At 39.5% G+C, this 72089-nt stretch overlaps 3 protein-coding genes across 6 annotated transcripts in view; 1 reads left to right on the forward strand and 2 right to left on the reverse strand.

Moving 5' to 3' along the window:
* Window positions 1–12811: 12811 nt before the first annotated feature.
* rab18.L (RAB18, member RAS oncogene family L homeolog) lies at window positions 12812–29704 on the reverse strand. Its single transcript, XM_041565839.1, has 7 exons — window positions 29637–29704; window positions 27149–27198; window positions 25468–25529; window positions 20445–20517; window positions 18966–19084; window positions 17034–17100; window positions 12812–15077 (listed from the first exon to the last, which is right to left on the reverse strand). Exons 1-7 carry the CDS (start codon window positions 29702–29704, stop codon window positions 14905–14907), a joined length of 612 nt encoding a protein of 203 aa, XP_041421773.1. The 3' UTR covers window positions 12812–14904.
* A 75-nt stretch (window positions 29705–29779) lies between these two features.
* On the forward strand, window positions 29780–40757 carry LOC108718777. Of its 4 annotated transcripts, none has more exons than XM_041565838.1 (6): window positions 29780–29909; window positions 38183–38249; window positions 38722–39105; window positions 39358–39656; window positions 39846–39932; window positions 40424–40757. In XM_041565838.1, the coding sequence occupies exons 2-4, from the start codon at window positions 38201–38203 to the stop codon at window positions 39468–39470; spliced, it is 546 nt and encodes a 181-aa protein (XP_041421772.1). In that variant the 5' UTR covers window positions 29780–29909; window positions 38183–38200; the 3' UTR covers window positions 39471–39656; window positions 39846–39932; window positions 40424–40757. The 4 variants fall into 4 exon arrangements, with proteins under 4 accessions (XP_041421772.1, XP_041421770.1, XP_041421771.1 ...); XM_041565836.1 differs by having other exon boundaries at window positions 29809–30015; XM_041565837.1 differs by lacking the exon at window positions 29780–29909 and adding an exon at window positions 34331–34467.
* A 15155-nt stretch (window positions 40758–55912) lies between these two features.
* yme1l1.L (YME1 like 1 ATPase L homeolog) overlaps window positions 55913–72089 on the reverse strand; it is a 34396-nt gene continuing 18219 nt past the window's right edge. The window contains 13 exon segments of the mRNA NM_001091123.1: window positions 55913–56583; window positions 57984–58070; window positions 58605–58678; window positions 58768–58894; window positions 60099–60250; window positions 62414–62569; window positions 63485–63597; window positions 64945–65007; window positions 65739–65871; window positions 68309–68461; window positions 70344–70434; window positions 71697–71779; window positions 71871–71954. Of these exon segments, the coding sequence (NP_001084592.1) occupies window positions 56440–56583; window positions 57984–58070; window positions 58605–58678; window positions 58768–58894; window positions 60099–60250; window positions 62414–62569; window positions 63485–63597; window positions 64945–65007; window positions 65739–65871; window positions 68309–68461; window positions 70344–70434; window positions 71697–71779; window positions 71871–71954 (1460 nt within the window). The 3' untranslated portion in view covers window positions 55913–56439.

The raw sequence follows: 72089 nt of genomic DNA on the forward strand, positions 1-72089 counted from the left end.
TTAAAGTTCAAAAAACGCTGGCGACTTTTCCTTTTTATAAGTGGGATTGGCTGCAAAAGCCCTAACTTACTTTTTTGGGTAAGCGGTTTTTCTCCAGACATTTTAATACATATGGATACATATATCCAGGATTCGGTTCTGGATTCAGCCTTTTTCAGCAGGATTCGGATTCGGACGAATCCTTCTGCCTGGTTGAACTGAATCCTAATTTGCATATGTAAATTAGGGGCGGGTAGGGGAATCATGTGACTTTTCATCACAAACGAAGATTTTTTTCCACTTTTTCCTTTCCCGACCCTAATTTGCATATGAAAATTCGGTTCGGTATTCGGCCGAATCTTTCACCAAGGATTCGGGGATTCGGCTGAATCTCAAATAGTGGATTCGGTGCATCCCTAGTGCACATACACTGAACATACAGGTAACAGAAAAACAATTGATTCAATATGGGCTGCCATTTGTCGCGAATACATTCTGTTTACAAAACTATCCCTAATACACAGAATTAATGTGTCTCATGGTATATAAGTACTTGTGACCATACACAGATAAAAAAAATATACAAAAGACTTATTTCTATTAAAGAATGAGAACAAAATCTGATTAGTGCACAAAAGGATGTCATTATATTTCGAACTCCATTCTGTACATTTTAACACACATCATACAAGTTTTTTTTACATATTTTATTCTGTAAGTAACTCTACACATAAGTGTGTCTGTTACATGGAGGTTATACATTTGTGAGACAGATTGCTTGTTAAACTGTACAGAATGGAGTTCATAATATAATGACATCCTTTTGTGCACAAACCAGATTTTGTTCTCATTCTTTAATAGAAATAAGTCTTTTGTATATTTTTTTCTCTGTGTATGGTCACAAATACTTATATACCACGAGAGACATTCATTCTGTGTATTGGGGATAGTTTTGTATACAGAATGTATTTGGGACAAACTGCACCCCAAAAAAGCTTATGATCTAAAACGGTCAGGAATTATTTATTTACCCCCCAGACACAGGTATGGGTATGGCTCCTGTTATCCAGAATGCTCGGGACCTGGTGGTTTTCAGATAAGTCTTGCCATAATGTGGATCTCCACATCGTAAATTCTACAAAAAAATCTATGAAACATTAAATAAACTGAATAGAATTGTTTTGTCTCCAATACAAAATAATTATATCTTAGTTGGGATCAAATACCTGCTACTGTTTTGTTATTACAGAGAAAAAGATAAATGAAATCATTTTTTAAAAACTTGAATTATCTGGATAAAATGGAGTCTATGAGAGATGGCCTTTTTGTAATTTGGAGCTTTCTCTATATGTTTTGTCTGAATTTGTTACTGTTAAAATGCATGCTATAATTAAGTCTCTGTGAAGATGCGAAACGCGTAAAGCTATGTCATGAATACCAAATAAACTAATAATTCTTTTTCGTCTGTTTGGAAGACTGTTCCATTGAGTGCCTGCCTGTTTGTTTGTATTACTGTTAAAATTCAATAAAGAAGATCTGAATAAAAAGAGAATTATACAATTATTGGGAATCCTCCCTCATAAACATTGTGGCAATGAAATCCAGCAATAGACAAAGACGACTAATAACTTTACCAGTGTTCGCAGCAGCACAAGAGACAGTTTGTAACCCAGATGAATGCACATTTTACACAACATTTCAGGGATATCATTTAGCCAATAATACAGTGACAGTCCCAGGAGGAGAAATGTGTGTTTGCACAAAGTACTGTAAGTAAAAAAGAAACGATTCAGCTCTGATCTATTCACAATGCCCTTCTTTCCAGTTACCATAAAAAGATGAGAACCCACCTCCCACGCAGATTCACATTCATAACAATTCGGCTAGTGTTTAATGTACTTCTCCGTCTGTCCTTTCTACAATGAGCTTCTAAGAAGCAGAGCAGATTATTTGTGCAGACTGCTGAGCCGGAGGGTCACTATGTGGCGTGGGGAATCAGGTGCACAACAAAGGGAACGCTGCTTCTCCAGCAAACTCTCTTTATTCGGGGGAATTGGGAGCTTCAACGAGGCTTTAAAGTGTGCTCTGTAGCAAACATAATTTGCTGGGCCAAAAAGACTCTGTCCAAGGTGGCGTCTAAGACTTAGCACTATGGAAACCAAAGGTTCGTCCTGCAGCAAGATTAAAATAAAATAGGCCAACACAGACACTTTTTGTTTCCTTTGAGGTGGTGTAGGCCAGAATGAAGAGAACATTACTTCCACGTTTTTAGGAAAAATCTAGAAAATAGAATATCTACTTGTTTTTGTGTTTGATTTTTTGGACAATTAATCCAGCACACGAAATCTGCTCAAGGGTTATTACCCGTGTTTAATGTCAAGCCAAACAGGTTACAACGTTTCGGGGGCGTACCCCTTCGTCAGGTCAAAGGGGTACGCCCCCGAAACGAAGGGGTACGCCCCCGAAACATTGTAACCTGTTTGGCTTGACATTAAACACGGGTAATAACCCTTGAGCAGATTTTGTGTGCTGGATTAATTCTATTTACGTACCATTTGTTGGAGGTGCCGTTGGCTGATTTTTTGGACAGACATAATATCAAAGGCTATTGTGATACTAAGCTCTATAGTTAGTATAGGTATGGGTATATAGAATTTAATTAAAAGTAGGGAGGGGTGTGTGTATGGATGCTGGGTTTTCATTTGGAGGGGTTGAACTTGATGGATCTTTTTTCAACCCGATTTAACTATGTAACTACTGTATGCAGCTATGTAATCATACATTGATATGAATAAGAGACTGGAATATGAATAGGCAAGGCCTGAATAAAAAGATGAGTAATAAAAAGTAGCAATAACAACACATTTGTAGCCTTACAGAGCATTTGTTTTTAAGATGGGGTCAGTGACTTCCATTTGAAAGCTGGAAAGAGTCAGAAGAAGGCAAATAATTAAAAAAAATATATAAATAGAAACAAATGAAGGCCAGTTTAAAAGTTACTTAGAATTATTCATTCTGGAACATACTTAAATTTAACTTGAAGGTGAACCACCCCTTTAAGCTCTGTGTCCTTATATAAGCTCTGTATACAGTGCATATTTATTGTATTTATCAGTGGTGTAACTAGATGTTAGCCCCACAGTAAATCAATTTTAGGGACCCCAACATATCCAGAGGTTTTCATTTTTTACCAATATATGTTGAAATTGCTCATTAATTAGGGCCTTATGGGGCCCCCTATATCTCCTGGGTCCCTAACAGCACTTTACAAATACAGTTATACATACATACTCAACATGCTTGGGCACCTTATTTTTTGTTAGATGCAGATTAAGAATAATATGGTCTTACCTAAGTATGTTGAAAACAAGGTAATGATCTATACTGTATACAATGCAAAGACTATGGGCCAGATTCCCTAAAGGGGGCAAAGTGGCTAACGCTAGCGTCAGTTGCCACCCGCAGGGACTTCGCTGATTTCCTAACGGGCGCAGGCGTCACTTCGCTGGCGAAGGAGATATATGCTAGCATTGCTTCGCACTCTAACGCCAGAGCGATAACTCCTACACCTGCAGGGACATTGTATATTCACCAGACACAGGTGCCAATTCTCTAGCGAACGGGACCCTCGCTAGCGGTCATTCGCACTCTATCGCCAGAGCAACAAGTCATCTGTCGATAGAGAGCGAATGACCGATAGCAACAGACGTTACTCTGCAATTTCACTAAGATGCGGATTTTACTGAACGTTACCTCATTCGCCAGACTTGACTTTGCCAGCTCAGACCAGGCAAAGTGCAATGGAGTGTATAGGACTTCCTCAATTTTTAGTCCCAAAAAACGCTGGCGTCTTTTCCTTTTTTTCAGAGTGATAGCCTGCAAAGGTTCGTAAAATCTTTTTTGGATAACCGGGTTCCCACATACATTTTCTAACATATGGAACATAAACGATAGACTGGGCTCATGTGTAGGGCATTATAACAACTCTATTTTATTTATTAAGGTTCCCTGGACTTAATGTAATGTATTTGCTGCAATATATACGTCCATGTAACTTTATCATTTCCCGCTGTATGTTAAATAAGGCAACGCTAGCGCATCTTCGCTTTGATTGTTGAAGTAACGCTAGTGAAAACTCACCAGCATTCGGCGCCCTGGACGCAACTTTGCACTTTGGCGCTGTTCTTGCGAATTTATGCCTGGTGAAATGTTTCGATGGCTGCGAAACTGTTGCTGGCGAATTTTTGCAGGTCAGGGAATTTGCCCTTATACATTAGTAACTAAGAATACTTTTGTGTCCTTTGGCACATGGTGAAGGATGGGCATAGACAAAGGGATATGATGGATTATCCCCCTTGTATGGTCTTCCAACAGATGCTATGCCTGAGGATGATGGGGAGACAAGCTTTTGTGTGTTTTTCTACCTCTGCAAAACAAAACACCATGGGCAATGCATTGCCTACAGGAGGGGCATCCCTTACTAGCCTGAGAATCATTCAAAACATACAAACTGGGGAGAACCAGCGGTAGAAGTAGAGAAATCCCTTGCATCTGAGTGAGCTGTGCTCTGTGCCGGATTTAGATATTCATTCAACATGCTATCTATATTTATCTTTAATCTGTATAAAGATTCCATTTTTATCTTTAAAAACCATATCAATCCAGGTGCAGCGTTTTCAAGGATAGAATTGATATCTGAAATGATGACTGTGAATTTGAAATATGTTGTACATTACAATGGTGTCTTGCAGAGCTGTGATTCATTGCAGGGACATGGCTTGAGGAGTAACACCCTTACATTGGGGAGAAAAAAATCATCAGCCTTTCACATCATTTATCTACAGTATGTCTCTGCTTTTGAGAAGGTTTTTCTGTAAATCACTTGTATTTGTAATAAAAGCGAGACATGCAAGACAGATTATGACTTCTCTGCACTTATCTTCGACCAGAAACACTCAACACTGCATCTGATTTTTATTTACTGAGAATACAATATTAGATCAGGAAGGATAAATGAATGCAGACTTTAAGGGCAGAGACACACGTGGTGATTCGGGGAGATCAGTCGACTGGCGACAAATTGCCTCTTCTTCGGGCGACGAATCTCCCCAAACTGCCTTCCCAGCGGCTTGAATGTAAATTGGTGGCGGGATAGCACTCGGAGCACTTCGTTTTCTGAAGTCGCCCGAAGTTTCCTCGTGAAGCAACTTTGGAAAACAAAGCGCCCTGAGTGCCATCCCATCGGCGATCTAGAACTGCTGGAAGGCAGTTTGGGGAGATTCAAAATGGATGGAACTGTGGGAAATCCTTCTGGACACTTTCTTTGAATTTTTGATAAATCGGCCAATTAGTTACACATTAATAAAAGCATTCCATTAAACAAGGTTATTTAAAACTGATTAACAGCCCAGTTGGTAATCAATACATTTCATATATTTGGGAAAACAGAACCCTCTCCAAAGAGGAGTATTGTGTGACGGGAACGTCTCTGGGATTTTAAGCAGCCCGTGAGGACAGTTCCGAGCAGATGTTGCTGCACTTATAAAGTACTTCTCCGAGGTGTTTTTATTGGACCTCTACGTAAACAATTTCCAATACAAGACAATACCGGTACTTTCTCAGAGCAGCAATGGTATAATGGGCTGCAAATTGAGTTCAATAACCTGGGTGTGATTTTTATGGTGAGATATTTAGAAGCGATTTCCCTTCTAAGCAAGCCAAGTCGAATTTAAAAGCCCCTTAGTTTAATGGAAATAAAACAGATTTCCCCCAATTTACTGCACAAGCATAGAAAGAGCCAAATTTGTGCTAAGAAGGCATTGAGGTAGGGCGTTAGGAATATTATCAAGACTTTGCAACAAATTTCTGAAGTATTTATGTTAGAAATAAAAAAAAAATGCATTGGGTTCATTGCAGGGATGCGCCGAATCCAGGATTTGGCCAGAATTTGGCCTTTTTCAGGGAAATCGCATGACTTTTTGTCATAAAACAAGGAAGTAAAAAATGTTTTCCCTCCACCCATAATTTGCATATGCAAATTAGGATTTGGTTCGGTATTTAACCGAATCTTTCACAAAGTATTTTGGGGTTCGGTATTCAACCAAATCTTTTGCAAAGGATTCAGCGTACGTCCGAATTCAAAATAGTGAATTCAGTGCATCCCTAGTTCATTGGCTAAATACTGAATACGTACCAATATGGCAGCTCTTTATTCGACCATAAACCAAACCCAGCTGGTATTCTGGTATTTTTACTTAAAAGGAAAGTTCTAGTAGACTGAGGATGGGATCTATACACCCGTTAAGGAAAAACATATATTGTGACTGGTACCATAAATCCTTAAAGTTGCGTAAATGTTTCCATAATTCACCTCAATGGTCTAGAGGGGAAATTGCTGATGAACTTTGTAGGCAGTGAGAATGCCCAGTATTGGCAGAAATGTGGAAAGGTGTAGTTAAAAATACTTTTCAACTAGACTTATCTCTGGATCCATAAACACCAGGTGACTGCTAATATAATATGCAGGCAGCCCTTCCCGAAAACTGGGCTGTCTGGGTCAAAACCAGAGAAGTGGCATAACACGCTAAAAGTTAAAAGGCATGTAAAGTCTAAAATAAAATAAGGCTAGAAATGCTGTATTTTGTATACTAAATATAAACATGAACTTACTGCACCACAAGCCTAATCAAACAAATAATTTATGCTTTCAAAGTTGGCTACAGGGGGTCACCATCTTGTAACTTTGTTAAACATCTTTGCAAGACTAAGACTGTGCACATGCTCAGTGTGGTCTGGGCTGCTTAGGGATCGTCATAAACAAAGCTGCTTGAGTTCTGCATGGCTGGGAAGAAAGACGGGGGCTCCCCCTGCTGCTCATAAGTATGATTGTTTCCCTGCTCAGCAGTTAGGGACCATCTGACAATTCCTATTCACAGCAGTAAATGAAGGGAGACTTTCACTGCATACAAATACAACGGTACACATTTTTTAATTAAAGAAAGTAAAACTGGGATTTTATTTTTTTGCCTTTACATGCCCTTTAACTTTAAAGTGAACCACCCCTTTAAATATGGGTGACAATGGCCGGCAAAGAACAAAGGCTTATACAAGGCTGAAACTGATAACAGAGACAGGAAGCTATGGAGACTAAAATAAGAGTTTTTACTCAAAAGCTAATTCTAATTATCGATTGTTGCTATCGGTAAATGCCTCTGTGCAATTGAACATCTAATCTGTTAAATAAAAAACAAAAAACACCTATTGGGAGCATAAGGGCCATTGTCACTAATATTTAAAGGGGGGTTCACTTTAAAGTTAACTTTTAGCATGTTATACAATGACTAATTCTAAACAACTTTTCAATTGGTCTTTGTTTTTTATAGTTGTTTAATCATTTGCTTTCTTCTTCCGACTCTTTGCAGCTTTCAAATGGGGGTCATCCCATCTATAAAACCAAAGGCTATACATTTATTGTTATTGCTACTTTTTATTACTCGTCTTTCTATTCAGGCCTCTCCTATTCATATGTCAGTCTCTTATTCAAATCAATGCATGGTTGCTAGGGTAATTTGGACCCTAGCAACCAGATTGAACTGCAAACTGGAGAGATGCTGAATACAAAACTATATAATTTTTAAAACCACAAATAATAAACAATGAAAACCAATTCCAAATTGTCTCAGAATATCTATATATATCGAAGGGGGTTATTTATTAAACTCCAAATGTTAAAATACTATAATATATAACAAAAAATTCGAGGATTTTATTACTTTAAAATCAGACCTGCCGAAATTGTATATAAGTCAATTTGAAAGGTCCCTGTTCTGTTTGGAAGTTTCTGTGGTCTGTGTTGGAATTAGCTTGAAAATCAGACTATTTCAGACGTTTTGGGAAAAGGCCAAAAAAAATTGCACGATTCTGTTTTTTGCTTGATATTATTGAGTTTTTCCCCGCTCAGATTGAATATAGTTTTTTTTAATAATGAATACAGTCAAATCATGGATTCTAGTTTGGTCGGACATTTTTAATATAACCCCCTAAAAGTTAATATAAAGGTGTAAAACCCCCTTTAAATCCACACTCTACGGTTTAATGTATGTCATTAGTATAAAGCTTAAAGGGAAACATGTCATCGGAAAACATGTTTTTTTCAAAACGTATCAGTTCATAGTGCTACTCCAGCAGAATTCTGCACTGAAATCCATTCCTTAAAAGAGTAAACAGATTTTTTTATATTCAATTTTGAAATCTGACATGAGGCTAGACATTTTGTCAATTTCCCAGCTGCCCCTGGTCATGTGACTTGTGACTGCACTTTAGGAGAGAAATGCTTTCTGGCAGGCTGCTGTTTTTCCTTCTCAATGTAACTGAAGGAGTCTCAGTGGGACATGGGTTTTTACTATTGGGTGTTATTCTTAGATCTACCAGGCAGCTGTTATCTTGTGTTAGGCAGCTGTTATCTGGTTACCTTCCCATAGTTCTTTTGTTTGGCTGCTGGGGGGGGAAGGGAGGGGGTGATACTCCAACTTGCAGTACAGCAGTAAAGAGTGACTAAAGTTTATCAGAGCACAAGCCACATGACTTGGGGCAGCTGGGAAATTGACAATATGTCTAGCCCCATGTCAGATTTCAAAATTGAATATAAAAAAATCTGTTTGCTCTTTTGAGAAATGGATTTCAGTGCAGAATTCTGCTGGAGCAGCACTATTAACTGATTCATTTTGAAAAAAATATTTTTTCCCATGACAGTATCCCTTTAAACGCCAGTAGAATCATTTGCCCACCTTAGATACTGTGCGCAGCCATGAAGTGCAATGACATTTCTCACTCTGTATGAATAACACACAAGAGATAAACAGTCGACACACATGATAGAAACCTCTGTTAATGACACTGTCCTTGGGATTTAAGTTTAGCTATGTGACCAGAAATTAATACAATTTATGCTCAGGATGAATCCAGGCCTTGTAAGGCTTAGTTCACTTTGAGCTTCTTGAAATCTGCCTTCTGTAACACTGCTGCTCACTAACCTTTAATCTGATTTATAAGGAGGTTTATTGCCTCCACTTTATCCGAATTCATTTATAGAGTTCCTCAAAAATCTCCGTTGACGGAGAAGCCAAAAGGTACTTATCGTTATCAGTTTCAGAGAGACGTTATTGTTAACAAATATGGCTTTGATTAGATCATATTCAGGAGGCAGTATTTCTTTAGCATTGGCTATGGCATCCTTCAAAGCTATACGTTCAAGAGAGTCCAAAAAAGCTCTCAAATATAATCCAAGCCTTGAGCCAGGGATAGCATGTGGTTCTGATAAGGAAGCCATCGTACCACATTTCAATGCAGAAGCCTTTGACAGAATAACAAGATCCAAGAGATATGAATTTTAGGGATCACTGCACGGATTTGCATTTTGTCCAGTGTAGCGTTTTATTTGGTTCTGGTTTCTGTGGAATTCACCTCTCCCACCCAATATCTTTACGTGTATATGTTATATTCATTTTGTGTTTTAGGACAGCAGCATCTCACTTTCATGCCCTCTCTTTAAATATCCATTCGCTAAATGGGTTTAACAGTTCGTATCTGGTACTTAGGTTATACTTGGCGAGGGCCTGATGCGGCAGCGGCTTATATATTTACCTAATGTAAATCCTGGTGGTCTCAAACGGTTTCAGTTTTCAGTCTGGCAAAACTTGAAATAGACTCGGTTGTTTAGAGAATTCAAAATACGCAACGAGTTCCACTTGAATAGAAGTAACAGAACGTCCGTGAGCACCACAGAAGCAATACACAAGTAAAAGGGCACAGCCGCTTCTTCTGATCTGGGCTTCATCAAGTCACATAAGAAGTTAGAAGTAAAACGAACCCTCAAGGCTCCTTTTGTAGTGCACCATATGGTCAGGCGTCCATTCCATTCAGGAGCAGCAGTTTTCAGTCATAAAAATGGCAAAAGTTTCCCAGTTGATTTATGAGATGTTCAAAGAACAAGACGCGAGGTTTGAGATTTCAGCCTCCAAATTTGAATCCGGGCAAACCTGTTAAATGAGTTGCTTGTTCACAACATACAAGGGCCCCATGTTAGTCCTGAAAAGAATGCAGAATTGGCTTCTGGAATCTGAAGCGACTTCTGACGAGAGTTAACTATGGCCAACTTCATAGGGAGATTTAATTCTAAATCTTAAAGGGCGGCTTTCAAAAATATACTACAGGGTATAAGCTTAAACCCTTAGACTGACATTATAGACTATTCTGTACTATCAATAAAAATATTCTTCACTATCCTCCTCCTAGCAACCTCTTTACATGCAGGTTTTGTGTTGTAGAGAGGTTGGTCTATGACCGCCCCTTTCTAGAATTGTACACTGGAACCATGTGTGACACAAAGCCTGCATGTAGAGAGACAGATTCTTGAAAAGGGGGATAGTGAAAGTAGCTTATAGAAATGATAAATCATTTCTAATTGGATAAAGTATTTATGGGATGAAGCATATATATTAAAAGTTTGTTTTAAAGGAGAAGGAAACCCCCAGGGCGCTAAACCCCTCCCCCCCTCCCCTGTGCTGCCCCCCCTCCCTCCTCCCCCCTGGCCTACCCCTCCCGCTGGGCAAATGCCCCTAACTTGTTACTCACCCCTCTGCGCAGGTCCTGTCCACGGAGTACGCAGTCGCCATCTTCTCCCACGCGCGTCTTCTTCCTGCTCTGATCAGCGTTTTCTGGCGCATGCGCAGTAGGAACAGGTACCGGTACGGCTCTACTGCGCATGCGCCGAATGTCACGAAGTGAAATCGGAAAACTTCGTGACATTCGGCGCATGCGCAGTAGAGCCGTACCGGTACCTGTTCCTACTGCGCATGCGCCAGAAAACGCAGATCATAGCAGGAAGAAGACGCGCGTGGGAGAAGATGGCGACTGCGTACTCCGTGGACAGGACCTGCGCAGAGGGGTGAGTAAAAAGTTAGGGGCATTTGCCCAGGGGGACAGGTAGGCCAGGGGGGAGGAGGGAGGGGGGGCAGCACAGGGGAGGGGGGGAGGGGTTTAGCGCCCTGGGGTTTCCTTCTCCTTTAATGACAGTAAAGGTAAAAGTCCGGACATGATTGAAACTGATTAAAAGTTATCAGGATAGTCTTTTTTTAATTTAAAGCTGCAATAAAACCATAAATTATTAAAGAATGTCTTGTTTTGTATGGTTTGTACTGGAAGGGTTTTTTTTGCTCTTTTGTTCACCAACACTATGGGGGTTATTTACTAAACTCCGAATGCAAAAATCGGACTTTTAAAAAAATCACAAATTTTTCGGGATTTATTAAACCCAGAGGATGAAAAAGTCTGAATTAAAAAATGCGGCATCTCAGACCTGTCGAGGTTGCATCTAAGTCAATGGGAGAAGTCCCAATGATTTATGTACATTGCAAGCAATTTATTCCACCATTAAAAATTTTATTATTGAACCAATAAATTAATTGTTTAGCCGTGATATTAGTGTGTAGATAGCCATCTTACTGTGCCTGGGCATGTGCTTTCAGAAACAGTCAGGACTTTACAATGGAAGTTCTTTCAGAGGGACTATTGTTTCTCCTACTCAATATGACTGAAGGTGTGACAACTGAGGATGGCTGGACTTAGATTTTTAGAAATTTGGGTGTCAGGGTGCTGTTATCCGGTTACCCTCCCACTGTTCTGCGGATAGGCTCTGGGGGGGGGAGGGGTGATATCACTCCAACTAGCAGTGCTGCAGTAAAGTTTATCAAAGCACAAATCACATTACTGAGGGCATCTGGAAAACTAACATCTAGCCCCAGATTCAAAATAAGGGAGTTTGTGAGGTTTTTTGTACCTCGAATAAACTCAAATGCTTGCTTATTTATGAAAAAATCCAAATGTAAAAAACTCGATTGAATGCAATCAGAGAAAAAAACTCTAATATATCAATTTTATGGGCTAAAAAACCTTGAATTCTCAAATTTATCAAGTTTAAACCACGTAACAAAAATGAAGGCAAAAAGCATCTTCAAATGCTTAAAGGGACCTCTGCCATTGACGTCGACAGGTTTTAGCTGGAGTATTTTCGGATTCAAGCTTTTAGCAGCTTCGGGGCATAATAAATCTTGAAAAGCTTGAGTTTTTTTCCAAAAACTTCAAGTATTTGTTAGAGAAAATACCCCCAAAAAACTCTTATTTTTTTGAGAAAACACAACTCGACCATTGATAAATAACCCCTAAATATAAAAATGTTTGCTTTTCTGAAAAACGGATTTCATTGTAGGGTTCTGCTGGAGGAGAGCTATTAACCGATGCCTTTTGTAAAAATTTTGTGACATAATCCTTTTAAAGGAACAGTAACAGCAAAAAATGAATGTGTTTTAAAGGAAGGACAATATAATGTAGTGTTGCCCTGCACTGGTAAAACAGGTGTATTTGCTTCAGAAACACTACTATAGTTTATATAAACAAGTTGCTATGTAGCCATAAGAGCAGCCATTCAAGCACAGGATACACAGTAGATAACTGATAAGTTCTGAAGAATCCCATTATATACTACAGAGCTTATCTGTTATCTGCCGTGTATCCTGTGCCTTTTCTCTTTATTTCCAGCTTCAATGGCTGCCCCCATGGCTACACAGAAGCTTCTTTATATAAACTATAGTAGAGTTTCTAAAGCAAACACACACAGTTTTACCAGTTCAGTGCAATACTACATAATATTTTCATTACTTTAAAACACTTTCTTGTTCTGGTGTTACTGTTCCTTTAAAGACAACTCCGAAACTTTTATATAAATGTTATGTAAGGGGATTTCAGCCCCCAAAAAGAAGAGGTATGAACTCAATGGGAAAGGTAACACATCTGTAACTGCGACTATTTATTAGAACAAAACATCCTGGTTTTTAAGAACAAATCGGGTTTATAACATTATTTCACAAATGGCATTTCATACAGACACATTGTAATTGGAAAGTTTAATTTATTGTAATGTTTCAGTCCAGGAGAGCCACCAGAGAAACTAAGAATAAAACAATATTGTATTGGTCCAATGAATGTTATTTTGTGAATGTAGTTTTATATTGTGCTTTTTTTGCATGCACCTAATGAGGCAGCAGACTAAACCCATAAAGATGCATCATGGATAATAGATATATCTACTGGTGTCCATAGGACAATGTGACATCTACAACTGCAAGGTGATGCTCCAAGCCATGGCAAATGTCCTTAAAGGAGAAGGAAAATCGTTTAGCATTTGGAGGTGCAAAATGTTAGGCACCCCCAAGTGATTATATTTACTTACCTGAAAGCCTGGCCTATCAGCAGAAAACTGCACCGGCCCAGGGTTATACCAGTGAGCACCACAGAACACTTCTCTTCCGGCTTCTTCTTTCTTCAAATTTCCCGGGGCAGACGCATACACAGTAGAATAGAAAAGCCAACTTTTCAGTTCAGCTTTTACTCTAATGCGCACGTGCAGCCGCGAGAAGAAAGAACCTAACATTTGGCACCCCCAAATATAGACTGTGTGCCAGAAAGGATGAACCTAAAGGAATCATCTTAGGCAAAAGTGCCTATAAAGTAAGTAAAAATATTGTCATTAAAATGTAAGTAATATATATATATATACTTATGTTACATAAATAGTTCATGATTATCTGTAAACCTTTCCAGCAATAGGCAAGGCTGAAAATAGGTTGCCACACACAATACTGGATGATACAAAAGGAATTCCATAATAAAAAGCTAAAAAGTTTGAGGAAAAAAACAAAAGCAAAGATTTCATTGTTGAAGAGTAAACACACAGGTACAATTTGTAAATCAGCCTCCTTGATAGTTAGGTGGATACCGTTTTTTTTCCAGGCAGCGCTTGCTGAAGCGTTAAGCTGGCCATAGACGCAAAGATCCGATTTTCGGAACCGTGTGTGGAGAGTCCCGACATTTTTCGTCCGGCGGTGATCGGTCATTTGTTCGATCGGACAGGTTAAAAGATTTCTGTCGGCTGCTGATAATATCTCTGCGTGTATTGCCGATCGTACGATTTTCAGTGAGAGACTGTCACCAGCTTTTGTCAGACAGAAATTTCATCAGGGGCAGAACATCGGCTGATCTGTTCTTTTACTACTTTATTTGATCTGAATGGTTAGTGGCAGGTCGGGAGATGGGGAAGTCCGATCGTTCGTGGATTCGAACAATCGGTTCTTTGGGCAGCTTCATATGAAGCATACAGCTACTGAATTCTTGCAACTTCTTTACTATATACGGATTAGCAAGCACTAAACGCTCATGACAAAGTGCCTCCGAAATATTACAATTTAATATTTCACATTTGATACAAGAGTTAAAATTGTACAACCAGGGCCAAACATGGAGTTTTAGCATGAAGGTGTCAACGACTTTGTGCTGAAGACCAAAAGTAGTCCAATGATGGGCGTCATACGAGCCCCCAAGTGCCAGCGGTATAATACAGTGTTTACAGGCATAGACTGCACTTTCTTGTAGCTACGTGGCTTGCTGTCAGGGAGAAACAGACATATGCTTCAGTAAGATGTACAGACATGCTTCAGGTGAACGATGGAGAAGGCCCATGAGTGCAGCGGTAATATACAGCAGAATATAGAACAGGAGATAAGTCACACATATATTTTAGAACAGTGTAGTGTCATTAAGAAAGAGATTAAAAACCTACCATGAATATGGTGTTTCTGTTGCTGCATTTGCTAAGGCAGAATATTGTTCATGCCACTGACAAAAAATAAAATAAACTCTTTTTCATGCTTAGAATTCCTCTGGAAAGACAGTTTCCCAACAATGTTCTACAAATATTTGTTTCTTTAGGTTACAAACAAATATGTGCAAACCCATATATAGGGGTGATACAGGATATATACAGAAACGGCTATCACTGCTTGGTTTAATAGGAAGATCCAAGGATGACCTATTCTACTGTACTGAGCAGTATCCAGCACACAACCCTCTTGTGCCACCACCATCTTCACTAGACAATCGAACTCCTCTGTTTGTCTCACTTTCCCATAGTCCAGGAGTCTGGATAATCTTTTCAACAAGTTCTTCGAATGCACATTGTACTCCATCTCTGGTTTTTGCACTGGCCTCTGAAAGAAAACAAGATAGAGCTTAGAATGCTCTGCGGAAAACATTGCTATCCCCATTAACCAGAGGAGGAATAATCTGCACAAACGAATCTATATCTATCCATCTATCTATATCTATATACCCTATATATATATATATATATATATATATATACCCCTATACCATCTTGCTTAAAATGGGGGGGAAAAAGGTTATGGCACATGGGTGTTTGCATCACCCAAGAGTCTTTCAATGAGAAAGGCACCAATCAAACGCCCATCTCTTAAAGGGGTTGTTCACTTTTAAATTAACTTTTATGATGTAGAAAGTGATATTCAGAGACAATTTGCAATTGGTTTTCATTTTTTATTATCTGTGGTTTTTGAGTTATTTCAGTTTTTATTCAGCGGCTCTCCAATTTGCAATTTCAGCAATCTGGTTGCTAGAGTCCAAATTACCCTAGCAACCATGCACTGATTTGAATAAGAGACAGGAATATGAATAGGAGAGGACCTGAATAGTAATAAAAAGTAGCAATAACAATGCATTTGTAGCCTTTAGAGAGCATTGTTTTTTAGATGGGGTCAGTGACCCTCATTTAAACGCTGGAAAAAGTCATAAGAAAATATAAAAAAAGAAGGCCAAAAAAGTTGCTTAGAATTAGTCATTCTGTAACATACTAAAAGTTAACTTAAAGGTGAACCATCTCCTTTAAGACTTCCATTTCTATTCCCCATGAAGACAAGAGTATATTACTCTAAATCTCAAAGATTGTCCTGAAAGTTCCTTAGTAAACCAGACTGAAATGTAAATGCTCTTTCAGGAAGCAAATGGAAAGATGTTGTCAGTAGATATGGAAAAGATGCAGTCATTCGACATGGGAAGACTTTGTCAGTAGATATGGGAAGACGTTGTCAGTAGATATGGGAAGACGCTGCCAGTAGATATGGGAAGACGCTGTCAGTAGATATGGGAAGAAGCCGTCAGTCGACATGGAAAGATGTTGTCAGTAGATATGGGAAGACGTTGTCAGTCGATATGGGAGGAAGCCGTCAGTCGATATGGGAAGAAGCCGTCAGTCGATATGGGAAGAAGCCGTCAGTCGATATGGGAAGAAGCCGTCAGTCGATATGGGAAGAAGCCGTCAGTTGATATGGGAAGAAGTCGTCAGTCGATATGGGAAGAAGCCGTCAGTCGATATGGGAAGAAGCCGTCAGTCGATATGGGAAGAAGCCGTCAGTCGATATGGGAAGACGTTGTCAGTCGATATGGAAAGACGTTGCCAGTAGATATGGGAAGACGTTGCCAGTAGATATGGGAAGACATTGTCAGTAGATATGGGAAGACGTTGTCAGTAGATATGGGAAGACGTTGTCAGTAGATATGGGAAGACGTTGTCAGTAGATATGGGAAGACCGTTGTCAGTAGATATGGGAAGACGTTGTCAGTAGATATGGGAAGACGTTGTCAGTATATATGGGAAGATGTTCCGATAGCTGATTTCAGCCCCATGTGGCCCTAGCCTTAGAGGACAAAGGGAATCCCAAATGGCTGTGTGGCAAACGTTTTCACATGAGGGTGTACAATGTAAAATCTAACAATTCTTCTGGTTTTTATTTTATTTGTTTACATGAAAGGAAGCGTGCATAATGCACAGAAATGAGCCAGAAACAAGTAGCAAGGAAGCCAGCTACAGAATGCCGTGTGGAAAATAGGACTGCTTATGGAAGTTAAGATAGATAGAAGATAAGAGGCTGATAAATCACATGAAACAGTGTATGCCAAGTGACCGACAAAGTTAAACAGTGCAACATGGCTTGGACGGATCTCAACAGATGGCAACACAGAAGTACTTCTAACCACATTTGACATGCCATTCAGCTTCATCCAGCTCAGCTACAGGGTGGAGGAGGCCTAACAAACAAACATTTCAGGAAAGGATTAAGCTTTGAGATGAAGATTTGGGTCAAATTTACCTATATACAACATCGAATGTTTCGTGGCAAACTTCAGTCCCTCATTTCGATCTACTTCCCGATTTTCCTTTAATAAAAAAAAATAAAACATGTCAAAGCTTATCATAATACACATGAAAATCATAAGCAGCTGGCACCTACATCGGGAGTTTCTACGGTCCAGCATAATGTTGAGATTTTTAGCAGTTGAAGAAAAAAAGGCATTAAGTCCATTAAGTTTAAAAGTTTCATTAGAAGGTTTTTAAAGGGATACGGTCATAAAAATATGTTTTTTTCTAAACACATCCGTCAATAGTGCTGTTCCAGCAGACTTCTGCACTGAAATCTGTTTTTTCAAAAGAGCAAACGGATTTCTTTTTATATTTAATAAATCTGACATGGGGCTAGACATATTGTCAGTTTCCCAGGTGTCCCCGGTCATGTGACTTGTGCTCTGATAAACTTCAGTCACTCTTTACTGCAAGTTAGAGTGATATCACCCCCTCCCTCCCCCCCCAGCAGCCTAACAACAGAACAAAATGAAGTTAACCAGATAACAGCCCCCTTATAGATATAAGAATAACACTTAATAGTAAAAATCCAGGTCCAACTGCCTCTCATTCAGTTACATTGAGTAGTAGAAACAACAGCCTGCCAGAAAGCAGTTCCATCCTAAAGTGCCGGCTCTTTCTGAAAGCACATGACCAGGCAAAATGACCTGAGATGCACCTACACACAAATATAACAACTAAAAAAATAGACTTGCTGGTTCAGGAATGAAATTTTATATTGTAGAGTGAATTATTTGCAGTGTAAACAGTGTCATTTAGAAATAAAAACAACACCTTAAAAATCATGACAGAATCCCTTTAAATGATAAGAACATGTTACTCCTACTTCCCCTTCATTATATCTCCAGTCAAGCACCTCTTTTTTAATGTATATAAAACGTGGCCGGTCTTCCCTCATGAGAGCTTCAATACCCATTATTAGCTTTTTTGCCCTACTCTGGACTTTCTCTATTTCAGTAGTGTCCTTGTTCTCTCATAATAAAAATTATTTACCTTGTACCTGACCCTAACTAATCTGCATCAATTTGTTTTATTCAATGTGTAAATGATTGGTAGAAGATTTAAATGACAGAAATATCACGTTTGCGGGAGACCCTGTGTCCCAAGCACTCCGGATAGATCCTACTGTATACGAAATAAATTAAGCATGTTTTTACGCTCTGCAAAAGCAAATCCAAACCCATATATTAAACTTACCCAAATAACATATTATGTGGTCAGTATCAAAACCTTTTCATAATTTTGCACAGAAGAAAGTGTTAAAGTCAGACCTGAATTATTTTTGGGATGTGTTTTCCGCAGTAGAATACTAGGATAAACTGTAATTGCTCTGGGGTTTTTTTTTAATTATTAAAATTTTTGGTTCAGTACACTGGATTGGCATTAAATATGCTACCTTAAATGAACAGTAACATCCAAAAATGAAAGTGTTTTAAAGGAATAAAAATATAATGCAGTGTTGCAGCTGTGTTTGCTTCAGAAACACTACTATTGTTTATATAAATAAGCTGCTGTGTAGCAATGGGGGCAGCCATTCAAAGGAGAAAAGGCTCAGGTTACACAGCAGATAAGCTCTGTAGAACATGATGGTGTTATCTGTTATCCACTATTTAACCTGTGCCATATAGACTTTATTTAAATTTCCACCATTGCTACACAGCAGCTTGTTTATATGAACTATAGTAGTGTTTCTGAAGCAAACACATCAGTTTTACCAGTGCAGGGCAACACTACATGATATTTTCATTACTTTAAAACACTTTAATTTTTTTGGTGATACTGTTCCTATAATGCTAGGATTGCAGGAAGAGAAATGAAAAATAAACAGAGAATAAAGTGGTAACAAACCTTACATTGGATCAATACATAAGCCGCTCCTTACCTTGTCTATCTTATTTCCAACCAGCATCTTAACAATGTCATTTCTTGTGCAATAGGTCTCCAGCTCATTTAACCAGTTGTCCAGCCTCGTGAACGTATCCCTCCGAGTCACATCATACACTGCAACACAGAAATGACCTTTCCTTAAACATAATCCTGTGTTTTTAAGTTTATTAGAAGCCAATAAATAAAGAACTGAAGGGATAACAGAAATAGCTTGTCTGAATGAATATTGCTGCATAAAACAAAACTTACAACAAAGGATCTTACTTTCAGTTACACATCCGCAAGCATTGACAATGCATATATTAATACTAGGGATGCACCAAATCTACTATTTTGGATTCGGCTGAACCCTGAATCCTTCATGAAAGATTCGGCCGCACCCCGAATCCTTCGCGAAAGATTCAGCCGAACACCCGAATCCTTTGCGAAAGATTCGGGCGAATACCGAACTGAATCCTAATTTGCATATGCAAACATTTTTTTACTTCTTTGTGTTGTGACAAAAAGCCACGCGATTCCCCTCCCTGCCCCTAATTTGCAGATGAAAATTAGGAATTGATTCGGCCGGGCAGAAGGATTCGGCCGAATCCGAATCCTGCTTCGGTGTATCCCTAATTAATATGTACACATGAATGCCTGAAGGGATACCAACATGGAAATTTACCCTTTAAAAAAATGTTTTTTTTCTATGCACTTTTGATTAGTGCTGATTTTTCTGTTACTAAATATACCCATGTAAAAAAAAAGTTACATTTTTTAAAAGTGGAACCTTGTTGTCTCCTTATTAATACTGCAGTGACATAGTGTAAATAATTGCTTCAAGACAGCATCTTGATCTGAATTTGTTGATGCTAAATGTACTACAGGTATGGGATCCGTTATCCGGAAACCCCTTCTCCAGAATGCTCCAAATTACCCATAGACTCCATTATAAACAAATAATCCAAATTTTTAAAAATGATTTGCTTTTTCTCTGTGATAATAAAACGGTACCTTGTACTTGATCTGAACTGAAATATAATGATTCCTTATTGAAAGCCAGCTTATTTGGTTTATTTAATGGTTTTCTAGTAGACTTAAGGTATGACGATCCAAATTACGGAACGATCCGTTATTTGGAACACACCAGGTTCTGAGCATTCTGGATACCATGTCCCATATCTGTATATATTTAGCTTTAGGGGACACACTTTGAATGAGATGCTATTGCAGGTAGGGAACGCAATAGCAGCAAAAACAAACCTACTGCCTATGGCAGATATTGGAGCCGATAGGCAGGGATTGTTAGTGATGCCTCAGTAATCTGCATTGCATCTCCCATTTGTTTGAATGGACACAAATAAACATTTGATTTTATTTGATAATAATGTCACTTAAATTAAGAATCCAACCTAATTTTCACTTAGGGGAAGAGTAAAATCCATAATAGTTTGGGGAAAAATATAAAAGATATCAGATGACTATATTTACTTACCCAATATAACACCTTGTGCACCCCGGTAATAACTGGGCGTTAGGGTTCGGAAGCGTTCCTGTGCTACAGTGTCCTATACGATACCACACAAAAAAAGAATCATGTAAATATTCAAAGCTTCAGAATATTACAATAAGAAGCTGAAATGTTTTCCTGGGCAGCATCGCCATCTACTGGGAAAAGCAAGTAACAGCACTGGTATATGGCATTATTATACATCTGTTCAAGAAAAGGCAACACCTAACGAAACAACAGATTCAGTCCAGAAAAATACACTATGACCGACTCTGACCCACGGGCTGATCACAGGCAGAATTTGAGGGGGCCCAAACATCAACTCTGTATCGTTGCATCCGGAAGAGAAGGAAGTGATGAGGAGTTGTGGCTCTGGACGACTGGAAACATATTGCTCACCAACCACTTGGATGTTGCTCCCAGTCGCCAATTGGTTTTCATTTTTTATTATTTGTGGGTTTTTTTTTAGTTATTTAGCTATTTATTAAGCAGCTCTCTAGTTTGCAATTTCAGCAGTCCAAATTACCCCAGTAACCATGCATTGATTTGAATAAAATACTGGAGTACGAATAGGCGAGGGCCTTAAAGGATAAGTAAACGTTTCAGATAAGTGAATGTAAAAGTGATGATGGGACTATTCTAAGCACTTTTGTAATGTACATTCATTATTTCTTTTGTTTTTATTCCAAGATATTAAGGGATATGTGTACTGCTGGTCAGTTTCCCACCAGTCTGACCACCAAGTAGTCAAGGAAGTTGTCAGGAGAAAGAAAGAGGCTGCTCTGATGTTCTTCTGCTTAGGAAAGATATGAGAAAGGTTTCTAATTTTATTCCTAAGCAGAAGAACATCAGAGCAGCCTCTTTCTCCGGACAAATTCCTTGACTACTTGGTGGTCAGACCGGTCAGAAACTGACCAGCAGGTGGCGCTGTTGTAATAAAATTCATTCATATTAACAGCACATGTATCCCTTAATATCTTGGAATAAAAACAAAAGAAATAATTACAAAAGTACTTAAAATAGCACTCTCGTCAGTTTTACATTCACTTATTTTAAAGGTTTATTTACCCTTTAATAGAAAGATGAGTAATAGAAAGTAACAATAACTATACATTTGTAGCCTTACGGAGCATTTGTTTTTAGATGGGGTCAGTGACCCCATTTGAAAGCTGGAAAGAGTCAGAAAAAGAAGGCAAATAATCCAAAAACTATCTATAACTAAACTATAACAAGAGAAAATTAAGGCCAATTGAAAAATTGCTTAGAATTAACCATTCTAATACATACTAAAAGCTAACTCAAAGGTGAACCACCTCTTTAAAGCAGGTGCTTATTTTTTAATTCCTGGCTTGGAGGCAAGTTTTGGTTGTATAAAAATAAACAGTGGCTGGCAGTCCACTTAGGGACTTTAAAATGGTCAATTTAAACACTTTTTTTGCACCACCCAGGAACATTTTTACACAACTCTTTTTTTATCTGAATGTTGCTCACAGGTAAAAAAAAAAAATATAAAAAAAAAAATTTGGGGGACCGCCCCACCCTAGGGGATGCTCCAGTTATACATTCATTATATTAGCAGTGTTGAAATGATATAAACAATTATATCAATTGAGGAGCAATTTGACACTGTTATATGCAGAGTATTTGTCCCCTTTAATTCGTTCCTACTTTAATCATGACAGTAGAAAAGATACACGGCTGCAAAGAGAAAGAAAGATCTACATGATACTCCCATGTGAAAACTATATTTGTGAACACTTAATGCCTTCATTCGTTTGCAGAATGTAACATGTCAAACCTCTCTGCTGTGTAACTGGCTAAGTTGGAGGCAGTCTTATTTTTCACTACAAGTATGGGACCCGTTATCCAGAATGCTCGGGACCTGGGATTTTGCAGATAATGGAGCTTTCCGTAATTTGGATCTTTATACCTTAAGTCTGCTCAGTGTCGGACTGGGATGCCAAGGGCCCACCAGAAAACCTCAGACCGTGGGACCACTTTCCAAATATTATTTCTTCTCTCTTCACTTAACCTCTTTATTCTCCTAGTCTTTTATTAGTGGTGCTTGCGAAGCAAAGCATCACTACTGTTATCTTGCAAACTTATTAGTATTCTTCTTCCGTATGAAAGTTTGGCGCGTAACTAGTCCCGCACCGTTTGTCCTAGACCCATGAATGAGGTGTCAAATCGTGCGGCTTAATCGGGAATGGGGTGGTATGACTTTTCTAAGGGGTGGGTGGTTAATTGCCCCTTGCGGGGGCAATTAACCACCCCGAAAAGTCCCATAGTTTAACATTGAGGCCAACTTTTGACGGATTCTAGCGCAGAGAGGGAATCTTGTAGAAACGTTAAATTTACCACATTTGAAGAGGTTTGCGACCTGTGTCAGATGATACCCCACACGAGGGTATAAGTTTTACCCCCGGGGCAGGAGAGGTCCCCAAATTTGCCCCATTGACTTATAATGGGGAATTTATCGAATAATTAGTTTGTCGCAGACCCATGAATGAGGTGTCAAACCGTTCAGTTTATTCGGGAATGGGGTGTTGTGACTTTTCTGTCCTATTTTGGGAACCCAAAAAAGTGAGCGGAGCCGCAAACAACCAATCAGATTTTCCCTATTGACTTCAATGAGAAAATGTAAACAGCTGTAATTCTCACAGTAATAAAGCCAGAGCTCCCAAACTTGGCACCGTGGGTCACTGGGTGACTGCAGCCAAAATTTACAAAAAGTGGGCGGAGTCTACAACAGCCAATCAAATTTCAGCCATTCAATTAAATAGGAAAATTTTAAACTGCTGCCGCTCTTAGACGGTTAATGGCAGGGTCCTCAAAGTTGGCACAGTTGGTCACTGGGGGACTGGGATTAAAATTAAGAAAAGTGGGTGGAGCCAAAACCAACCAATCAGATTTCTTTGATTGGTTTTAATGGGAAAAATTAAGAAGGCTGCCATTCTCTCAGTATTGATGTCAGGGACCTTGAATATCACAAATGTGGTCGCTGGGGGTTTCCACTTCAAGTTTAGAAAAAGTGGGCGGAGCCACCAACAACCAATCAAATTTCATTCATTGATTTTCAATAGAAAAAAATAGAAATGCTGCCATTTTTACACATTAAATGACAGCATTCCCAAACTTTGGTATGTTAGTCACTGAGTGACTGTGGTTCACAATTAGGAAAAAAGGGGCGGGGCAACAACAGCCAATCAGATTTGGGCCTGAGTTTTGCCACGGCAAGCACCACTCACATTTTCTTCAGGAAATGTACCTCTCTAGTATCTACTTACTATACTCTATTCTTCCATTATTAAGCCTACGAAATAGGGAATGACCATGAAATGGGCCACATGGTTAAAAGCAAGAGACCCACTGACCCCTGGGCCCACCGGGAGTTTTCCTGGTATCCCGGTGGGCCAGTCCGACACTTAGTCTGCTAGAAAATCATTTTAACATTAAATAAACCCAATAGGCTGGTTTTGCTTCCAATAAGGATTAATTATATCTTAGTTGGGATAAAGCACAAGGTACTATTTTATAATTACAGAGAAAAAGGAAATCATTTTAAATAATTTGGATTATTTAGATGAAATGGAGTCTATGAGAGACGGCCTTTCCATAATTCAGAGCTTTCTGGATAATGGGTTTCCAGGTAACGGATCCTATACCTGTACTTCTTTTATTTGTAGTGAAAGCTAAACCCAGTCAGGAAGATACAGTCTGATAAAGTGTAAGAAGGAAGAAAGGCAATTGCCTTGTTTTAAAATCCCAAGCAATAAATATTGTTGAAACTGGGTACAGTGTTGGTAATAAAAAGCACAAAAGAGGGTGCAAGCCCAGACACTTAGGGGCAGATTTATCAAGGGTCGAATTTCGAAGTACAAAAAACTTCGAAATTCGACCATCGAATTAAAAAACAGAAGAGATAGCTGAATATTATGAGCCCTGACTGAAATATCAGTATCATAGTTGCCATTGCACTTATAGCAGAGGGTGGATGGTTGATTAAAGGAGAAGGAAAGTCATTTTCCAAAATGTAGGCACCTTCAAGTGATTGTATTTACTTACCTGCCGGTGCAGTTTTCTGCTGATAAGAGCACTGGCCTGGGGTTTCAGGTCAGTAAATACACTCACTTGGGGGTGTGCTAAAAACCAGGTGCATAATAAAACATACAATGCGGTTTTCATATTAATATTATAATGGTAAAGTTCCTATTAAGAATATGAAGTAGCACAACAGAAACCCACCCAGCATCCCTGTCCTGTCTACATATAAGCAAAAGCTTAAAGGGATCCTGTCATCGGAAAACATGTTTTTTTCAAAATGAATCAGTTAATAGTGCTACTCCAGCAGAATTCTGCACTGAAATCCATTTCTCAAAAGTGCAAACAGATTTTTTTATATTCAATTTTGAAATCTGACATGGGGCTAGACATTTTGTCAATTTCCCAGCTGCCCCTGGTCATGTGACTTGTACCTGCACTTTAGAAGAGAAATGCTTTCTGGCAGGCTGCTGTTTTTCCTTCTCAATGTAACTGAATGTGTCTCAGGGGGACATGGTTTTTTACTATTGAGTTTTGTTCTTAGATCTACCAGGCAGCTGTTATCTTGTGTTAGGGAGCTGCTATCTGGTTACCTTCCCATTGTTCTTTTGTTTGGCTGCTGGGGGGGGAAAGGGATGGGGTGATATCACTCCAACTTGCAGCACAGCAGTAAAGAGTGATTGAAGTTTATCAGAGCAAAAGTCACATGACTTGGGGCAGCTGGGAAATTGACAAAATGTCTAGCCCCATGTCAGATTTCAAAACTGAATATAGAAACATCTGTTTTCTCTTTTGAGAAATGGATTTCAGTGCAGAATTCTGCTGGAGCAGCACTATTAACTGATTCATTTTTTTTCCCCATGACAGTATCAGTAAGAATCTGCCTGGGAGACTGGAAAGGCAAAGTTTCCCTAAAGTCCTTCCTTGAAAATACATTAGTCATATTGATTCTACAATGCAGACTTACCCATATTGCAAGCTTTGCTTTATTGCCATCTACAGAGATTGTTTTCACTTTAAAGTCAACACCTAAAATTGAAGACAGTTATAAGCACATGTTTAAACAATTTTACATACAGTATATTCATTTGTGTGTGTGTGTGTCACTGTATGAATTCTATGCAGATTAGGGATGGGCGAATTTGACCCGTTTCTTCAAAAATTCCCTGCCGACGAAATGTCGCCGACGCCCATTAAAGTCTATGGGTGTCAAAAACATGTTGTCGCGCGGTGAAAATTGTTTTTGACGCGCGTCTTTTTATTTTGACACACGACGCCATACAAGTCTATGGGCGTCATTTTTTCGGCGAAACAAGGCAAAAAAATTCGCCCATCCCTAATGCAGATATATATACCGTGGCTTGATGCTTTGTGTTTGGGAGTACATGAAGAAATCTGTGAAATCTCAAGAATGAGTCTAAATTAAAGGGGTGGTTCACCTTTCAGTAAACTTTTAGTATGTAATAGAATGGCCAATTCTAAGCAACTTTTCAATTGGACTTCATTATTTATTTATTTTTAACAGTGTTTTAATTATTTACCTTTTTCTTCAAACACTTTCCAGCTTTCAAATAGGGGTCACTGACCCTATCTAAAAACAAATGCTCTGTACGGCTACAAAATGTATTGTTATTGCTACTTTGTATTACTTATCTTTCTATTCAGACCTCTCCTGTTCCAGTCTCTTGTTCAAATCAGTGCATGGTTGCTAGGGGGAGTTGGACTCTAGCAACCAGATTGTTTGAATAGCAATTAGGAGAGCTGCTGAATAAAAAGCTAAATAACTCAAAAACCTTAAATAATAAAAAATGAAAACCAAATGCAAATTGTCTCAGACTATCACTCTCTACATCATACTAAAAGTTAACTCAAAGGCGAACAAAAGGTAAAGTAGACACATAGGACATACCTCCCAATAGTGATATGCAGGCCGACCTTGCACCTCCCTTTGTGGGTGGCAGGCGGTAGTGATGTGCAGGCCGAACTGATACCCGCGGGACCCGCAGGTCGGGTCGCTCTTCTTCTGCTCTCCCAGCCACCTTCAAATGCCAGCTTCCGGGTTCGGGTTTTATAGTCTCGCGTCTGCTCGTCCCGCCCCTTTTGTGATGTCATTGTGACGTCATCGGTGTGCGGGTCTATAAAAGGACCCCGGAAGCGCGGGTGCTGGCGGACGCGGGCTGGAGCAGGGCATGTTAGGGTCGGGTGTAGGTCAGGAAAACCTTGACCCGCACATCACTAGCAGGCGGGTCCGGGTCGAGCTTTTTCTCTTGCTCTGACCGCCTGCCACCTTCAACTGCAGGCTTCTGGATTTATAGCCACGTGCCTGCTCACCCAGCCCCTTTTGTGACATCATCGGTGGGGCGGTGCTGGTCTATTAAGGGAAGGCAGAAGGTGGGCGGAGGGAAGGTGGGCGGAGGGAGGGCGGGTGCGGGTCAGGAAAAAAGGCACATCACTACCTCCCAATTGTCCCGCTTTTGGCAGCTCAACCCGCAGTCGCGCATTTGTACAGAAATGTACAATGCACTGGACAGCCAGAAAAAGCCAGCCACCAGGTGCAACTAAGATACTTTTGTACAAATTTTAAGATAAGCAAATAAGTAATTGCAACTATTTAGAAAAACAGGTCTATTGCTAATAAATCAACTTACCTATTGTAAGTTCCGGGTCAAAGGTATCATCGGTAAACCTCAACAGAAGGCTGAAAAAAAAATTGCAAAACAGTTCAACTTTCTTGTCGTCATCATTGATTTGTACAGTGCCAGCAAGTTGTAAAGCGCTTTCTAATCATCTCTTCTGTAACTGTGTCTGAGAATCAAACTCACTGAATGGGTAGAAAGGCTGATAATGTCTATAGGATCTGTTATCCAGAAACCCGTAATTCTCACTAGAGGTAAATGAATCCTATTGGGTTTAATTAACGCTTAATTGATTTTTTTAGTAGACAAGGTATAGAGAGCCAAATTACAGAAAGATCCATTATCCAGAAAATCCCAGGGCCCATACCTGTATTATTTTACTATGAATGGTGATGCAAAAACAGCCATAGAGGAAATACTGAGAGCACATGATCTCTTGCCTCAGCCGTGTAAGAGAATGGAAGATTAGTGTTAAAAGTAATTAGTGTCCAGCTGGAAATAACATAAACAGTAACGCAATTTGAACACAACTTTGTTTGCTAATTTCTGTACAGGAAAAATTTAGAAACAAACAGCGGTCCACATGAAGCCCTCTGTATAAACAAACCCCTCCCTTCCCCAAACTGAAGCCTGTTAAGGGCTCACTATACAGAGGGATTCTCACTGGGCTGCTAATCTGTTTTCATTGTGCATGGATAAACAGGAAGCGGAGAGTGACTTCAAAATTTAGATTTCATGCAAGAATAATAATACTAAGAATCATGCCAAAAAGGTTGGTGTTCATCACTTGACTAATAAAAAGAAAAGAGCCCCTCCAGAACTTCAGGTGTGTATCCTAAATAAGGACTCCAACTGTGTTAGTCCCAGCAGCCTGAGAACTGGGAGGTAAGTAACCAATTCCCATGTGGTGAAACACTATGTTCTAGGGATACACTGAATTCAGGATTCGGCCTTTTTCAGCAGGATTCTGGCAAATCCTTCTGCTCAGCAGATCCGAATCCTAATTTGCATATGCAAAGGAAGACTTAAGACTCTAAGCCCTTGTATCTGTAAATGTGATCCCTCATAGAAATCAGCATTTGTCTGTCCATCTCTGTTCTCTGATTCTGACTATAGCAGAAGTCTGTTTTTCTCCAGGTCGGCTAATGAGCTGATACGTTGTTTCAGGAGTCAGAACAAGAAAAGCAGAGAATATAAACAGTCACATGGATACTGCCTTCGCTAAGCCACATTCTGAAATATATATATATATATATATATATATATATATATATATATATATTATATTATATATTATAGTTAGTTCAAATTACAGTTTCTTTCATTATACAGAAATACAGTTCTTTGGGTGAAGCTCCCCTTTAAACAGCTGGAAGACCAGTGGTTAGCCATGCTGGAGGCAGGGAGGAATACAAGTGGCTAGTGTAAAGGTGGCCATACACGGGCCGATAAAAGCTGCCGACAGACCGTGTCGGCAGCTTATTGGCCCGTGTATGGGGGCCCCCGACGGGCTTCCCCGATCGAGATCTGGCCGAAAGTCGGCCAGATCTCGATCGGATGGGTTTAAAAACCCCGTCGGATCGCGGCCGCATCTGTTAGTTGATGCGGTCCCGCGATCCGACCGCCCGTTTGTGAATGCTAGGATCCGATCGTTGGGCCCTAGGGCCCACGATCGGATCTGCCCGATATTGCCCACCTCAAGGTGGGCATATCGGAGGGAGATCCGCTCGTTTGGCGACATCGCCAAACGAGCGGATCTATCCGTGTATGGCCACCTTAAGAGACACTCTGCTGACATCATGACATGTAATGGATAGAGTAGAGAGGGCATTTCCACTGCTTTTCTTACAATTGCTATAGGTTTCTGTAGGATACACATGAGCCAAGACTAGGGTTGCCACCTGGCCTGTATTTTTACCAGCCTGGCCGGTAAAAATGATGGCACATCCCAATGATATTAATAGGAAAAAATATAAATACATAGGATGGCCGGTATTTTTTCCAGAAAAGGTGGCAACCCTAGCCAAGACATTCCTGTAAAATGTATGTTTAAAAACAATGCTTAGTGATGTCATCAGTTATCAATGCTTAGTGATGTCATCAGTTATCAATGCTTAGTGATGTCATCAGTTATCAATGCTTAGTGATGTCATCAGTTATCAATGCTTAGTGATGTCATCAGTTATCAATGCTTAGTGATGTCATCAGTTATCAATGCTTAGTGATTGTGTCATCAGCACTTACTGGTGTGGCCCAGAGTATTATAGTATAAAACAGAAAGTAGAAGCCTCCAATGAGTTCCATGCCCTGTATTACTGGGTGATCTTATACCTTTATATAATCATATTCTAATCATGTCATTATTTAAGCATTTCCTTCTTTGCTCCGGCCCTGGCCAATACAACAGAGATAAAGAGCTGATGGCTGTAGTTGAACAATAACTATGGAGCATAGAGCTGGCACTCTGTTGTGCACGTCCCCAGCAAGGCACATACCCCACGCACAGGCCTCCGCCATCTCCTCCCCGATAATTATGATCTTGAGGGTGGTCAAAATATCTTTCTCCATTCGGCGACCGCCGGCTACTTCCGCGCAGTCCCGAATTTGCGCGCTCCCGCGACCCTTTCACCTCCCTCCAAAGTGCGCGACAAGTCGAGTACAGACAGCAGAGTAAAAGGTAGCGTCCAGTTCCTACCCTCGGGATCCTGGTGACGTCACGGTCACATGACCCTACCACGTGACCGCTCTTTCGCGGATGAGCTATTATTGAGCGGTAAATTCAAATAAGCGTAAAGCGATAATGGATTCCTGACTGGCGGCAGGCTGCGAACTTTTCATAGGGCCTGAAAATGAATCCCCGGGGTTGCTAAGCGCTTAATGTACGTTTTGTACAGCGTGTGGGGCTGATGGGGTGGGGTTACTGATTGTGCTGCTGATTCTTCCTGGGTCAATATACCTCTAAGTATTTTCGTGTATGTTTGGGAGGGGTCACTGTGCCTCTGGATGTTCGGGGGCTTCAGTGTGACTGGATGATTGTGGTGTGGGGGGTTCACTGTGCCTCTTGATTCCAGGGGTTACCTTTTAGGCTGTTTTGTGTTTTTGGGTGCCAGAGCTGCCATTAGAATTTAGAAATCACAGGGCCCCGTACAACAACGCCCAGATCCAGCCCACTCCACACAACGGTTAAAAGACCACACAAGTTGTAAAAAGTTATTGATGGTCAGGGCCCCCTTATAAATAAAAAAATTGATGGTCAGGCCCCCCCTACAAGTTACAAAAAATAACTGGTGACCAGGGCCCCCTATAAGTTAAAAATAAACATTAGCGCCAGGGCCCCCTTTTACAAGTTTGGGATATTTTTTTAAGAAAAAGATTGGTGGCAGGGGCCTATAGAATATTAAAATAATACATTGGTGGCCAGGGGATTAAATATAAAAAAACACAAATTGGTGTTCAGTAGAATTGAACTTGTGGCTTCAGGACTTCAACTTCGCCTCCTTTTGTGATTTTGGGTCTTTTCGCCGCTTCAAGACTTAAATTTCGGCTATTTTTTCGGGTCTTTTCTCCGTTTCAGGACTTCGGCACTTCCGCATTTCGGTTGTTTGGGACTTCGGAAATGGCCACACGGCTTCGTCGCTGTCAAGGGGGGCCCGGCGCTTTTAAAAGTGCAGCACTGCCGGGTGCCCTTTCAGGCCCCCTGCCCCTCCCCCCTGATGGCGGCCCTGTTTGGTGCTATGGAATTTTTATGTTGGGTGTGTAATGAGGGTGCTTTGTAATGTTAAAGGGATCCTGTCATCGGAAAACATGTTTTTTTTCAAAACGCATCAGTTAATAGTGCTATTCCAGCAGAATTCTTCACTGAAATTCATTTATCAAAAGAGCAAACATATTTTTTTATATTCAATTTTAAAATCTGACGTGGGGCTAGACCTATTGTTAATTTCCCAGCTGCCCCTGGTCATGTGACTTGTGCCTGAACTTTAGGAGAGAAATGCTTTCTGGCAGGCTGCTGTTTTTCCTTCTCAATGTAACTGAATGTGTCTCAGTGGGACATGGGTTTTTACTATTGAGTGTTGTTCTTAGATCTACCAGGCAGCTGTTATCTTGTGTTAGCGAACTGTTATCTGATTACCTTCCCATTGTTCTTTTGTTTGGCTGCCGGGGGGGGAAAAAGGGAGGGGGGGTGATATCACTCCAACTTGCAGTACAGCAGTAAAGAGTGATTGAAGTTTATCAGATCACAAGTCACATTACTTGGTGCAGCTGGGAAATTGACAATATGTCTAGCCCCATATCAGATTTCAAAATTGAATATAAAAAAATCTGTTTGCTCTTTTGAGAAATGGATTTCAGTGCAGAATTCTGCTGGAGCAGCACTATTAACTGATTCATTTTGAAAAGATTTTTTTTTTTCCCCATGACAGTATCCCTTTAAGTACATTGAGTGTGATTTTAAATCATTGTCATGTTAACGTGTGTGCTGTGTAAAGTATGTTAATTATAATGGGGTCCATGTTTTGTCATGCATTTGTGCAATGTGTTGACGTGCTCTCAATCTGCATCTCCATATCATTAGGGTTATAATGGGCCAGTCTTGGATCTCATAAATCCTAGTTCCTCCTGTAGTTGGATATGGCTTCTTATCCCTTTTTTTAGTGTATGACTTAAAAAAAAAAATTCCAAATCCTATTTTATCATGTTAATCAAGCAAAATGAACTTTAATTACACTGTAAAAATTATTTGAATCTTGTTTCCTTCAGTCTGGGAATTCATAATTATAGCAGGCAGGAGCCATTTTGTGGACACTGTTATTAAGACAAGCTTTGCATCATCTCAGAATCTTGTTTGTGCACCAGAATGTGGGACGTGATGTCCATCCCCATGTCCTGGCTACACAATTAAATGGTGAAGAGAACTGGGGGGAATGTGTGGAGAGCAGTGACATCTAGGAAGTGCTGAATGGAAAGTGAAAGTAATTTGGGTTTCATGTTTAATTTGAAAAGGACATTTATTATACAGCTTTTTATGTCTGTTTGACAGGTCCACTTTAATTCACAGAACTAATTACTTTTAGTAATTGTTCAGTTAATTTAGGCATTAAACATGTCCATAATTCTTTTTATCCTATTTTACAGCTGCTGTTGGAATCAAATGGCCTCCTGACTCTCCTTTTGTCTCCGCAGTTTTGTACAATTTACAGGGTTTATTTTTTGTCTTTTGTTTTGCCAGGAATGGAAGTGGAACTCCTTAAAGAAAAGCTTTGATTTTATTTACTATGTCGTTGATTTGTTTCTGATCCTGCTTCATGGTTTCGTGTATTTTTTTTTTTTATAAAATTGTAAATAAAATGGCCTTTTTTGTTTGAAGTACAATTTTTGGCTAGTTTATTTTTAGAAGTGAAGAGGAAACTTTATCTACTTGCCCAGAAATAGACCACCAGTTAAAGTTGACATCCCTAGATGTATGGAGAGTACATTCCCTGTATGTTTAGATAAGGGCAGAGACATGCTCAGATTCGGGGAGCTTAGTCGCCCAGCGACAAATCTCTTCTTTGGGGGGCGACTAATCTCCCCGAACTGCCTTCCCCTGGCTAAAATGTAAATTGCCGGCGGGATGGCAATCGGTGCACTTCGTTTTCCAAAGTTGCATCACGAGGAAACTTCGGGCGATTTCGGAAAACAGAGAGATCTGCCATCCTGCCGGCGATTTAAATTCTAGCTGGCAGGAGGCAGTTCGGAGAGATTAGTTGTCTCCCAAGAAGAGGAGATTTATCAATGGGTGACTAAATCTTCGCGTGTTACCCTAATGCTTCTATAAAGACGCATACAATAATGTCTGAGCTGTAGACAGTGTGGTAATTGAGGGGGCTGCCAATCACAAACTATGATTTACTTGCTTAAACCATACAAAATGCATAAGATACAGACTATCACACAACACAAAAATCCTCAATGTATTTTATAATCAGTCCCCAGTAACTAGGCATTATGTGGAAGTGGTTCATGCTTATTCATTTTGGAGGCAATAGAAGATCTAACCCTTCATTAATCAGAAACGTGAGTCCCTTCTAAGCCTGAAACAAAGGGAAGTCTTATGGGTAAACAAACTCCACAGCTCAGATATAATTAATTCTTATTGGAAGCAAAACCAGCCTATTGGGTTGTTTTAATGTTTACATGAATTTCTAGTAGACTTAAGGTATGAAGATCCACGTTATGGAAGGATGTATTATCTGGAAAGCCCCAGGTCCCCAGCATTCTGCATAACAAGTCCCATACCTGTATCAATCTTATGCAGTTTTCCCAGCACGTCCCTTAACTTCTTATTAAGTGGGCTCGCCTTCTTAGTTAGGTCACACCATAAAAGCCAATTATTCGACAATTAACTTAGTGTGAAGGAGGCCACAAACATCCGCAGTACTGTGCTGCAACTTTTCCACAACATGTTTCGAGTCGACATGGACCCTTTTTAAATCAGGGATCCCCAACATTTTCTACCTGTGAGCAACATTCAGATTTAAAAGGAGCTGGGGAGCAACACAAGCATGAAAAATGTTCCTGAAGGTACCAAATAAGTACTGTGATTGACCATTTAATAGCCTCCATGAAAACATATTTTATGAGAATTTTCATTAAAGAAAACAACTTTTACTTTAATTTATTGAAATGATAGTATAAACTAATGAATTGTAGGAACTACTATAATTATACTATGTATTGTAGAAAACATCAGCACATGAATTTAGCTCTGTTGGAGCAAAGCAATGTTTTTAAATTATTTTTGTAGAGGTGCAGTTAATTAACATATTGATTACGTCTGTGCACTCCAGTGTGGGTATAAGTGGTGGATTTGAATTGAGCATGCTCAAGTCTCCGAGGAAGTATGTAAATATGAAACGCGTCAGACCTTGAGCTGATGTTGTCCATTCTTTTATCAATGTAACAAATTAAGGCGATTCTTTTAAGTGAAAACAGAAGCGATCATTTGGCCTTTGAAGTGTGCCGCAACATTTTGACTTGCAGTAGCCTCCATGAAGACTGGCAGTCTACAGGGGCTTCAGTTTGGCAGTACATCTAGATTTTATGCAACCAAAACTTCAAAAATAAGCTCCTGATTTGAGGCCATGGGGAGCCACATCCAAGAGATCGGAGAGTAACATGTTGCTCACGAGCTACTGGTTTGGGACCACTGGTCTAAATGATGCTTGGAGCCTGAAACCGTATCAATAGCACTAATTATTTACTTCATTCTAATTTGCAGATATTGAACTTGTATGAATATATTGAAGTTTCATTATGCGAATATTTAAAGCTACCGTTCAGATAAACTGGTAAGGTCTACAGCCTATAATTCTACATGTCCTCTACTGTTTGTTTTTAGTATATTTAAACCGAATTCTTTATATTGAGATAATTGTGGTAGGCTAGCTTTTTGGCAGGCAGTACCGCTACATCTTGAACAGTCTGTTTTTAATAATAATTGTTATTTAATAGGTATGGACTTGATTTGCACATTGGGTGTATACCCACACAGGTTGCTCGATCCCAAGATCACTATGATGACATTCTACTACTAACACCTGTGGCTATTCAGCCTTGTTAATTTATATATCAACAGGGATTGGACTACTAGGGGGTGGTGATGTGTGTTTTAAATTATTACCATGTATCTGGTTTTGTAACACTTGAGAAAGGGCACTGAAGGCCCGAAATATGTTGTTTGTCAGTCGACAATAAACACTAATTCACAGCAGTAAATCTGCATTTGAGTTCTCTCCTCTCTTTTGTGGTTAAATATTGATGTGCGGTACATCTATACTCAAGGGGATAGAAGCATTCTTCATGTAAAACAGCAATTGGCAGTGCACTGGATTCATTCTATTTTGTGTAAAATACACAGTTATGCCCTAAATAATTTCAAAAGACCTCACAAGCAATGCCCCCTCGCAAGCTTTGACTATGGTAGTTCTACCAAGAGCCAGAGATATCTAAATGTTAGAGACGTTCTCCTTTTCTCTCACATGTGGCCTCTTGACTTTGTTCTTTTTCCAGATGTATTTACAATTTGCCTTATGCATTTTCTTGGGTGCAAAGAAAATTCTCACAAGGTCAGGCGTCCACTGAATGGAATTACTAATCTAACTTCAAGTAAATCCATTGAATTATTTAGTAATATAAACAGCCGGTTTGCCCATTTGATAGGCTGGCTCTGGTCTCCTTTGAGGTTCTGGGAAGTATAAGAAGAAAACACTAAATTGATAAATCATAGAACGCTAAGGGAGATATCTTGATCTTTGACAAATCTGCCCCTAAATACATACAGTGGTGTGAAAAACGATTTGCCCCCTTCCTGATTTCTTATTCTTTTGCATGTTTGTCACACAAAATGTTTCTGATCATCAAACACATTTAACTATTAGTCAAAGATAACACAAGTAAACACAAAATGCAGTTTTTAAATGAGGGTTTTTATTATTTAGGGAGAAAAGAAATCCAAACCTGTGTGAAAAAGTAATTTCCCCCTGAACCTAATAACTGGTTGGGCCACCCTTAGCAGCAATAACTGCAATCAAGCGTTTGCGATAACTTGCAACAAGTCTTTTACAGCGCTCTGGAGGAATTTTGGCCCACTCATCTTTGCAGAATTGTTGTAATTCAGCTTTATTTGAGGGTTTTCTAGCATGAACCGCCTTTTTAAGGTCATGCCACAACATCTCAATAGGATTCAGGTCAGGACTTTGACTAGGCCACTCCAAAGTCTTCATTTTGTTTTTCTTCAGCCATTCAGAGGTGGATTTGCTGGTGTGTTTTGGGTCATTGTCCTGCTGCAGCACCCAAGATCGCTTCAGCTTGAGTTGACGAACAGATGGCCGGACATTCTCCTTCAGGATTTTTGGTAGACAGTAGAATTCATGGTTCCATCTATCACAGCAAGTCTTCCAGGTCCTGAAGCAGCAAAACAACCCCAGACCATCACACTACCCCCACCATATTTTACTGTTGGTATGATGTTCTTTTTCTGAAATGCTGTGTTACTTTTACGCCAGATGTAATGGGACGCGCACCTTCCAAAAAGTTCAACTTTTGTCTTGTCGGTCCACAAGGTATTTTCCCAAAAGTCTTGGCAATCATTGAGATGTTTTTTAGCAAAATTGAGACGAGCCTTAATGTTCTTTTTGCTTAAAAGTGGTTTGCTCCTTGGAGATCTGCCATGCAGGCCGTTTTTGCCCAGTCTCTTTCTTATGGTGGAGTCGTGAACACTGACCTTAATTGAGGCAAGTGAGGCCTGCAGTTCTTTAGATGTTGTCCTGGGGTCTTTTGTGGCCTCTCGGATGAGTTGTCTCTGCGCTCTTGGGGTAATTTTGGTCGGCCGGCCACTCCTGGGAAGGTTCACCACTGTTCCATGTTTTTGCCATTTGTGGATAATGGCTCTCACTGTGGTTCGCTGGAGTCCCAAAGCTTTAGAAATGGCTTTATAACCTTTGAAATTGAACTCAGGTGTGATAAACCACAGTTAAGTTATTTTTTAACAAGGGGGGCAATCACTTTTTCACACAGGCCCATGTAGATTTGGAGTTTTTTTTCTCCCTTAATAACGTAAACCTTCATTTAAAAACTGCATTTTGTGTTCAATTATGTTATCTTTGACTAATAGTTAAAGGTTTTTGATGAGCAGAAACATTTAAGTGTGACAAACATGCAAAAGAATAAGAAATCAGGAAGGGGGCAAATAGTTTTTCACACCACTGTACATAATCTGAAGAAATTGGATGAGGTAGAGGTTTTAAAGTGACTTTCCTTCGAGATGGACAGGGATATTATTATTATACTGGTTTAAATTCAAAACATAACAATCATAACTCAAGTAATGGCAAGTAATCTGTGCTTTTTTCCCTTCTTCCTTCTCCCCCTTTGCCTTCTGTGCTTTTCTGCTGCCCCACCCTTCTCTCCCCAATTTTTTAAACCTCCCCCATTTTGCTCTTAAAATTTAAATTCCTCTCCATTTTGATTTTTCTATGTTACACTTTCTCTTTTGCTATTTCTGTGTAGAAATTGTATATGGGCGTTGTTGTACGGGACATAAGAAAGGAAACTGCTGGCTCTAATCTCTCTCAATAACCACTTAAAGAATTGTTATCAAAAAGCTTCAAGATATAATCGTGCTTAAAACATTCAGTGACGGAAAACAACTACTGGGTAGCGTCTCACCGAGTAGAAAAATTGACCTGGGTGTCCAAACCCCAGGTCTGTCGCTTGAAAGGTTACCAAATAAACTTCAGTGTTATAAATGGTCAGCAGAGCTTACACTCACCAAATTGGCCAGGAGGCCCGGGTGCCGTGCCCCGAACCGGTAGCTTAGGCAATGAACATTGCTGTATGGGGCCCTGTGATTTCTAATGTTCCACACACACACATATATATATCATGTTTTAATGTTATTGTCTTTATTTATTGGTTTTGACTTCACAAGGTATTATCATTGTAACATCATCATCAACCTAGCAGCTAAGATTCACATATTAATCTAAAGCCTCAACTATGATTCTGATATCAACAGCCTAGAAGCTGTAAAATATAATGGTTAACATAGGTCATTTTGTGCTTAGAGGTTACTGTCGTTTAATTACTGCTTTTAACTAACACACTAGGGAATGATGATTATGACATCATCAGCCTGGTGTGATCATTATGACATCATCAGCTTAGAAGCTATTGAACATTGAGCCTGAATCACAGATCATTATGACATCATCAGTTGAGAAACTGTTAAACAGTAAGCCTGACACACAGGTCATTTCGTGTTTAGAGGTTTATGGTGCAACACGCAACTTTGTTGTCTGTGGATACACCATGTTTCTAAACATTAATCACAAAACTGTGAGTATAAGAATTGTATATACTGTATATATAGCTGTGTATGTATGCATATGTATATATACCGATTTGATGCCCCATTTTCATTTTGGCATCATGTTATTTTAGCCAGTGACATGCTAATATATCTTTAATATGTTTCTAACCCAAGTTCTTTGTGTCTTTGTGCAGAACAAACACTCAATCATCATGATCATCTTTATCATCATAACTGGATTGTTTTTACATTCAACGTCAGGTAAATAGAGGGTTTTATTTCTTTTTCCACTGGCTGTCCCTTTAGAACAGGGATCCCCAACCTTTTGAACCCGTGAGCAACATTCAGAAGTAAAAGGAGTTGGGGAGCAACACTAGCATGAAAAATGTTCTTTTTCCACTGGCTGTCCCTTTAGAACTATATGAAATCCTCTTGCACAAATGCTTTAAGGAAAGGGTTTCAGCAGTGGTGTAACTAGATGTTACTGGGCCCCACAGCAAATTAATTTTAGGGCCCCCAACATATCCAGAGGTTGTCCTGTTTTACCAATATTTATTGAAATGTATATGAATTAGATCCTCATGGGCCCCTATGCCTCCTGGGCCCCCTGCAGCCTCAGGGTCTGCTTCCTCTGTAGTTACGACCCATGGTTTCAGGCCCCTATAGGAATAAGTTGTCTGCTAGAGATTGTACTGTAACCTTCAAAAATTTAATGTTTATCCTTCTCTTTCAGCTGTAAAGGTGCAATATTTAACCCTGTTCAAACCCAAAATGACGCTGCAGCTCGGCACCAGGAATATCATACCCTGTTCATTCCACACAAAGCGTCAGCTCAACCCTCTCAAAGTAGAGCTTGAGTGGGGCAAAATCCCAGTGGGTAAGGACAAGTACGTCCCTCTAATACGCCTAAAAGAAAACCAGGTGACAACGCCCTCACCTGATCTACTGGATCTCTACGACCTTTTCGTGTCTGAGATTTCAAGAGGGAACTGTTCTTTGGTCATCCGCCACACCACAACCCAAGACAGCGGCACATACATGGTCCGCCTGAAGGTCAAAGGAAAGCTGTTTGAGCCTGTTCCATCAATCAAAATCAGAGTTATGAATCTGCAAACAAGTATGTTAAATGGGGAAAAATCTATTTAGTGGGGGGATATAAATTGTAATATTGATTCACTTTGCTACCCATTGTATATGAGAAAAAACTCTGTGATGTAAATTGTATGTTACAATGTTGATGTAGGTGGAAAGCACAGGTGCTATTCTCATTGTATTTAAAAGATGGGTAATAAAAGTCAGGAACAAAATCTCAGGGAGCCTAGATCTGCATGACACACAGAGATTCATGTTCTCCATTTTGTTTTGGCAGGGACATCACAGGCTACAATATCACATAATAGAGGGAATGATGCCAGAAACCTGAAAGGAAAGAAAGAAGGAGCCAACAGCAACCACCGCTCATATCACTACGACCACCACTAAAATCACTACGACCACCACTCAAATCACTACGACACTTCCAACGACAGTAACATCTATAAATGGAAGTGATTTTATCAGCTGGTACATCCTCCCTAAACTCAACGGCAATGAGACTGTAGCCCTTATTATAGTGCTGGTTGTTGGAGCTATACTTACTGCATTCTCTGTGTTGGGAGTCGTTGCATGGTAAGTCTTTTTTTGTTATTTATTTAGAAAGAAAGGTATAAACCAGACCTAGTTAGGACAACTTTGCCCACAGCTTTCTAAAAGTTCTCCCCAGCTGCATCTCATCAGAAATCTCATGATCCCCTCTGAAACACGATAGATAGGGAAATGTGAGACTTGTATTTGTGTAACTTTTCTTTTTCTTTTCAGGGTTCTATATTTTAAACTTCGGAAGAAAGTGCCACTTGGTGATGTAGAAAACCCAGTAGAAACAACTCCAATAGCAAGCTCTAATGGGTATGTATGCTTGAATTCAATTCTGTAGGTTTGCTAAGCCCACATCTTTCATATATTCCCATGTAAATGGGAGACAATTCAGTACATGCAAGGACTGGCTTGACCATTTAACAAGTGGGACTTCAACAGGTGTGACGGGTAGGGATGCACAGAATCCTCCACAAAAGATTCGGCCAACCCCTAATTGCATCTGGTGTAAAGAGAGACTTGTGTGAAGTCACATTCAGGCAAATGCTGGATTCAGGGCATCCCTAGTCACTAGAACTGTAACATTTCATACGCACACTAATATGGAGATAGATTTCTAAACCATTCCATAGTTCAGTACAACAGAAAACACAAGAAGTTGTTTGCACCAAATGAAAAAAACATATTTTGGATTTAGGCATATATAATCTGTAACTTTATTATCAGGCTCCTATGACCCAGTTTATTACCAAGCTTTGATTTAGGAGGCTTTAAAACCCTGTGCCCTTGTTATGTCTGTGCAGAAAGAACAAGGAATTAACTGGTACGGAAGTTGAGAAAGCTCCTTCTGAGAAAGCAGAGAATGAAGAGGAATCAGATGGGGAGGAAGAAGTTGAGGAAGAAGAAATTGAGGAAGAAGAAATTGAGAAAGAAGAAGTTGAGGAAGAAGAAGTTGAGGAAGAAGAAGTTGAGGAAGAAGAAGTTGAGGAACAGTAAAAAGGGGCATTGTATTCTGATGGAGAGACATTAGAAGCATTATCACATAAGAAAGATGAAAAAGACGGGTCGACTAAACAAATCGACATTCTTTCATCTGTGAGATTTTCCCTGTACTATATCAATAAATAAGTTTAAACCGAATACAATGTTTTCCGTTCTATTCATTTATACAGTATAAGGATGATCAATGTCATTTTAAGTGTTTTTTTTACATTACTCCACTTAAGAGCTAAAATTGTTATGTTAATGAAAAGTTACATAAATATAATTTATGGCAAATGGATTCAGTATTTTATTTAGGCAGCCCGGTACCAACGATTGGCCCTAAATAGTCAGTTTACATTCAATTTTAACATAACGTTCATTAACTTATATTAAAGGGATTGTTCAACTTTAAATGATATTTTAGTAGGATGTAGAGAGTGATATTCTGAGGCAATTTGCAACAGCTTTTCATTTTTTATTATCTGTTTTTTTTAGTGTAGGGATGTGTAAAATAGCCACCCCCTAGTATTTTGTGCAGGCAGTCCCTCATTGTTATGGACACCTATTTGGATCCTAAAATACAGTTGGGAGGGGTACTGTTTGCTCTTTCTGCTCTGAAGCCATGCTTTCAGTCGTCCATCTTGTGCTGGCTCTGACCTGAACAGGCAGGTAGAGCTCTGTGGACCCTAGACAGGTCAGGTCTAGTAAGAATAGGCTACTCACCATTATAGGTTACTCTAGGAGTAACAGACAGACAGGTTATATAGCTGAGCAGCTCCAGGCTCCGACGAGGAGAGTCAGAGGGATTAAGATCCCGGGTACTAATAGCCCAGAAGTAAGGACGAAGTGTATAGGAACAGGGTAGATAGATTATCCTCAGGTTCCACTTAGGGAAAAGGCTGAAAGCTGGTTGTACCTTTATTGCTGCTGAGCTTGTCCTCTTGCCTGTGGGGACTATTACTGACCATATGGTGCTGTGAGTATTGCCTATTCAATGTGAAGCTAAATCCTGTCATGCTCTATTGTATACTCCACTGAGGATTGTGTATGTTCAATAAACCCGTTCATGTTTAAGTTATAAGAACCACTGGCGCCCAATTATTATACCCTGAATCCAGTTACAGTTGCACTACACCCTGCCTCCACACCGTTGCGAGGGCTCACTCCCTAAGATTACAGATCTCATCCGGTGCACATTTATTGGGAGTGGAGCTAAATAGTGGTGTAAATAACACACAATTTACTATAGCGCTACATTAGTAATTTAGCTTTTTATTCGACCACTTTCCAAATTGCTAGTTCAGCAATCTGGTTGCTAGGATCCAAATTACCCTAGCAACAATGCACTGATTTGAATAAGAGACTGGGATATAAATAGGAGAGGCCTGAATATAAAGATGAGCAATAAAAAGAAGCAATAACAATACATTTGTAGATTTACAGAGAATTTGTTTTTTTTAGATGGGGTCAGTGACCCCCATTTGAAAACTGGAAAGAATCAGAAGAAAAAAGCAAATAATTAAAAAACTATAAAAATAATGAAACGTTGCTTCAAATTGGCCATTCTATAACATACTAAAAGTTAACTGAAAGGCAAACGACTCCTTTGAAATGGTGCCTAACAGCCCTCTTTGATTTGATGTTAAAACAGGGTGATACTGTCCATATGCGTGCATTATATTGACATTGCTTATCTAAAATGCAGAAAATTTAAGGCTAGTGCCAGACTAGGGAAATCCGCTCCTCTGCTGCTGCCCTGATTGATGTCCCTGCTGCACCTGGAAGCATTGTCTCTGCCTGGATGGCAAAACATGGCAGATATCAGCAAAAATTTGAGATTTTTTATTAAGCAGGGACATGCGCCGTGTCTGCCTGCACCAGAGCGGAGGCAATGTTTCCAGGTACAGGATCTGTTAAACGAAAACCTGTTATCCAGAAAGCTCTGAATTATGGAAAAGCAGTCTCCCATAGACTTTTCAACAAAATGGACACCAGTACCTTGTTATGCTTCAAACAGGGTAATCCCAACTTTTATTGCAAGGTGCTTCAGACACTGCACAGCCAATCAAAACTCTGTTTGGATCCCTGTTTGAAGCACAACAGGGTACTGGTGTTCCATTTTGTTTAAAAGTATATTGCAGTACTGGTACATGCACCTCTGCACAATTTATATTCTTCAATCAAGTCTCCCATTGACTCCATTTTATCCAAATAATTACATTTTTAAAAATGATTTCCTTTTTCTCTGTAATAATAAAAGAGTAGCTTGTACTTGATCCCAACTAAGATATAATTAATCCTTATTGGAGGCAACACTTTTTGTTTTCTAACAGATATGTGCCTGTGGACATATTGTGCCAAACAGCAAAGATGTAGCAGAAATATATGATAGCTTTTGAACACCTATTACAGCAAAATTCATAACTATGTTGCTATGTCCCCTATCATAGAAAAATTAGTTGCGGTAAACATTAAATGCCCCTTGCGAACACCATTCTTGAAACCAGGAGGGAGCTCCAGTGCAGGTGCTCAAAATGCGTGAGTGCCCAGCTTGTCACTTTATGCATGTGTGTAATGCAGGATATGTAGACTCTGCGCCAATCACATGTCACAGGCAGGCAACTATGAGTGAACTGGGGCATCTGCTCCTCATGCATGTGTCCATGACCCAACATGGAACTGAGCGTTCCCTTACAAATGTCGGTGGAATAGAACTCACAAGGGGCATTTTCTGGCAAAAATAATATTGTTTTGTGAAGGGTGGGCTCTATTAGCCTGAACTTCTGGAGGCGGAAATAGTTATGCTATAAAAGGTGCCCTTTAATTAGGTACTAAAACTGTAGAAAACATTTGAAGGTGGATGTTTTGCATCCTTTAAACTTTCATGAAGCATATTGGATCTTTACTTGTACATACCGTATTCCCAATGGTTAAACACTAGCTAGACATTTATGACATTTTTTTTTTTTACATTACTGTGATTAGTTTATGTAGACTGTACTTGCGGATTATAAGTGCATAGCACAATCTCCACATGGCGGAAGCACCCTAAATGAATGAGGCCATCAGTTTTACTAGTAGTGAAGAAAGACCCTTATATTGCTGGAGCTGCTGTTTCATGTATCCATAGCAGCTGAGCTAGGCTGTATTGCTTTCCTGTGTTTTTTCCCAACACTCTAGATTCATTTTGAATTAGCAATCTTACACATCATCCTGCGCCTTCTTTTTCATCCATGTCCTCAAGATTCCTATGAAAATAGGAAGTATTTTTGTTATCACATTATTGTTATCAGTGGAATACTAGCAATGGTAAGTGATACTGTCTGTGTACAGGCAACTATTCTGGGACAGTTCATGGAGCCTCAGACTGCAAGTTTTGGGGTGAGCTGACAGAGCAGCCAGCAGATAATGGAATAGGCTGAAGAATGAGTACAGTGTACACCTTAGACATTAGGAGGTCATACTGAAGCATCTAAATTGCTCCAATCATTTGCTGCTCCAGTAAATAGTATAGCTGACAAAGGGTTGGGGTTCTGATGATTGAACTACAGAAGGTTCAGAACAGCCGCCATGTTTACATAATTACAAACACAAAGCAATTCTTGGGTAGGGCAGAGAGCCTCAGACTTAGAAGGGGTGCCTTAAAGGGCACCTGCTGGGCAAAAATATTTTCCTCAACCAAAGGTGTGCGCTAAAAGAGCCTGCACTGCGGTTTTGGGGCACAGTCGTTTTTTTTGTTTTTTAAAACAATTGTGCCATCAGTACGAGTGTCCTAGAAGTGTCAGTGGGCAATTTTTAACCAGGAACCTTACCTGGTGAAATTATATAATAAATGGAAGTAATTTTTATTAGTCAGATGATAGATGGCCCTCCAGTTGCTGCACTACAAGCCTAGGGGGCCGATTCATTAACTTCGAGTGAAGGATTCGAAGTAAAAAAACTTCGAATTTCGAAGTGTTTTTTGGGCTACTTCGACCATCGAATGGGCTAGTTTGACCTTCGACTACGAATCGAAGGATTCGTAGTAAAAATCGTTCGACTATTCGATAGTCGAAGTACTGTCTCTTTAAAAAAAACTTCGACCCCCTAGTTCGCCAGATAAAAGCTACCGAAGTCAATGTTAGCCTATGGGGAAGGTCCCCATAGGCTTGCCTAAGTTTTTTTGATCGAAGGATATTCCTTCGATCGTTGGATTCAAATCCTTCGATTCGAAGGATTTAATCGTTCGATCGAAGGAATAATCCTTCGATCGTACGATCGCAGAATTTGCGCTAAATCCTTCAACTTCGATGTCGAAGAATTTCAATTCCTAGTCGAATATCGAGGGTTAATTAACCCTCAATATTCGACCCTTGATGAATCGGCCCCTAAATGTAAGAGACATTCTCCTTTTCTCTCACATGTGGCCTCTTGAGTTTGTACTTTTTCCAGATGTATTTACAATTTGCTTTATGCATTTTCTTGGGTGCAAAGAAAATCCTCACAAGGTTCCCACAGGGCAGGCGTCTACTGAATGGAATTACTAATCCAACTTCAAGTAAATCCATTGAAAAAGGGTCTTTGTCGACTCGGAACATGTTGGAATAAAAAGATGCATCACAGTACTGCGGATGTTTGTGGCCCCCTTCATACTCAGTGAATTGTCCCACACCTGTATATTGTATTCTGTTTTTTATGTGTGAAAGTAGTTACCCATTGCCATGGGCATCCGTAGAAAACTTTCCGGGGGGGCAAGGAATTACTTGTACCATTATTTTGCTTTCCACACAAACCTAACAGCTTTTCTATAAATATATAAAGTAGTAGCTGTTGCACATGTATAGCATTGCCATTCTATTCGTGACTAGGGTTGCCACCTTTATTAAAAAATTTTGTCGGCCAGTGGGGGGCTGGCACCAAAAAGGGGCTGTCTGTGATGCTAAAAGGGGGCAGGGCTAAGTGGTGCGCTGCAAAAGGGGCGGAGCAACATCGCACAGCGCTGGAAAAAAGGTAAGTTCTTTGAGAATTGGGGGCAGGCCAGGGGCTTTTTTAAAAGGGTATTGCATTGCCGGTAACTTTGTAATACCGGCCCCGGCCTTGGCAGGTGTTTTACCGGCTAGGCCGGTAAAATACCAGCCTGGTGGCAACTCTATTCGTGACACAAACGCATTGTTTGCCAGGACAGCAATTGGTAAGTTCTATTTCTTAGCACAATTACTAGCCAGTGGTTTGTAGAATGTTTGTCCCTCTAGAGTTCTAGTTACAGCTGGATACATACAGCGAAGCCTCTAATTTTAAGTTTTTCAATGTCATACAGGTATGGGATCTGTTATCCAGAATACTCAGGACCTGGGGTTTTCCGGATAATGGATCTTTCCGTAATTTGGATCTTCATACCTCAAGTCTACTAGAAAATCATGTAAACATTAAATAAACCCAATAGGCTGGTTTTACTTCCAATAAGGATTAATGATATCTTAGTTTGGCTCAGGTACAAGCTACTGTTTTATTATTACAGAGAAAAAGGAAATCATTTTTCAAAATTTGGACTATTTGAATAAAATGGAGTCTATGGGAGACAACCTTTCCGTAATTTGGAGCTTTCTGGATAACGGGTTTCCAGATAACTGGTCCCATGCCTGTACAATTTTTTTGTAGTCCCAACTATACATAACGCATCATTTCCTGACTTTACACCATTTATTCCGGTCCCCTGAAAAATGTAAAATGGGGGTTCTATTGTACATAAAGTAGAGTAATAACAGCAGGAAGAGGTTGTGCACAACAAAATGTCACTAGTATAGAAACTATGTCTATACATTCTATTTCAGTCTAGGGGAAAGCTGCTTTGTTCCCAAAGTGGCAGAAGGTTTAAAGATAAGAGTCATCCAAAATATGGATTCAGGGGAGAGGGGGTGAAGTGCAAAAATATTTATTATAGATATTTCTATGTATAAAGAGTGAGGCAGAGAGTGATTAGAGATGGAGAGGTGAGTGTGAAGGTAACTCAGCAGAATGAGAGGGGAAAGGGTAAAAGGACAGTGAATAGAGTGAGAACATGGATAGGTGGGGGATTCAATGGAGCAGCGGGGCAAATAACTGTAGGGGTTAATGTGCTTTGTGGCGGATGCACTAAAAGAATGGTTTAAGGCAAAACCCACGGACAACTTGTGCATATAAGATTCAATAATAAATGTAGTTACAGAGCTATACATAGGTTTGTTATAGTCTCTATAACTCTCACACACACAGGGTTTGTCAGACCTTCTTAAACACAGTTGCCCTTACACTCATTAACAGGAACTTCATTGGAATAGGCATTGGGATGGTCCATTATTTAAAGGGGTGCTAACCACAAGATTTAAGCCTTTTATAGGATTATTGCAGATTCTTAATGGTAATTTTAAGAAATGTGTTCATGTAAAAAAAGAACAAAAAAATAAATATACATGTAACACCTATTTGGGCTGCATAGCACACAAATAGTTAAACTGTCCAGCTAGCAGTAGTAGCATGGGTTACACTGCGACTTCACACAACAGGGTCAGGGCCTTCGCCATGTGGAAGTGTTCCCTCTATGGTGTAGTGCAACTACATCCCCCCCAGGCTACTGTGCATACAACAAAAGATGGGCGCCAGGAGGTTCTTGCAGTAAAACAGAAAACGGTTTATTTAACTATGCACGAGGCAAGTGACCACAGGTTTAGTAGTCACGCAGGAGCTGAGGCAATAGCACATTTCTCACACAGAGCTGCAGGCATTAGGCATTTCTCACAGAGGAAAGATCTCCATTAGGCATTTGCAGTATTCACACACATTCCCTCCTGGAAGTTGTCAGGAAAGCAGCTTCTACCCTACAGTCCCTCTTCACTGAGGTCCCTGACTGGAGGCAACACACAGAGCCTCTGGGAAGCTACTCCCTTACTGCAAATCCTTGTTGGAGCTTCAGCTGCTCTTTCTCTCTCACCTCTCTGCCTTTCTCTCCTAGAGAGACTATGACAAGTCTGCCCTAGTGTAACTATTCCTCATTCACGGGGTTTCCTGGTCCCCGACTTCTTCTCCAAAGCACATGGGCCATTCTGGGCCTAGCTGTACCCAGGCTCCCCTGAGCACACCCAGCTGGATCACCATCCACAGGCCAAAGAGGAAGAGGCCACTCCCTACACACACTATATAGCAGTGTAGCAGGGGAGTGTCATTCTCTCCTGGCAGATCACTCTAAGAAAAAGGTGGGGGCCTTAAAGCTGCAGGGCAGATTAACCCATAGGGGCCCCTACATACATATGGCAAGAGAATATCCTTTATTATAAAGGACAAGTCTATGGAGGGACAAGTGCCCCCCCACCCCTATCTGTGGATGGCCATGCCTTAGGGACAAAGGGAAAGAGATCTCATTGGCTCTCCCCTGATGACTTAATGGACTCATGTATCAGCCGTTATGATCTTACATTGTTTCTATGACAACCCCTAACGGTCCCTTACTCACGGCGGCCATGTCAGTTGATTTGCAGACACAGGAAACTTAATGAAGGCCAGGCTAAATAGACATCACTGGCAGACAAAAGACTACTGATTACAATTAAATGTGACGGGTAAAGAACCTGGCAAACAGAAATGCAGCATGTCGATGCCACCAGCAAAGAGATTCACAGTGTGTCAGGTTCCTGAGGGACCGGCAAAGTGAGCTGTGAGATGCTGGTGGCTTAGACACAGTCTGCAGGTTTGTCAGGTCAGCCCTTAGGGGCGAAGGTAAGAAGATAGACTGATAGAGACTACTGACTTGCAAACAAAGGGAAAGATCTGATTGGCTCTGCTCTGATGACTTCCTGGTCTGCGTCTGTTCTCTTACATGCAATTCTCTTCCCACAGCTGAAGGTTCTGCCTTGACAACATATTTCCAAAAAAGTTTAAAGGGGAACTATTGTGAAACTGAACATTTAATATACGTTTCACCTCATGGAAATTAATAACTGTCTATATATCATCCATTATAAAAGTCTGTACCATTTTTTGAAATAATAAAGTTTCTTGCTTCCCTTCTCCCAGCAATCTTTGCAAGTTTTGTATCACAGTCAGTTTTTTGAACATCTAGATATCACCCAGTGCTATTAATGAGTATTGGCTCATGTACTTTATGCTAATCATACCTGGTATGAGGCTAAGCCCCTGTCAACCATAGGGGTGGCCACATTAACTCATGAGCAATACTCAAAATTATTGCAATGCCTGGGATGGTGTAAATGATTATGCATATATTTCTAATGTGATAGTACAAAACGCCATAAATGGTTCAAAATCATTTTTCATAAACATGAAACGCTATGTGCCAATGGGGTTAAATGGTACAAGCTCCAATAATGGAAGATAGAGAAGAGATAACCTAAAGAAATAATGATTCAATTGTAGCAGTAAATCTATTGTCTATCACAAAATAATCTCATTATTAGTCATAGTTTCCTTTAAAGAACAATAAAAGTAGTTTGAGGAGGAGCAAAATCTTTTTGAAGGTTCACTCTTTGGCCAGAGGCCCTCTGTAATGTTCTACCATTGGTTGAATGTCCAACCTTTGCCCAAAGTCTCTTTGGAGGTCCACCCTTTGGCCTGTGCTCACCTTGATTGTTTTACCATTGGTCAAGGTCCTCTTTGAAACTCCAACCTTTGCCCAAAACCTCCTTGTTTGTTTGTTTTTTTATAACATTGTGGTATTAATTGCAAGGAAAACACTAGTCCATGCCAGTTACCAATGATTTTTACCTATATCACCCAAAATATTTCATGGCTACAGTTAGGGGCAGATTTACATATGGTCAAATAGAGGGTTAATTAACCCTCGATATTCGACTGCCGAATGTAAATCCTTCGACATCGAAGTCGAAGAATTTACCGGAAATAGTTCAATCGTATGAAAAAAATCATTTGATCGATTAAATCCTTTGAATCGTTCGATTCGAAGGATTTTAATCCATCGATCGAACGATTTTTCTTCGACCAAAAAATTGTTAGAAAGCCTATGGGGATCTTCCCCATAGGATAACATTGCACCTCGGTAGGTTTTAGGTGGCGAAGTAGGGGGTCAAAGTTTTTTTTAAAGAGACAGTACTTTGACTATCGAATGGTCGAATATTCGAACGATTTTTAGTTCGATTCAAAGTCGTAGTCGAAGTAGCCAATTCGTTGGTCAAAGTAGCCATAAAAAACAAGGTTTTTTATTATATTCCTTCACTCGAGCAAAGTAAATGTGCCCCATAGTGTTAGTTGAGGACATCAGTATAATAATAGTTGCTTCTTTGATTTACCTGGATGCCTTTCCTTTAGAAGCTACTTGCCACCATATTGTACTTTCCATGGAGCTTTGCCAGTGGTTAGAGCATGTCATAAGCAATAAAAATAATTTTCTTGGACTGTACCATGTACAGTAGTGTTATGATGAGGACTGCACATATGCCCAGATTGGTAGGGTAGGGCATTGCTACTACAAGAGCTGTGAGGTCATCATCAGCTTCTCTGGGGCTTTTACCAAATTGCAGCAAAATGATCTACAGTAAAGTATGCAGACATTCTTTGCCATCCATATGACTAATGACTGACTTGTCTATTAAACTAATTGGAACGTAATAAAACTCATCAGTGCTCAATTTAAATTCCTTGGGGGCCACAGACTTACAAGATGTACACACTTTAGAATGGGAGGCTATTTTCATTACAGTTCTGAAGCAAGCCTCAGGTTTGTAACCCATAATCCAATCTGTTCTCCTATCTGGTTTTTGTTTTTTCCAGATGCCAGTGTTTGTTAATAAATCTTTCCAAATTACTAACCACTATATTATATCAGGTACAAAAAGACTACAGTTCCCCTTCACCTTGTTTGTGGTATCAACCAGTCAGTAGGTGGTCACTAAATAACTACATTTTTTCCATTTATCATAAAAGAAAAGGTAAAACTTACATACAGGTACAGGACCACATACACAATGCTCAGGGTCTGTGGCTTGCTGGATAGTGCATTTTCCTGGATTTAGGAGTGCTATACATATATAAAATATGTTGGCCAATATCTACAGTGGAGATTCCCATCCTTTTTTATACATTAACCACATCCAGATGTTAAAAGAGTTGGGGAGCAATGCAAGCATGAAACATGTTCCTGGGCTTGCAACATAAGTTCTGTGATTGGCTATTTGTTAACCCCTATGTAGACTGGCAGCCACTGGTTGGTAATCACTGCTCTACAGCATATGATGAACTCTACAGGCTGAATTGACAAACTTGTACAAAGAACCATAAGGAAGCATGTTTCATTTCTTCAGTGCGACAGTGAGAACAATTGGATGTGGGGAGCTCCAACTTTTCAGGCTCATGCCATGACATACAGTACATGTCTAGACAGTCAAAATTGACCAAACTGCACAACCAAATCTGGGCAGGTGCTTTATAAATATTTGTTAATAATTATAATAAAGTATGGCATCTTAATGCTGACTGATCAGTCTAAAACTCCTATCTCCTCTTCTTACTTACGAAATTCCCCTTGCTTCAGATCCTTTAGGCTTTAGGGTGAATTTTACCAGATTGGGAAAGTTGCTGGCCCCTCATCATCCCAGTTTTGAATTTTAATTGTACGTTCATATTTTCTCACTTATTTGCATCTGCACTTACCCTTTGATGACTATACTCAGAAAATAAGCCTGTTGACAGCCTTAGCCCCTTCCATGTGTCTCTTTCAGTTCACTGGGGATTCACCAAACACTATCTATTGTTTTTCCTGACTTAAAGGGCATGTAAAGTCTAAAATAGAATAAGGCTAGAAATGCTGTATTTTGTATACTAAATATAAACATGAACTTACTGCACCACAAGCCTAATCAAACAAATAATTTATGCTTTCAAAGTTGGCTACAGGGGGTCACCATCTTGTAACTTTGTTAAACATATTTGCAAGACTAAGACTGTGCACATGCTTAGTGTGGTCTGGGCTGCTTAGGGATCGTCATAAACAAAGCTGCTTGAGTTCTGCATGGCTGGGAAGTAAGGTGAGGGCTCCCCCTGCTGTTCATAAGTATGATTGTTTCCCTGCTCAGCAGTTAGGGACCGTCTGACAATTCCTATCCACAGCAGTCAGATTTCTTATAAATACGGTACATATTTTTTATTTAAAGTATATTGGAGATAGGTTTCTTTTTCATTAAAGAAAGTAAAAATTGGATTTTATTTTTTTGCTTTTACATGCTCTTTAATAAATCTGCCCTTTAGCATCATGTGATCAGGGTGTTGCTAAGTTTCTGGATAAGAAGTAACAAGTATCAGGCTGAAGCTACCATAGATAATATTATCAGCAAAATAGAACAAACAAGCAATGTCTGAGATCCTTTAGATATTTAAACACCATTATGGGAAATCAAGCGGATCTCTTCCCGATATGCCCACATAGGGCCCAATGATCAGATTATAATGGATCCAATACAGGCGGTCGGATTGTGGGAACGCATAGATGCGGCCGTGATCGGGTAGAATTTTTTAGCCTGCCTGATCAAGATCTGCCCGACTTTCTGCCAGATATCAATCGGAGAAGCCCGTCGGATGGCCACACACATGGGCCAATAAGCTGCAGAGTCTGTTTTATCGGCCTGTGTATGGGGATACTGACACTAAAAAACTACTTTTTTAAACATGAATGCATATTAAAAGTTACCTATAGGTCATGTTGATCGTTTTTTGCAGAGCGGTTTGTTTTTGTAAATAATTGTTAGTTGAAGTTCCTAAACCTGACTGTCCCATCACAGCCTAAAATTTTCTAATGCTAACGGACTCCTGCTGCAGAAATATGGCAGCCTCCTCATAGACGAGCACAGGGAGTCAGATGGGTAATGTAAAAGCTTTAAGCAAATACTTTATGACAAAATTATAAGTAGCATGCAAAGTCAATACTATGATAGATGTAAAAATGGTTTAATTTTTGGTGTCAGTATCTATTTAAGGCCCTTGCTCTTGCCTTGCATGAGGTAGGAAAACTATGTAGTGTTTGGGGCAAGGCACCCTCTTATTCAGACACACGGGTAAGGTAGCGGTACTTATGGTTTGGCCTATGTACGAGGTGCAGGACACAGATATGACAGGATGAAAATGCTTTCTGAATGAGCACTAAGGGCCACAATTGTGCACTAGTACTCCTGTGAGTATGTCCGGGGAATTAAAAAAATGAGGCCTAGGAAATTCTCTTTGTCCGTGTTGCTATATTAGACCAGCTGCACAGCCTGAATACAATAGCTGAACACAAACTATGAAGGTTCAGTCTCTGTGCCATGCCGTTACCCACATTGCACAAGTTATAACGAAGCCTCTGCCGACTGAAAGTGTGGCAGTTATTTATTCGCATGTTATGCATCAGTGAACAAGAGAAATGCATCTACGAATACTCACCTGGTGCTGCATTGCTTTACACTCAGGATTCTGAAATGGTTTCCCGTTGGATGCTGGCAAAGCTTCTACTTGCTGACTGAGCTTGGGATCACCGTCCAGGCGGGCAGGGTAGCTGGGAGATTCTAAATAGAACCTACCAAAGCTGTATGAAAAGATCCTTATCTGGAAAACCCCCACAAAATCCTAGATAACAGATTTTATACCTGTGTTTATATAGTGAATAAAGTACCCTCTCTTGTAAAATATAAGGATATTATAAGTTACCGAGGAGTTTCATGACCATATAAAAACACGAGGCCGAAGGCCGAGTGTTTTTATCCAGGTCATGGAACTCCGAGGTAACTTCTAATATCCTCATATTTTGCAACTGGGGGTACTTTATTTATTATAATACACAAGTTTAAGTGAGTCATGTGACAGAAATGACATCAGAACTCACCGTTTATAACTGATGACATCAGAAACTCACCGTTTATAAGGATATAATTTACAGGATATTCATGGCTTTTGTGTATTATATGCAGATAATGCATTACACCCCTCACACACATACATTGCTGTCTCTGATGCTTTCCCATTCCATATCCTTCTACTTTCACACGAAGGGGGGGGGAAAAAAACACGTTCTTAAGATTTTTTATTTTATTTACATTATTAAATATGTTTTATAATTTTTCAATTTACACGTCAGAATAGACTTGTGTTCAAACCATGAAAAATCCAGTAAGCAGCTGCGACGGACGATGGGCGTGTGGCGTGCACTGCTGCGTGGGAAATCTGCTTACAGTAAAACCTCAAAAGAAATACAATACGTTCCTAAAAATGAAACTCTACATCTTTTCTTGATTTATTAAAATAGAAACTTTGCCTTGTGTGTAATGGTCATATTTATTCGCTACAGGCAGGCAACAACATGGCCGGTCGATGTTTGAAGGAAGATGAAGCTCACGCTCAAAACAATCCTGGATTCGGTGGCGGTATCATTAGAGCACAGAACAAGCAATGGGTCATTAACGTCCTGGTTAACAAACTCGTTTATGAAAACAATTCTTTAATCAGCTTCACTTCAACCACCAATAAGGTGTCGTTAAAAAAGACCAGGATAATGACTATAGTTAAAGCAGGAGTGTGACCATAGTACTTTAAGTATGTGCCAACAAAGATGCCTCAGTCTATTTTTTTTTTTGTTGATTTACAGCACCTGAAATGGGTCAGAAATTTCCGATGACCCCTTAGTTTAGCTTCTTAACAAGATGGGGAGCTCCCCTGAACAACTTTAAAGGAGAATTCAACATGTAAAAAAAAAAAAAAAACCCTCCCCCCATACCCTTGGTAGACCCCCTCCCTCCCCCAGCCTACCTGCCCCCCTCGGGCACATGCCTCTAATTTTTTACTTACCCCTCCATGCAGATTCTGGCCTCGGAGTTTACGGCAGCCATCTTCTTCTTCTCCAGTAATCTTTGTGTATTGACGGCATTTTCGGCGCATGCGCAGTTGGACTTCTGGTGCCAAACAACTATGCATGCGCCGAAAGTCACCGTTTTTTTCAGAAATTTTTGTGACTTTCGGTGCATGCGCAGTGGTTCAGGAGCGGAAATTTACTCCAACTACGCATGTGCCGAAACTTCCGAAAAAGACCAAAGAAAGAAGATGGCTGCCGTGAACTCCGAGGCCAGAATCTGCACAGAGGGGTAAGTAAAAAATTAGGGGCATTTGCCCGGGGTGGATTATTCTAGGTTGAATTCTCCTTTAAAGGCCAGGATCATCAGTGCAAAATGTCTTTCTAATTTGCTGCTGAATGGCTTATGTAGAATGAACACAACCAATAATGTGGCATAATGGAATAATAATGGTGTATAGAACTAACACAAGTAACACAAAAACAGCGGTGTTTCTTCTTTTGTATAACGGATACAGTAATTCGCATGATGCAGAAGCACAAGATGGTGTCGGCCTATAATAAGCATTGACAGGTGCACCAACTGAATACTCTTGAGACAAAGCACCACTTACTATACGACCGGTCTGAGACATATAGATGCAACGACCAATAAAACCTAGAAATCTTTCTGCAGATTTCAACAGCACTATTAAAAAGGTCAGTTATTCTGTCTGACACTCATTAACTACTGCTGATAAACCTAGTTCATAGCACTTATAGGTTCGAGTCTTCATCGCTGCCCCCACCCCCAAGATTAAATCTAATTTATATTGTGAGGCTTTCATCTACTGAAGGCATCTGCTCATAAACCAGAGTATTTCAAAGCACATAATATATAGATATTGTGAGAGAGATTCATTAAATAAACCACAATTATTTTTAAAGTGGAACTACCGCGAAAATGAGCTTCCTCATAATGAAATATGAGGAATATACAATCAATTAAACATTCTGCCTTGTTTCTGAAATAATCAAGTTTATCTTCACTATTCCGCTCATATATTATAGGGGGGCTCCTTTCCTAGCAGATGATAGAGCTCACTCAAATAACTGATTCCAGTAAAAACAAAATATAACAAAATAACTGCCCTTTGTACAAATTCTGCATGTAGAGACATGATGTCTTGTGATTATAATAGAGTGAGCTTTAATACATCTTCTAGGCAAAAGGAGCCCCCCTATAAGATATATTGGATCATTCATCTGACACCCAACTCCTGAATGAAGACAGAATGGGGAGAACAGATTCTGAGAGAGGAATAGTGAAGATAAACTTGATAATTTCAGAAACAGTACAGAATTTTTAATTCATTGTATTTAGAAAGTTTCTTATTTCAGTATGCTGGAGCTTATATTAAATTTTCATTTCCGCGATAGTTGCCCTTTAAGATTACTTTGAGCTCCCTGGGCCTTCTGTTGAACAGAGACACCGAAATTCAGCTGATAAAAGCTACCCCCTACTAGGCTCATGTCTGCCACCAACATACACTTTATTCACATCTTACATGCATTTATTTCAGAGGAACATCCTATCACTGCTCAACTCAAGAAGCTGTAATATACTGAAGTCTAGATCAGACCACAGACTTTAATGGATGCTGTATGCAAGCACCTAGCATATACGTACTATAAGGCAACGTATGAATGGCTGGGCATATACAATGAAAGCCCAGGACAGATCTATCTGCAGCCAGCCTGCTATGTGTAAGTGAAGACGTCTGCACCCTATACATCTTACTTGGTATGTTCTATCTCGTTCTGTCCCGAGTTATTCTTTAGTAGATCACTGTTGAAATCTGGTCTCCCTATTTTAACATAAGTGCAATTGAATAATAAACAAGGGGAATAAACAGCGATCAAAAACAAGGCAATGGATATTTTGGCATATATTAAAGTATAGATAAGAGATAAAAAAAAATGAAACTTGCTGCAGTGACGATTAAACAATGACATTGAAAGTCCCCGGGAGATGGAACACACCGCTGGGAGGATGAAATATCATCTGCTCTCCAGTTTCTTTCCTTCTAGCACCATCTGTATATCTTTAGCATCCAAAGTTTCATACATCAGTAGCGCTTCTGCCAAGTTTTTATGCTCCTTAGCGTGGGTTTTCAAGAGGTTCTTAGCACGTTCATAGGAATCCTGGGAAAGGGTAAAGGCAACAGACAAAATAGTAAGAACAATGAAATAACTAATTATTGAACGCTGTGGAAGTAATTTTGAGAAGACCAGCTAATACGGCCTCTGTTGGAACAATATGCATTTGTACTGCACTACAGGCTGTCCAAATACCTGCCAGCTACCCCCTAGGTACTACTTTTTCCTCTAAATGTAGCCATACACTGCAAGATTTGCTCGTTTGGCTAAAACCAAATGAGGGTAATCACTAAAAATTGCAGTACAGCAGTAAAAAGTGACTGGAGTGTTTCAGAGCACAAGTCACATGACTGGGGGCAGCTGGGAAACTGACAAAATGTCTAGCCCCATGTCAAATTTCAAAATTAAATATAAGAAAATCTGTTTGCTCTTTTGAGAAACGGATTTCAGTGCAGAATTCTGCTGGAGCAGCACTATTAACTGATGCGTTTTGAAAAACGCAGTATCCCTTTAAGACAGAGATTTTTTACTTATTCAGTCAAAGCCCACTTTCAGGGCCCCATAAGATCATAAATTTTGAAATGTGTTCACCCTAACTGACACTTAAACTGGGCTTGCAATAGCAAATATCCGTTATCCAAAAGGACCTTCGACTGGGCTTCCCTAGAAGGGGTGAGCCCACAGTTTGGGAACCACTTCTCTATGATGTGCACTCATAAACACACAAAAGTTGAAACAAATATTTAATTTCTTTAATACATTTTAAATGCTCCAAGTGTCTACGTCCAACCTTTTGGCAAAAGCGTAAGTAATAGAAGCAGGACCGAAATGAAAACTCGGCTTGGCAGATGTACTAGGGGAGAGTTGTGTCTTGCCCAAGGGCTTGCCATTCACACTGAAGTATTGAATCCTTTTTGTTTGCAAGTAACCATTCCTATTTAACCTAATGAGGTTAGTAAACGTGATGTCCAGTAGCGACTGGTTAACAAGAAGTCCAAAAAGTTGTGACTGGATGATCCCCAACCAGTGACTCTTGGGTAACATGTTGTTTACCGACCCTTTGGAAGTTGCTCCCTGTGGCCTCAAAGCAGATGCTTATTTTTGAATTCCAGGCTTGGAGGCAAGTTTTGGTTGCACAAAAACCAGGTGTACTGCCAAACAGAGCCTCCTGTAGGCTGTCAGTCCACAATGGGGATAACCAGATACTCAATTGAAGCCCTTATTTGGCAACCCAAGGACATTTTTCATGCTTATGTTGCTCCCCAACTTTTTTTTACATTTGAATGTGTGCTATGCACAGCCATAATGGCGGCACAGTTTATAATAAGCAACTTTGGTCATCTGCAGGTACAGCTTATGAATCTGTGCATACAGCAATAGGGCTGGATATAAATTAGTAGCACTACATAATAATTTGCAGTAGTAGCCTGCATGCCAGTGCCTACCTTTAGAAGTGTTCTGACTTCTTGTTCAATTGAAGCTTGTGTTTCGGGACTAATTTTCCCCATATCAGAGTAAGTCATAACTCCAAGCTGTAAAGAAAAGGTACCAATTTTACACTTGCTGTACATATCTCTAACTATAATCCGGGATTTTCCCTACTTTACTACTGTCATTTAGGCATAATGTCCACCAATTAAATGTAAGCAATTTGGTTTACATGTTTACATGCACCCCTGCAAAAAAAAAAAAAAAATAGCTGGAAGGTGCCATTGTGCACTTCCACTCATCACTCCTTGCTGGCAGCCAAATTTTTATGAAGCAAGGCAGCTGTAGAGGAAACCGACCATCTGAAGTCCAGACCCCCCTGTTCCCTGGGTTCCCTTGAGTCTCCTTTCTCTCTAGTTATGCCACTGGGTACTAAGCATATTGTAAATATGCCAGTAATTAACACAAAGCAGAGAAGCTTCAGTCAAGACCCAGCCCTAGTAATGAACATTTATCTCCACCCCAAATAATAAGTACATAAAAGTACATAAAATGCACAATATCACTTTTCTATGCCAAATCAGGTAATAGGTAATTTTGCACAAATTATCTTAAAACTAACTAAATATTTTCTTTACCTTTTCGCTCATTCCAAACCTAGTTACCATCAGCTTAGCAATTTTTGTAGCACCGTCAAAATCACTGGATGCACCTTGTAATAAAAAACAAAAAAAGCCTTTAATTCCCATTTCATGCAGGTGATAAAAAGTAGCAAACACAAATTTGTGGCTTATGGGCTACCTGTTGTGATTTGGTCAGTGCCAAAAATGATTTCTTCTGCCACTCTTCCACCCATGCTTACATCCATTTGAGCAAGAAGCTGAGATCTGGTCTCACTCCAGCGATCGTTCTCGGGAAGTAAGGACACCTACAAAGGGGAGTCACGAATGAGTTGATTGAATTTGGGTACAGGTTAATTTGCATACAAGATGGCAGCGCTGCTGCAGCGTGATAAAGGGAATGCATAGATACACCCCTTAAAGGGAAACTTAGTGCGCCCAATATTATTATAGATACAGCACCAGACTCTCTCCACTTCCTCCTTGAACTTATTCCTGTTTAATCATGATTACTGCCTTGATGTATAGCAAATAGAATCCCATCCACCTATGTATATCAAGCTAGGCATCCGCAGAGACCTATAAACAACTGCATGCACATTGTACAGTATAACAAAACTTAGCTTTAAAGGAGAACTAAACCCTAAAAATTAATATGGTTAAAAATGGCATATTTTATATCCTGAACTTACTGCACCAGCCTAAAGTTTCAGCTTTTCAATAGCAGCAATGATCCAGGACTTCAGACTTGTCACAGGGGGTCACCATCTTGGAAAGTGTCTGTGACACTCACATGCTCAGTGGGCTCTGAGCAGCTGTTGAGAAGCTAAGCTTAGGGGTTGTTGCAAATTATCAAGCAGAAAATGAGGTTGGTCTGTAATATAAGCTGTAATATAAGGCTGATTAAATTCTGATGCTAGTTGCACTGGTTTCTGTGCTGCCATGTAGTAATTATCTGTATTAATTACTAATCAGCCTTATATTGGGACATTTCTATTCTATGTGTACTGTATATTGTGAGTGGGTCCCTAAGCTCAGTAAGTGACAGCAGCACAGAGCATGTGCAGTGAATCAGCAGAAAAGAAGATGGGGAGCTACTGGGGCATCTTTGGAGACACAGATCTTAACTGCTAAAGGGCTGTGATTGCCTTGGGCTGGTACAGAAGCACAAAACAAAATGTACAACTAGGGATGGACGAATTTTTTCGTCTCGTTTCGCTGAAAAAATGACGCAAATAGACTTGTATGGCGGCGGGCGTAAAAAAATTTTTGCCACGCGTCAAAAAATTTTCGCAGTGCGACAAAATTATTTTGACGCCCATAGACTTTAATGGGCGTCTGCGACATTTCACCAGCGGCGAATTTTTGACGAAACAAAATGGGTCAAATTCGCCCATCCCTATCTACAACATTTCTAGCTACTTCTTTAGTTAAGCTTTAGTTCTCCTTTAAGGTCCATCCTCTTTTTAAGATGCAAACAGATGGTAATTCAAACAAATGACAGTAACTTACATGTCCAAGTGTGGGTCCTCTTGGCATGATTGTTGCTTTGTTGATGGGCATTGCATCTTTTGTGTAGTACGCAATAATTGCATGGCCGGACTCATGGTAGGCAGTGATTGTCTTGTTTCTGCTGTCTATTTCTACACTTCTTCTTTCGGGTCCTAAATAGTGCAAGGAAACACTTTATCCTTACAGGTCAATACAAAAATTAAACATATATATAGGTAACCACCAGTAGATACAGTATGCTATACATTCGTCCAAATCTCTGAATCCATCATGAAAGATTCAGCCAAATAGCGAACCGAATCCAAAACCTAATTTGCATATGCAAACGTTTTTTAATCAAACAAAACGTTGTTTGATTTCCCTTCCTGCCTCTAATTTGCATATGCAAATTCAGTTTTGGATTTGGTTTGGCCATACACGAGGAGTCTGCTGAATCTGAATCCTGCTGAAAAATTCTGAATCCTGGATTCAGTGCATCCCTATTTATAATACATTTTATTATAATAGTATAATACATATATAATCTACAGTCTGGTCATTTCCCTATGGGACCAGACTGTAAATTATATCCTTATAAACGGCGCGTTCTTTCGTCAGAACGCGCCGATTATAAGCTTAAAGAGACAGCACTCGCAGCTGCTGCCTTGCTTCCCACCGCTATAGCTTTCGGGCTCCACATTTCATCACTTCCCACAACGGATTTACCCGTTTAATGCGATGAAGGGCTTCTCTTTCCTTCATCGCATCTCTCACTGCTGTCACAAGTCTCCTGCAGCTGCCTCCCTGGTGTCGCTTTCCTCACAGGATTCGGCTCCATTTTCACTCCCCCTCCCGTCCAGTGTCTGAAGTCTCGCTCCGCCTCCCTTACACTGCCTAAATCTCGCTCTGCCTCCCTTACACTACCAAAGTCTCGCTCTGCTTCCCGTCCACTCGCTCCCCCTCCTTCCCTGCATGACCCGTCTCTGATGCAGTAAAAGAAAATGATGTGACACAGAGGGGGAGCGATTCTTTAGATAGTGGACGGGAGGGGGAGTGAAAATGTAGGGGAATCCTGTGAGGAAAAGAGCGAGACCAGGGAGGCAGCTGCAGGAGACGTGTGCCATTTAGAAAGCAAGAATAAAATACAGGTACCTAAAAGAGCTGCAGTTAAAGATAAAAATCAACTTGTAGAGACACTTCAAAAAAAGTAAAAGTAAAACTGAACCCAGAAACTGTAGATTATAATAGATAATGTACCCCCCACTTAAAATTTATAAAGATATTAATAGTCACCTCGGAGTTATGTGACCTTTTATATGGTCACATAACTCCTCGGTAACAGAATATCTTTATAAATTACAGTAGGGGGTACATTATCCACTATATAATACACAAAAGCCATGACTATCTTGTAAATTATATCCTTATAAACGGTGACTAGTGATATCATCAGTTATAAACGGTGAGTAGTGATGTAATATTTGTCACATGACTCACTGAAACTTGTGTATTATAATAAATAAAGTAGGGATGCACCGAATCCAGGATTCGGTTCAGGATTCTGCCTTTTCCAGCAGGATTCGCCCGAATCCTTCTGCCAGGCCAAACCGAATCCGAATTTGCATCTGCAAATTAGGGGTGGGGAGGGAAATCGCGTGACTTTTTGTCACAAAACGAAGTAAAATTTTTTTCCCCTTCTCACCCCTAATTTGCATATGCAAATTAGGATTCGGTTCGGTAATTGGCTTCGGGGGTTCAGCCGAATCCAAAATAGTGGATTCGGTGCATCCCTAAAATAAAGTAACCCTTGTTGGAAAATATGAGGATATTAGAAGTAATATCCTTTGGCCTCGTACTTTTATACGGTCATGAAACTCCTCAGTGACTTATAATATCCTTATATTTTACAATAGAGGGTACTTTATTCACTATATAATACACAAAGCCATGAATATATTGTAAATTATATCCTTATAAACGGTGAGTTCTGATGTCATCAGTTATAAACGGTGAGTTCTGAGGTCATTTCTGTCACATGACTCACTGAAATTTGTGTATTATAATAAATAAAGTACCCCCAGTTGCAAAATATGAGGATATTAGAAGTTACCTGGGAGTTCCATGACCTGTATAAAAACACTCGGCCTTCGGTTTTGTGTTTTTATATGGTCATGAAACTCCTCGGTAACTTATAATATCCTTATATTTTACAATAGGGGGTACTTTATTGACTATATATACATTATAATACAATAGCTACACTTGTTGGATTGGCTGAAATACAAGGAATTCCCATGAGGATGTTCTACTGCTATGTAAAACTTTTTTCAACTGACCCATAAGTATTTTGTCCTTGGCGAACTCCAGTTCCTTCATAGTCACCATGTCTTTTTCATCTACTGCAGCCTTCAGTGCAGCTTGGTTGACCAAATTCTCCAGTTCTGCTCCGGAAAATCCTACTGTTCCACGGGCAATGATCTCCGGGTCAATAGCTGTAGGATTTATTTTAAAAACACATACAAATGAATAGAACAACACTATTTGTACAGAAAATAAAAGACATAAAAGCCATGTATGATAGTTTGAGATCATGACAATAAAAAGGGTTTTTGTTCCACACACTAAAGGCTTTTAAAGAGGTGATTCGCCTTTATATCAGCTTTCTGTATGTTAAAGAACGGCCAATTCTAAGCAGCTTTTCAAATAGTCTGCATTATTTATTTTCTATAGTTTTTTTAATTATTTGCCTTTTTCTTCTGACTCTTTCCAACTCTTAAATGGGTGTCACCGACCTAAATCTAATTACAATGTTCTGTAAAACTACAAATGTATTGTTAGTGCTACTTTTTATTACTCATCTTTCTATTCCGCCCCTCTCCTATTCATATCCCAGTCTCTTATTCAAATCAATGCATGGTTGCTAGGGTCATTTGGATCCTAGCCACCAGATTCTTGAAACTACAAACTGGAGAGCTGCTGAATAAAAAGCTAAATAACTCAAGAGACACAAATAATAAAAAATTAAATCCAATTGCAAATTGTCTCAGAATATCCCTGTCTACATCATACTAAAAGGTAACTCAAAGACAAACAACCCCTCTAAACACAGCTACTCACTTCAATTTCTCCCATTCAGTTGAAAGAGAAGCACAGTGTGTCTCCTGGCACCTGTTCCTATTATTTAGGAGCCAAATGACCAATGGCAATTCCCTTCCAACTGAAGAAGAAATGTTCCAGTGCAAGAAGCAACATTTTGACAAAGGTTACAAATAAGAGGAGATGCTGACAGACCGTTCCCTACTCCTCACGGGAACTTCTCATGATCAGTGACCCCCCAGTAAGGACAAAATACCATAACTCGAAGCTTTTTAACACAAACATCAGAAAAAAAATATGTTTTAACTTACCCACATCAAATTTGATTTTACTGAGGTACCACTTCAAAATTTCAGTCCGACCCTTCACGTCTGGTCTGGGGACTGTGACCTGCATATCAAACCGTCCAGGTCGTATCAAAGCACTGAATGAGATGGGAAAATAATTCAGTAAGTTGCAGTGGAAAGCAGGCTGGTCATTTTCTATAGATATAAGCAAAAAAAATGCATCCTCTACAGAACTGTTTCACTATTTATTACTTTATGCTATAAGCATTTGATTAACAGACCTTGCTATGCTTTTTATGAAATGCGATATACATGTAGAATATGTTATTAAACAGATATTTGAGGGTTAAACAAGTACAGGCCTCTTCATGCTGACATATGGCAATTATACTTCACTGCAAAATCTCATCTCTCCCTAAACCAAAATGATGCGTGTCTGAACAGTTGTTTAACTTCCATTATATTTTGTATATTGTATTCTAAAGATAATATTCAGACTTGTTGGCAATGATAACCCATACATAGGATTCGTTGTTGCTAAATATAAAATAAAATGTTCAATTTTGCAATTGTTTCCCTGGTTAAAAGGTTGGTTCACCTTTTAGTATGCTATAGAATGGCCGATACTAAGCAACTTTTCGATTAGTCTTCATTATTTTTTTTTAATAGTTTTTTGCCCTCTTCTTCTTCTGACTCTTTCCAGCTTTCAAATGGGGGTCACCAACCCCATCTAGTTAAAGTGCCCATAGACGTGCATCTCCCGACCTGCCACTGATAGTCAGATGGGCAATACATGCAGAGATATTATCGGTAGCCGACAGAAATTTCCTAACATGTCAGATCAACTAAACGACCGATCGCCATCTCACAAAAAATGTCGGGGCGCTCCATACACAGCCTGAAAATCGTATGAATCAAATCTTTGCGTCTATGGCCAGCTTGAGGCTACACATTTAATACTCTTCTTCCTCTCCTATTCATATTCCAGTCTCTTATTCAAATCAGTGAATGGTTGCTAAGGTAATTTGGACCCTAGCAACCAAATTGCTTAATTTTACACTGGAGAGCTGCTGAATAAAAAGCTAAAAAACTCAAAAACCAGAAATAGAAAATGAAAACCAGTTGCAAATAGTCTCAGAATATCACTCTCAACATCATACTACAAGTTAACTCAAAGGTGAACAACAGGATAATCTAATCATGATACTGTAGGATATTATTGTAGGATAATATCTTGTATATATTGATATATATTGTAGGATATTAGAGAGAACACATTTGTTTTATATCATCTTTGCAGACATGAAGGTACAGAATGGTGATCATAATTATATATTTAAAACGGTCCTTATTTCCATGAGCTAAAACTCATATTACATTTTTATTTTTTCACCGATAGAATTTTTCACCGATAGAATTTCCCTTTAAAATGAAAATCCATTAAACATATCTGTATAAAAAAAAGATGTGATCTTTGCACATACTTATCCAAGGCTTCTGGGAAATTCGTTGCTCCAATGATAATAACACCTTCATTGGGTTTAAAGCTGAAGGAACAGAAGAGTGAGAGGTTCAGTAAACCACCCAAAACATACAAACGGAGCCATGTATAGAATACACCAAACAGATGAAAGAGAACTGCTAATGCATCACTTAGAACGGGTATAAGCAACATTTAGCTCTACAGGTGTAGCAGAACTAGAACATTCAAGTATTCCTCAAAACACTCGCAGCACCCGGTAGAGTCATGCAGCAGGACGAGTACCCGCAAAAACCTGCAGTACCCTGCGGGTTGTGGGTAGGAGTTCCGGGTGCAGGTATAGACACAGGTCTGCCGTTTGGGCCACGGGTCTTTTCAATAGCTATTTTTACTCCTTTTTTCTGATCACGTCTACTTCCAATGATGTCACTTCCCATTTACAATCACAGCACTTCCTGATTCTTGAAGGTCAGCGGGTCACGGATAAGGTACTTGCGGGTTGGGTAGGGTAGAGGGTCCAAGCAGGTAAGAACGCGGGATGCGGGCTACGGGTCGGGTGCGGATTCCAAAAATGGACCTGCGCAGGACTCTAGCACCCGGAGCCTCATTCACTTATTAGAGTTTAAAGATTAAGAATTTAATTTGGGACAGTAAAGCTAATCCATCAAAAGAATACAGAAGCAACATTTATACTGAGCAGTTAAAAGCCACCACTACGCAAAGCCTGGCACTACATACTGTGGCAGCAAAGAGCTAGTACTCTGCACACACATTAATAAATAAAGAAAGTGTTCATACCCATCCATTTCTGCAAGAAGCTGGTTAATGGTTTGTCTCGAGTAGGGATGCATGGGGGATTCTATTCTCTTGCCCCCGACTGAATCCAGCTCATCAATAAATATAACACAAGGTGCATTGGCTTTTGCTTCTCCTAGATAAATCAACAATAATAAGAAGTAATTTGACATTTTATTAACTATTATTGTACAGAATTAACAATGTGGGAGAGAAAGAAAAATAGTAAAAAAAAAAGTGAAAGGAACACAGCACTTTAAAGGGGTTGTTCGCCTTCAAACAACTAGTTGTTTTCAGATAGATCACCAGAAATAACGACTTTTTCCAATTACTTTCTATTTTCTATGTGAGAGGGTTTTTCTAATATTGAAGTGTAAAGCGTCATTTCATCCAAAGCAGCTCTAGGGGGGTCGTCGACCCTGTGAACTATTCTAAATTGATACATTTAGTTGATCTATTTCTTATCTTTGTCCCTGCTGAGCAGAATCTCTGGGTTTCATTACAGGCAGCTGTTAGACTTGATACAATAGTTGATAATACTGAAGAGATGCTGCTGAGAAATGGATCAACTAAATGTTGCAAAATTGTAACAGTTTAGAGTCTGTGCCTGAATTACTGAACTGCCAGACTCAAACACCAGAGACACAAACATTCAACTTTAATCTTAGATTTTGGAAAACGATATCCCCAACATGAACATTTAAGCAACAGATAGTTTACCATATTAAGTGGCATATTAGAAAAAAAAATCTTGCCAAACTGGAATATATATTTTAATAAATCTTGCCCTTTTACATCTCTTTCCTTGAGCCACCATTTTGTGATGGTCTGTGTGCTGCCTCAGAGATCACCTGACCAGAAATACTGCAGCTCTAACTGTAAAAGGAAGAAGTGTTGAAGCAAAAGACACAAATCTATCTGTTAATTGGCTCATGTGACCTAACAAGTATGGTTTGTTGGTATGTTTGTGTGCACCGTGAATTGTACGATCCCAGGGGGCGGCCCTTATTTTTTAAAATGGCAATTTTCTATTTAGAATTACCCAATGGTAAAAAAAGTATATTATTATGAAAATGGTTTGTTTACATGAAGCAGGGTTTTACATATGAACTGTTTTATATAATATCTTTTTATAGAGACCTACATTGTTTGGGGATATAGTTTTCCTGGGAATAAGCTAAAAACAACTGAAATTAAAAAATTGTTTGGAAGGTGAAGAACCCCATTCCAACACTTTTTTATAGTTCAGTTGTTTTCAGATAGATCACCAGAAATAAAGACTTTTTCCAATTACTTTCTATTTTCTGTGTGTGACTGTTTTTCTAATATTGAAGTGTAAAGTTTAATTTTTCACCTTCTTGTGTCTCTCTGAAGCAGCTCGGTGGGGGGTGGGGGGGAAGGGTGTCACAGACTCTGTAAACTAAATTGATAGATTTTCTTTGTCCCTGCTGAGCAGAATATCTGGGTTTCATTAAAGGCAGCTGTTAGAATTGATACAATAGTTGCTAATACTCCAGAGATGCTGCTGAGAAATGTATCAACTAATGGAGCAATTTGTAACAGATCAGAATCTGCACCTGGAATATTGAGTCGTCAGGATTAAACAGAAGATACAGGAACTAGCGCCCTCCTCCATATTTACAGACCTGTGCCCGCCATGTGGTCACGTCACTAAAGGGGAGGGGCTAAGGTTGCCACCTTTTCTGGAAAAAATACCGGACTTCCATCATTTTTACCGGCCAGTCTTGTAAAATACCGGCCAGGTCGGTAAAATACTGGCAAGGTGGCAAGCCTAGGCGTGGCAGGCGCAAGTCTATAAATTCAGGGAATGGAGGCTAGCAGTGTGAGGCTGCGCATGAGCGGAGGTGAGCGCTCAAGCTGAACCTGAAGATTTTTTTGTGGTAGCTGGCCCAAACACACCCAACCTATGGGTCCCTTGGGTTTAGGGTTGCCACCCGGCCGGTAAAATACCTGCCAAGGCCGGTATTACAAATTTACCGGCAATGTAGCGGCCGGTAAATTTGTAATATCATTAAAAAGAGCCCTCGGCCTTCCCCTAATCCCCTTGAATTTAGCTTTTCTTTTGGTGTCCGTGGCGCGGCCCGCCCCCTTTGCCGTCACGGCCCGCCCATTTGTGTCCCCACCCCCCCCCCGCCAGCCGGTAAATAATTTTTAAAAAGGTGGCAAGCCTACTTGGGTTTCGCCTCGGCCTGCACATCACTAATAGGACCATTAGACTTTTTTGGAATTTTTGGAAAAAGCAACTGAAAAAAATTCTTTATTTCTGGAAATAACTGAACAGGAAAAAAGTGTTAGAAGGTGAACAAACACTTTCAGGTTTTCCTCTAAATAAATAACATAAGATCACAGGTGAGTGACATTTTATCACCTTAACCTGTTGTTCTTATCAGCTCCATGAAGAATCCCATGCTGACACAAGCAATAGGCATCTCCTAGCCACATGTATTTATTTTGTACACACAATCATGTAAACTTTGCACATTTATGTTTATGAGAAAAGAAAATACAGCATATGCTCCAAAGCTACTGGCAAAGACATTCAAATGACTTACTAAAGAGATTTCTAATGCGACTTGCTCCAACGCCAACAAACATCTCATCAAATTCAGAGCCTGACGCATAGTAGAAAGGAACATCAGCCTCTCCTGCAACAGCTCGTGCGAGGAGGGTCTTTCCAGTTCCAGGTGGTCCAACCAGTAGAATACCTGGAAGAGATATTGGATTGCCAGTTGTAATAATGATATTAGCAAAGTGAATGAAATGTCCTACCAGTCTTCTATTAAAAAGCTGCCAACCAAAATATCTAAATGTTGAACTGTCTGAAATTCAGCTATGCAAAATAACAATGGTAATATATTACAGGTATGGGACCTGTTATCCAGAATGCTCAGGACCTGATGTTTTCCAGATAAGGGAACTTAACGTAATTTGGATCTCCATAACTTTAGTCTTCTAAAAAATAAATGTAAACATTAAATAAACCCAATAGGCTGGTTTTGCATCCAATAAGGTTGAATTATATCTTAGTTGGAAACAAGTTCAAGGTACTTTTTTTTATTAGTATAGAGAAAAAGGAAATCATTTTTAAATATTAGAATATTTTGATTATAATGGAGTCTGTTGGAGAAGTCCTCCCCTGCGATTCAGATCTTTCTGGATAACGGGATTCCAGATAACAGAATAAAAGTGTTTGTTTGTCTGGGTGCACGATCAATATAATATCTCCATCCATCTAAAGATCAGCACTCTCAGGGCTTAAATATGAAATAGGTTTTATTGAAAATGACACAGCATAGGACTATGCTGTGTCATTTTCAATAAAACCTTCTTCATATTTTTAAGCCCTGATCTTCTTTAGATGGATGTATATACCTGAGTAAAACAAGTGTCTTTTTATTTTACACACATCACAGTGCTCCAACGTTTCAGTCCCTCTTACTCATCCTTGAGAAAGGTCCCAAGATGGACCGAAACGTTGGAGCACTGTGATGTGTGTAAAATAAAAAGACACTTGTTTTACTAAGGGAAGTGCTGGCCCAGGAATGCTTTATTCCAAATTTTGATTATATGATTGAGAATTGGCCGTGCACCCCTGAGATTGCTTAATTGGAGTGCGGATACTGAAGATGTATTACTATATATATATATATATATATATATATATATATATATATATATATATATATATATATATATATCCCACAAAAGAGGTCTGCACTCTTAGGACTTAAACAAAAAATAAAAATGTTTTATTAACTAAAAGACTAAAGTTTCGGCCTCTCCGAGGCCTTTCTCAAAGTAATGATGGACACTCAGAAAATGCATTTTATAAACATGATGGCGGGAAAAAATAATTGACAAGTCATCATCATCATCATCATCACTGTGTTTAAACTCCACATATAAAAACATTAATGCTTAACCAAAGAAAAAAATTCAAAAATAGTCAGTTCATATTAAAACACCCATCTTAGGCTAAATAAAGAGATTTAAAAACATATTTTGTAGCAGTTGCCACTTTCTATGTTTCACAACGCAATAGGTTATTTATGTTACAAAGTACAGATGAAAGGGATCCCTCCTTAGCGATAACTGGAAATACCATCTGTATTGCTTTTAAGGTGTGACTATTATGGTGCTCAGAAGAAGTCTGGTTTCTGTAATATAAATTAACCATTATTTCTCCCTTACACAGGATGCTCATTAGCTTCGTTGTTAACCCCTGAGTAATATACCGTTGAGGTAACCAGTGAACCAACACTGTTGGGCTCCTAAAATGCGCCAAACAGGTTTACATAATATGCGTTTGTAACGTGACTCTAAGTATTAAACCATTTATACTCGTGATATTAACCCTAAGTGTATCAATTGCTGCCTGTTCCTAGATCATTGTAATAGATCTTTAAACAATACTATATTATACATAAAGTGTATCAGGGTCAAATATTGAAATTTACCCAATCAGGCATTATAGGTGTATAAAAAACAAAGAAATATATATACATACATACATACATACATACATACATGCATACATACATACATATACGTGCGTGTGTAAATACTTTTACCCAAAAACAAACTCACCTTTTGGAAGTTTGCCTCCCAGAACTGTGAATTTCTGTGGATTTTTCAAAAAATCTACAACTTCCTGGAGTTCATTTTTAGCCTCTTCAGCCTGTTCCGAGCAAAAATCCATGCATGTTAGATGGTTCATTTTTTGTAACATAAAGGATCAATATCTAGACTAGATCACTTTCATTGTAGCTGATCATGGCAAAAACAAGAAGTGATGAGACCCTGCTGCTGGATGATATTGAAGCGATCTCCCACCCAAAAAGAAAACATAATTTAAAAAAACTTTCCAATACACATGACAGATTTTCAATGGTTTTAAAGTTATTTACACATGGCTATTAAAAAGTTATCTTGTCTCGGCTCTGACTCCTGAAACAATGCTCCAAGCCGGCGAATAAAATCTGATTCAATTAAATGAAAGAGGCCCGATACTGTCACAAGGAAACATGTTTTTTTCAAAACTCATCAGTTAATAGCGCTCCCTGAGCAGACTCTCATTATGGATTCCGCAGCCTGAATGGATAGCACCTCCATGTTTCTGTCTTGGACTTATAAAACATGCTGATAAAGCTGTATTTAGAATGAGTAGGGATGTGCACAAATTTGCTAGGGATGCATCAAATCCAGTATTTTAGAACTTGGCCGAATCCCGATTCCTTTGTGAACAATTTGGCCGAATACCCAACAAAATCCAAAGACTAATTGGCTTGTGCAAATTAGGGCTAGGAAGGGTTAAAGAAAACCATTTACTTTGGGCACTTTGTCAACCATGAGATATCTTGCCCAACACAATACATGAAAATAATTTTCAATTAGGGATGCCCAGAATCCAGGATTCGGTTTACGGCCGGGATTCTGCCTTTTGCAGCAGGATTCGGCCTAATCCTTCTGCCTGGCCGAACCTGAATCCTAATTTGCATATGCAAATTAGGGACGGGGAGAGAAATCGTGTAATTTTTTGTCACAAAACAAGGAAGTAAAAAATGTTTTCCCCCCACTTCCCACCCCTAATTTGCATATGCAAATTAGGATTCGGTTCGGTATTCGGAACCTTTCGCCAAGGATTTCGGCCGAATCCAAAATAGTGGATTCACTGCATTCCTACTTTCAATTGCATCCTATGTGAATTGCTGTGGGTAAAACAGATATAATTGTGCAAAAATGGGATCTTTCTCATGCAATTCAGCCTACTGTGCGGGGGAATCTCAGGATGGTTGAAGCACAGCTTCAATGGCAATTAACTTGGCATGGCTTTATATTATAAAAAAAAAAAAAAAAAAAGTCAGCTGTAAAAAGGATGTCATATTAGAAATTTGTCGAAGGTGAAACATCCCCTTTAAACTGCCAAAAAGTCATACATACCCCTTTGACGTGTTCAAAAGTGACATTTTTCATGTGGACAGGATCAACTGAAGCATCAAGACCTGATGTTGTCCTGAAGCGAACTGCAAACAAAAGGGGATACAGAATCACGATGGTTGATGGTGTGTAAAAAATATTTAGCAATACTTCTTCATACGGACACAAAGTCTTTACCTGACAAAAATGGAGTCTTTGACAAGCCGTATATTCCAATTAATAGGAGAACCAACAGAAACAGACGTGTCCTCCTCAGTGAATCTGTAAATTTCCACAAATATAATGTTATATTTTAAACACCATCTTTTCTAATGAGCAATTTAATGAAGAAACACAAACATGATCTTTAACTTTCCCTTTATCCCAAATGCTTTAATGGACTGGAAATATATACCA

This window comes from Xenopus laevis, chromosome 6L (genome assembly GCF_017654675.1).
Source record: "Xenopus laevis strain J_2021 chromosome 6L, Xenopus_laevis_v10.1, whole genome shotgun sequence".
NCBI classification, from domain to species: Eukaryota; Metazoa; Chordata; class Amphibia; order Anura; family Pipidae; genus Xenopus; species Xenopus laevis.

Bases quoted from the DNA above. Each gene is read 5' to 3' on its own strand.
- rab18.L (XM_041565839.1), bottom strand. From the start codon at position 29,704: ATGGAGAAAGATATTTTGACCACCCTCAAGATCATAATTATCGGGGAG. The intron at 25,530-27,148 runs GTAAGTTGATTT...CTTCAATTTTAG, and splicing joins TGACCCGGAACTTACAATAG to GTGTTGACTTTAAAGTGAAA. The intron at 20,518-25,467 runs GTAAGTCTGCAT...GGTATCGTATAG, and splicing joins AAGCAAAGCTTGCAATATGG to GACACTGTAGCACAGGAACG.
- LOC108718777 (XM_041565835.1), top strand. From the start codon at position 37,880: ATGACATCATCAGTTGAGAAACTGTTAAACAGTAAGCCTGACACACAG. The intron at 38,015-38,182 runs GTGAGTATAAGA...GTCTTTGTGCAG, and splicing joins TAAACATTAATCACAAAACT to AACAAACACTCAATCATCAT. The intron at 39,106-39,357 runs GTATGTTAAATG...TTGTTTTGGCAG, and splicing joins AGTTATGAATCTGCAAACAA to GGACATCACAGGCTACAATA.